The sequence below is a fragment of the Apium graveolens genome, chromosome 8, assembly GCF_009905375.1.
Source record: "Apium graveolens cultivar Ventura chromosome 8, ASM990537v1, whole genome shotgun sequence".
NCBI classification, from domain to species: domain Eukaryota; kingdom Viridiplantae; phylum Streptophyta; class Magnoliopsida; order Apiales; family Apiaceae; genus Apium; species Apium graveolens.
The window spans coordinates 165,357,350-165,429,438 of record NC_133654.1 but is presented as its reverse complement, the minus strand read 5'-3'; the positions used below and the strand labels follow the sequence as shown (position 1 = coordinate 165,429,438).

The window sequence follows — 72,089 nt, the reverse complement described above, 5'->3', positions numbered from 1 at the left end:
GAAGAAGATTGAGAAAGAATTGAAGGCTTAAACTCATAAGATAGCCATAACTATGCATAAGGATGACTAGGGAATTATCTTACCAATTTAGGAAGCCTTGATCTTGAGTTTTGAAATTCCTTTCTCTTGAAAATGGCAAAAGCCGAGAGCAAGCCTTGGTGATGAAGAATAAAATTTTGTTTTGATGAGAAATGATTTGTTTGGCTTGGTTGATTGAATTAGATTTGTTTTATTTTAGGTTAATTACCAATTTAACCTTGGTTTTGTGTGGTTAACAATCCACCACATTTCCTTCCTTCTTATGTCATGCTTATGTCATGCTATGATGTCATCTTTCCCTCTTTGTCCTCTTCTCATTGGTTGGGTGACATCATCCTCTCTAATCCCCTTGATTAACTTCCTAATTGTTTGCCTAATGACCGTTGATCTGTTATACGGTTCGCTTAACTTTCGTTTTCGTTTATCGTTTGAGGGATCATACCCGGGATCTTATTACTTAGGTTCCCTTAACCTTTCTCAATATATTATATTCCTTTTATGATCCTCTCTTATAATCCTTTAATTTAAATCCTTTTTATCCTGTTACCTTATACTCAATTCTTTCCGTATCTAGTGGATTTCCGGGAAAAGTCAAAGTGTTCGGAATTGGATTCTGACGATCTTTACATACACTTATATACCATATAGAGTACTAATAAAATCTCAGAATATCCATAACAGAACCCCTACATAGTGTGGCATGAAAAGTTTTCTCATTCAGCTAAAACACTATTCATAAGGGTTACAAAAAGTTGAAAATTTTGGGGGTTATTATAGTTGCATTCTGTGTAAAACAAGTAGTCTGCACAGCTTCAGCGCAAAAGTAGGTTGGTAGCTTTGCTTCATCAAGCATAGTTTGGGCAGCTTCAATGAAAGTCCTGTTCTTTCTTTCTACAATTCCATTTTGCTGTGGAGTTCCCGGTGCAGAAAATTCCTGTTTGATTCCATTCTCTTTGCAGAACTCTTCCATGATTGAATTCTTGAACTCAGTGCCATTATCACTTCTTATAATTTTAACAGAATCTTTGACCAACTTATCCAGCTGTCTGACATGATCAGTTAGAGTAAATGCAGTTTCATTCTTCTTGTGCAAGAAGTACACCCAAGTGTACCTTGTGAACTCATCCACTATAACCAAAAAATATTTCTTCTTTACAATAGGCATGACATTGACTGGACCAAATAGATCAACATGCAGTATGTGATAAGGCTCAAGAATTGATGACTCAGTTTTGCTCTTGAAAGAAGATTTTCTTTGTTTTGCCTTTTGACATGAATCACAAAGGCCATCAGGAGAAAATACTGATTTTGGCAGTCCTCTCACAAGATCTTTCTTTACAAGCTCATTTATATTGTTGAAGTTTAAATGAGAGAGTCTTTTGTGCCAATTCCAGCTTTCTTCAATTGATGCTCTACTCAACAGACAGATTGCAGAACCATCAGAACTTGTTGAAAGTCTGGATTCATAAATGTTACCATATCTATAACCTTTCAGAACCACTTTGCCTGTAGTATTGCTTACAACTTCACAGTGTTCTTCAAAGAAACCCACATGATAACCTCTGTCACAGATTTGACTCACACTCAGCAGATTGTGTTTAAGTCCTGAGACAAGAGCTACTGATTCAATGATGACATTCCCAAGATTAATATTGCCATATCCCAGAGTTTTTCCTATGTCGCCATTTCCATAAGAAACTTCTGGGCCAGCTTTCTCCATAAAGTCTGAGAGCATGGCTTTATTTCCAGTCATATGTCCTGAAGATCCACTATCCAGTACTAGGATGTTTCTCCTGTTGCCCTGCAATCACAAAGACCACTAATGGTTAGTTTTAAGGGCCCAGACTTGCTTGGATCCTTTGGCCTTTTTAAGTTTGTTAGCATTTGCAGCGGATTTAATATCAGAGTTTATGCTAACATGCTGTTTATCAGAATTTATATCAGACTTTGCATCAGACTTTACACTAGAAGGAATTAAAGCAACTTTCTTCAAAGAAGGTTTTATTTGATAATAATTATAGTATAAACTACGATATTCCTTACAAGTATAAATGGAATGCCATAAACTTCCATAATGAAAACAAGGATTTTGTGGCTTAAACCTAACAGACTGACTCTTAACTCCTGACTTAGGAGGTAAAGAGTTTATATTCTTATTCTTCCTGCAAAAAGAAGCAAGATGGTTAGAGTTTCCACAGTTGTAACATTTCTTTCTAGGAGCATTAGGAACAGGCATATAATTATTGCTTTTATTCACACCTTCCTTTCCATTCCTATTTTTCTTAGCTGCCTTAACCTTGTTGACATTCCTTATTTCTTTCAGCTTATGCTTAAGCTGCTTCATTGTCATTAAGCCTATGTTGACTTCAGCTGGTTTATCCTATTCTAATTTGTAAGAAGTTGACTTCTCCTTAACTTCTATCACAGACTCTTTCATCTTTTCAGAATCAGACTTTACAGTTTTAGCTAAAACTTAACAAGATTTACCTTTGGCTTAACAGTTTGTTTAACAACAATAGGCTCAATTTGTTCAGTTCATTTTTCACTCTTATCATCTCCATAACCTAAGCCCTCTTTCCAGTTTCCACTACTTAATAAATTCTGAGTTGTTCTGCCAGAGTTAGTCCAAGTCCTGATAAACTCTTTTTCTTTTTCTAACTCAGTTTTGAGAGATTTATTCAAATTTAGCAATTCATCTCTAACATAAAAAGCATCATCTCTCTCTTTTTGAGTTTGATGGAACATAACTAACTCCTTTTATAAATAATCATTCCTTTTCTTAAAAGCAAGATTTTCAGAAGTTAATCTTTCACATGTTAAAGTTTGATCTCTGTAGCTAATAAACATGGTTTTAATATATAATCTTAACTCAGTAATATCATCAGTATGAAAGGCATAAATTGTTTGAGGTACCTTTAATTCAGCAGTTTCAGGGCTGCCATCAGCATTTGCCATTAAAGCATAGTTCACCTCATCTTCAGAATCTGAAGTGTCTGTCCAGCTTTTCTTCTTTGTGACAAGTGCCTTGCCTTTGTCACTTTTTCCTTTCTTGCAGTCAGGAGATATGTGGCCTCTTTCACCACAGTTGTAGCATTTGATATTTGAGTTATCTCCTCTGTCAGACTTTGCACCTTTGCCTTCAGATTTTCTGAAACCTTTCTTATCAGTACTTCCACCTTTCTTGAAAAACTTCTTTCCCCTTGAAATTTCCTGTAGGCTATCTTTGTGATACCCTTCACCATAAGAGCACACAATTTCATCATCTCTTCATCAACATCTATTTCAGGTAAACTTTCAGTTTTTGAATCATCATCATCAAAACTTGTTGATTCTGAATCAGACTTTGTGATGAGAGCTTTTCCTTTGCCTTTCTTTGAGACAACCACATTGGGGAATTCCTCCTCAGCCTTAAGAGCAACTGTCCTTGACTTTCTCCCATGTCTCTTGCTTCTTAGATCCATCTCAAGTTCATAAGTCTTGAGCATACCATAAATTTCATCAAGAGTAGTTTCATCAAGAGCATAGTTATCTCTTATAATAGTAGCCTTCAAATCCCAACTTTCAGGAAGAGCTAAAAGGAATTTTAGATTTGAATCTTTAAAATCATATTCCTTGTCCACCAGTGACAGATCATTCAAGAGTTTGAAAAACCTGTCATATAAGTCAGTTAATGACTCATCTCTTTTTGAGTCAAAGTGTAATAACCCCAATTTTTCGAAATTTTTGAAACCCTTATGAATAGTGATTTTGCAGATTATGCTGAATGAGAAAACTTTTCATGCCACACTATGTAGGGGTTCTGGTATGGATATTCTGAGATTTTATTAGTACTCTATATGGTATATAAGTGTATGTAAAGATCGTCAGAATCCAATTCCGAACACTTTGATTTTTCCCGGAAATCCACTAGATACGAAAAGAATTGAGTATAAGGTAACAAGATAAGAAGGATTTAAATTAAAGGATTATAAGAGAGGATCATAAAATGAATATAATATATTGAGAAAGGTTAAGGGAACCTAAGTAATAAGATCCCGGGTATGATCCCTCAAACGATAAACGAAAATGAAAGTTAAGCGAACCATATAACAGATCAGCGGTCATTAGGCAAACAAATAGGAAGTTAATCAAAGAGATTAGAGAGGATGATGTCACCCAACCAATGAGAAGAGGACAAGGAGGGAAATATGACATCATAGCATGACATAAACATGACATGGGAAGGAAGGAAATGTGGTGGAATATTAACCACACAAAATCAAGGTTAAATTGGTAATTAACCAAAAACAAATCAAATATTCAACCAACCAAGCCAAACAATTCATTATTCATCAAAACAAGAACACAAGGCATTTTATTTTCTTCATGCACTCAGCTTTTTCATTTTCAAGAAGCTAGAATTTTCAAAACTCAAGATCAAGGCTTCCTAAATTGGTAAGATAATTCCCTAGTCATCCTTATGCATAGTTATGGCTATATTATGAGTTTAAGCCTTCAATTCTTTCTCAATCTTCTTCAAGAAATCAATGAAGAAGACAATGAATAGTGACTTCAAGAATTTTAACTTGATTTTCTTGTTTTTCCTTTAAGATCCAAGCTTTCCTAAGACTCCTCAAGGCTTCCTAAGGCTTCCTAGCTACTCCCACCACTTCAAGGAAGGTATATCATCTCCAAACCCTAGATTCCTTTGTATAATAATATGATTTTGATTGTTATGATGATATAGTAGCTTAATGCTTGTGGTTTAGAGTTTGGGTTAGAGTGGTAGTGAAATGGAATGGTGAATCTTGTTGTTTTGATTAAAAGAACTTAAGTATAGTTTAAATTCAAGTTTTAGGAGTAAGTAAATGGATTATAATGAGTTGGTTTGGGGCTGTTGTAATGTACTTTGGATGGAGGTTTGATTGGGTTGTGAATTGGGGTTGAATTGTGATGGTTTTGGAATGGTTTAAATTTGGGAAATCGCGTAGACATAGCCGTCGTAATGTCCGATTTACTTTAGACTGCTTTTGTTCATAACATTTGGACCCGAGAACTCCCTGCTAGATTATGAACATTGCCATGTTTAGATAGTTCATGTTACGAGCTTCGTTTTGATATGTGGTTCGTTTGATTCCGATGAACGGTTTAGGAGAAACGGTCGTTTTAAGTAACGACGTTTCGTGAACGAACCTTTACCCCTCGCCTTACTTTGAAACATAGGTTAAAGACCTTAAAGGACTAATTGAAGTATGAAACATTTATGTAAGGTGTAATAGGCAGTTGGTAAGACACCCGCGAAGGAATCTCCTTAAAACTCGTAATGGTTAAATTATTAAAAATGGTGGAGCCGAGGGTACTCGAGTGACTTAAGAGAATCAGTAAGCGCAAAGCGAGCGTTAGAGTCTAAGTTGGTTAATGTATAGATTTACAAGTGACTTTGGTTTAATTCCAACTTACTTGTTGTTTATAGGTTACCAGACTCTTCCCGAGCCATTCGTAACCCCCAGTCGCTCAGGCAAGTTTTCTACCCGTTATACTGTTGTTGTGATGTATACACTTGTATATGCATTATCTTGTAATAGATGCATGATGGTTATATTAGAAAATTCTTGCGATATATTGTAGCATGTGATATGGTACATATGCATGCCTGTTTCGTATTCTTGCCATATATATCTGTTGGTTCAATTGATAATACATATGCTAGAGAATAGCGATAATTTGTATATACCCTTAGTATAGGGACCCAAAGGTGAAAACATTTTCTAAAACCGGGAGTCGAGGATCCCGAGTAGATTTTATATATATATATATATATATGGTTATAGTTTTCAAAACTATTAATCGAATAAGGGTTATTCGATAACTTTATATTATTTATTGAATATTATTTCGAATATTCATTCGAGGGCTTATGACTCCTTTTATTTTATTAATTGAATATTATTTGAATATTCATTTGAGGATGTATGACTCCTTTATTTTATTTAATGAATATTATTTATAATATTCATTCGAGGTATTATGACTCCGCTTATTACTGAAATATATTCTTTATTTTATTAATGAATAAGGTGTCAATAATCAAACTTATTTTCGATTATTCAAATAAAGATAGTACTTTCATATAAGTATATCTTTGGTTATTTAATATCCATTTCAAGTATAAGTTTTAAAACTTCTACTTCGATTATTTTTATAAGGATTATCTTTATGAGAATATTATTTAAATAATAATATTCAGATATTTTCTAATATATCGGGACTGATTTATTTTAATAAATCAGCAGTACTCCAAACATTCTTAAAAATGTTTTCGAGTCTTCAAAATGATTTTTAAAGTTAGAGTGGACCCCAAAACTCATTTTTTATATATTTAAGATCTTCCTTTCAAAGGGGATTTAAATACTCGCTCAAAACCTGGGGGATCCAGCTCTGTGGTGCATTTTACATTCGCAACGTGGTTGCTTTTTTGAGAAAACAAATGAATTGATTACTTACCCAACGTTCGGGAAGTAAGCCCATCTAATTGAGTCGGCATAAGCGACAGGCCGGGGTACGGTCTATCAAAGTGTAAGTGGCTGGGTGGCAGTCCATCAACGCGTAAGAGGCTAGGTGGCGGTCCAGCACAAGGTCCTTATGTGGCCAGGGTGATGACCGGTGGGGGATTCATCTATCTACTAGTAGAAAAGGTTACTTAATGGGTATCTTTGCCTGATCAGCAAGATATCAGGTTTATGCCAAAATTCTTTTCTTTCCAAATTCATTGGATATTACAACTCTGTTCATACTTTACATGACAGAGATTTTCAGGAAATGTATGAGATATATATATGTATGGATATATATATCAGGACTTAATGAAGTATCTCGTAACTTCATTATTTATAATGATATTTCAAAGATTGAATCTATTCAAGTCTTATCTTGTAGTCTCATCTGGGTGATGAACTTTGAAACTGATTATAACTTGAACGGTGGTAGTTCAAGTAGTATTTGGATATAAGTATATTGGAGTATCTTGTAACTTCATTTTTTTAAACTTATATCTAGTAAATGATTATCTTATGCATGACAAAGATTTTCAGAAAAACGTTGAGACAAGGTTAGATATATGAGATCACCTTGCAACGGTATTTTTATACAGTTATACACTGGAACTCTGTGTATATTATGCATGGAAGAGGACTTCCAATATTTTGAAAAGTATATATGTATATATATATACTGAATATTTTGCGACTTCATCGCATTAAGATATCAACTTGGTTCATTTCTTTTGACCAAGACTTTCATGAGTACTATGAGAAGGCTCATATATTGTTAATCATTATACATATTATTTTGGTGGGCTTGCTGCTCACCCTTGCTTTCTTCTTTCATCACACAACATCAGATAGATAAGATGAACATGACCAAGCTCCCAATTCGCAAGCGGATAGGAAACGTTCCGCAGCTTTCTGGAAGCGTTGAGGCCGTTGTAGCTGAGGTAGAAATTACCAATAGGCTAAGTTTTCAACTAATGATGTACCAGACTTATGTATATTATGAGTTGTAATAATGGCAGAGAAATGTAAATTTATTCAGAAACCTGTTTAAGGTGTATTGGCATGTAATTGTGGAATAAAACGACTTGTGATTATTTTTGGATGATCATCTCTGAGACTATAACTTGTGGTGTGTGTGTTTATTGTGGGGTCACAGTACAGAGTAGTTGATTAATTATTAAGATTGGGTGTTATTAAGGGAAATGGAACTCGTGACAACCCGGATCCCCGACCCCGGATTTGGGGGTGTTACAGAAGTGGTATCAGAGCTAAGCGTTATAAACCTCAGAGATGATGTGACGTAAAGATAATAAGTTCACTAAGATAATAAGAACTCTTGCCAAGTTCATAGTCGGGCTACCTAACGTAGTACTGACAGTTAAAACCCTTACGGGAACCCTTATAAATATCGTGATAGTAACATAGTTCGTTCTCGTATAGGGTAGCGGGGCACCGAACCCTGAGGTTCAGTAGCATCAGCATGAGGATGTTTTATTATAAGCTGGAGATCAAATTGTGAATCCGATGGAGTACCCTAATGAGGGACCGGATGAGATTCATATTGAGAATGTTGCGGTTGAGGATGTTATTCTGGAAAGGATTGTGGCTGAGGAGGATCTCATGGAGGATCCTGATGAGAATGAAGAGAGGACCGCTGAGGAATTGATGACCGTAGTCAGGGCGACTACCAGAGCAAGAATGGCCGCGAGGGTGGCACTAGAGGATGAAGAGTTACCAAGGGCACAAAGGTTAATGAGGGCAGAAGGAGTGGGGCCTTCCATGACCCCAATTATACCAGTATCAGACCCTCTTCCAGAGGTTCCTGTAGACATCCATGAGGTTCCACCAATTCCTGTTCCCTCCCCTGTACAGAGCCCAGCACCTACTGAGGAAATGCCACCTTTATCTCCTGCACCATTGTCACCTGATACCGTGCTTGGTTATCCGTTTGGATCTCCTGGGTCTGCGCCACCTGCACCCCATGGACTGCTAGATGCTACCACTCAGGCTTCTCTTATCGCCAATTATTACATGACTTTGGGTGGCCTGTCCGAGGCCCGTAATGTTAGGAGTGATCTATTGGATCGACTTACTGCACCAAGGATTGAGGGCGGGGTACTTCTGGCAGGATTAGCTCATAGCATGGAAAGGATTGAGGCTACCACCCGTGTTACAGCTAGAGGCCATCTTGAGGGTCAGATTGATCCAGCTCTACTTGCAACTATCCTAGACCTCATCACCGCCTTAATGGAGCAGGTTAAGGATGTCGTGCGTGCCCGCATTTCTTGATCCATAATAGTATGCAGAGTCTGAACAATCTGACAAGAATTTCATGCAGCACCGCTTTTGGAGGATTAGCCTAAGTTATGGATGATTAGTTTTAATGACTAGATGATTATCTATGGTAGTACTTTTGAGATAGAAGCGATCATATCAAATGATGTAATTCTCTTTAATGTGTTCAGTTGTTGTACCCTCGAACAAATGGTTATGTATATATTCGTTAATTTCAGTTCAGATCAGTTTGTTTGTGATAAGATCACCTTGTTAATTGCTCTATTAACACTTAAGAGAGTGTCATGAAGTTTATCGAACTTGAGAATTCATAATTTGCAATCGTGCAAGGACTGAACGAGGGAAAGACTTGAGCAAAGTAAGTAAGACAAATATCCAGAGATTCTCAAAATTTTTCCAACTAATATGCCCCCACAAGGAATAAGATTAGGGGCAAACCTTGAATGTGATAATCAGGGAGGTTGCAATTAAGATATAAGGAACCCGGAATATACTAAAGTGGAAAATGAGGAGTTTAAATTAAAAGATGACCCCAATTATGGGGAGTAGGAAGAAATATTTAGACTGAGAAAACAGAAGTCGAGCGAGGTCAGGAGACCCGAGACGGTACTCCTATACGGAAATTCATGGACCTGTCTAAACAGAACTTATACTTTATTCCCAACCACCACCTTGAGGGAAACAAGGTAGTGGGAAATTCTTTCAGGACCTCTAAGTCGCTAAGCTCTCAGAGTTCCAAGGAACAAGCTGGCCCAGTCGAGGCAATAGCCTGGCTAAAGGAAATATAGGAATCATTTGAGATTCTAAATGATGGACGAACCACAAAAGACTGTTTTTGTCACTTACCCTCCTAAGAGAGAGACCACCCGCTGGTGAAAGGCCAAGGAAGGCACGGAGCAAGAGATTATAATAAACTGATTTAAGTTCAGTCAATTGTTTTCAGGAAAGTACTTCCCAAGGTTATGGAGATATTGTAAAAGCTTTAGAGCCAGAGCAAAGGCAGACGAGTATGATGAATTATGAATCTAAGTTGTAAAAGTTGTCAAGATTCGTTCTGAGGGCACGAATCCAGAATGACGAGATATTTGAAATCAATGCTTATGTTGTGTTGGTTCATGAAATAATGATAAGAAAAAGGAAAATAAAAAAAAGGAATTGAAGTGGAAAGGAATATAAAGGCAATAGAGTTTGAGGAATGATAAGGGAGTTGGGTATGAGGAAACCCTAAAGACTCGTAGCAATAGAAATAGAGAAGTATGTAATCTTCAGGATGAGGGTGATTCACCATGAGTTAAAAATTGATGGTTGAAGGCATAAGAGATACATATATTTTATTCCCTGTAAGTTGGGAGGATCCGAGGAAACCTTGAGATAGTTCGAAGGATGAATAATAAAATGCGGATAGACTGAGGAGACAAGGAAGTACGAAATTAGGAAAAGTGGATGAAGGAAGTGACCTTCAAGAATGTGAAGTGTAAGACCGGTGGCTTGATACCCAAAAAGGGAGACGCTAGGTATGAAAGATATCCCAGCATTGAGGTGACTGTTGAGATAAACAACAAAAGTAAATAAGGAATTATTAAGAAGAAGTTCACGTTGAACACGACCAATATCTTCCTGAGCATCCTTGTTATCGTTACCAAATTAGGCAAGAAAAGCGGATAACCGTTGTTATCTTTTGGAGGCCATATTGATTGACCTCATTTTGAATACAGATGTTATTGTGAAATTAGGCATATACTATCGAGGTGGAAATGATTGAATAAGACACCCTTATCAGGAATATATGACTTGATTTATCCATGGAAGGATGCATGTACCTTTTTAAAGGTGGAATTAAGGATAGAACATCAGTAACGTAAAATGAATCCTAGGGGAATGCATAAAGGTTGGCATTTCACCCTTAATAGGGATAGTATGAGTTTTGACAGTATGAATTGGAAAGAATTAAGGTAACAACAACCTTTAAAGAATCAGTGGAGAAATTTTTCAAAAGTATATAGACAATGATTCTAGTATTAGTATATGGTATTTTGATATGCCCTATATCTAGGGAATACAGGAGGAACGATTCAAGGATAACCTTAGAGGTTTTACAAGGAGAAAGGTAATATTCAAAATTCTCATGAATAGAAATATTGATAAAGGAAATATGATGTAATTATAATGATGCCAAGTGGGGCACGTGTTAAACCACGAGAAAGTATGGATCGAACCAGTAAAGGTCGAAATTGTTCAGGGCAATTAGGACCTAAGATAAAAGATGTTCTAAGTATGATTGAGAGTCAGTCGTGACAGTGATTAACCTCTAAAGACTGAGGCAATAACTTATGGAAAAATGGTGATATTTTTTTTTTACTCACCAGATTTTAAGGAATACATCTTCACAAAAGCAGTGATTGAAATAAGGTAGAAAATTTATTTGGAGGTGGTTAAAATGACATTGACTGTAAGGAAATTTTACTATCAGGAAAGGCCAAAGAGGTTGCCGACACTTTAAAGGTAAGAGGATAATTATAAGCGCTTGTGCCAGAGGAATACAGTGATAATGGTTGAAGCCGTAAAGGTTGTATTATGGTTTGAAAGATTGTCATTCCTTCTGATGACTGTGCAATACCCAACCGTAATAATAGTTTGGTAAAGGTTCAATGTGTGTAATCGCCATGAGCGGGCTATCTATCTTAGAAGGTACTATCTTGAGAATGAGCCCGGACCATGTTTCAAAAGGACTAAACGAACCTTTGAGTTAAGTCTTCTATCGAAGGCATATGATTAAGAATGGTATTAACCTGCTATCGTTGCTTTGATTGAAACTCTCCTGCAATTTTATCTGCTTCATGTCATGTATGTATGTCAGGATCAGGAGTGTTCTTCATGAATCATGAATGGTGATTGTGTTACCTCCTTAGAAGGATTTGATACGCCATGTATGGACTCTGTATGGTTAGATATTAAGATTTCATGGAACGTGAATGACGACAGTAGGTCAGTAGTGGACCATAGTAATGCAACAATGATTCTGCGAGTAATGAGCTGATTACAACCGTGAGAGTTGTATTGGAATGGATGTTGAGATTGAGTACCACTAATCGGGTCGTGGTAGTGTATAAGTTATCATTTATAGACTAATTAAGTAGAGTATCTACCTATTGAATATTTATTCCCTCTTATGAAGAGAGAGTCGTATTACTATATGAGGAAGGATGCGGTGCAAGCATAGAATTCTAGTAACGATGATGTCTAGAATGAGATCCCAGGTTCGATTTTCGATATCGAGGGAGTTTCAAAGGTGATTGTGTATAAACTCGAGGAAGAGCATGGGTCCATAGAATGATGGACGGAATAGCAAAAATATTAAGCATGTGAAATGCGATGCTATAATACATGATGTTGATATAAATACATATATGTTTTGTTCTCCTATGACAAACCTCTATAGTTCAGAGGTAGATTCCAAGCCAGATATTTTATGGCAATATTTTTTTACATATATACAATTCTCTTCAGTTCGTTCTTTTCTCTTCTTTTCATTTCATGTAAGCTGAGAAGAACAACCCTTCCAGAAGGGGAGGTATTGCCGAATGACTATCTATCTTTGTGATAGAAGCCTAGTAGGATACCACATGTTGTTTAATTGCTTGTCAAGTACTAAAGGCTGGCCATCTTCTGTACTAACTATGCGATATAACAAGTGTTCATGATCATAGTGATCTCTCAACAAATTCCTTTACTTCTATATGATTGATCAAATTTTGGAAAATAGAAACAGCTGAAAAAGGAGTAATAAAGTTGTGGTAGTATTCGGAATGGAAACACATTCATGATACTAAGGTTGACGTGGTTATTAAAAGGTTATAGAACGCTAACGAGCAAAAGTATAACCAGTATAATATTAGGAACGGAAGGTAGTAGCGACTACGAACTGGAAAAAGATGGGTAGTGAGAAGCAAAAGCTATAATGCTAGAAGCTATAATGAGAGTCTGTGCAATAGACTTGAAAGAAATTGGAATGATCACTTAACGCGAATTGAGTTATCTTACGATAATAGATCATATGTCAGGTATCGAGATGTCGTCTTATGAGATTTTTGAGGGAAGACAATGTCGATCCCCCTTATGTTAGGATGAAGTTGTAGAGCGCATGATACTCAGACCAGCAGTGGTTCAAAGGACCAAGGATTTAATAGATTTAATCAGAGGATGGCTGGTAGTAGCCCAAGATGGACATAAGAAGTATGTTGATTTGACACGAAAGGACAAGGAATGGGAAGTAGGGGACCTAGTGTTGTTATAGGTATTCCCTTGGAAGGGGTTAATGAGATTCAGAAAGAAAGGAAAGCTAAGTCCACCAATTGTTGGACCCTTGGATATATTAAGAAGTATTGGGAGGTTAGCATATGAGCTAGCCTTACCCCAGAACATGTAGCAAGTCATAACATGTTTCACGTATCAATGTTAAGGAAGTGTAATTCGGATGCCAGACAAATAGGGGCATATGAGCACATAGACACGCAACCCGACGTAACCTATATGGAGCAACCAGGAAGGGGTATAGAGTGAAAAGGAACAAGTGCTTAGGAGAAGGATTATCAAACTAGGCAGAGTTTGGTGGTGGGACCACAATGTGGGAAAATTTACTCGAGAGTTAGAAAGTGCAATGCTAAGAGAGTATCCCTATTCATTTTCTATCTGATTCCGGGACGGAATCCTTTTAAGGAGGGGAGACTGTAATAACCCCAATTTTTGGAAATTTTTGAAACCCTTATAAATAGTGATTTTGCAGATTATGCTGAATGAGAAAACTTTTCATGCCACACTATGTAGGGGTTCTGGTATGGATATTCTGAGATTTTATTAGTACTCTATATGGTATATAAATGTATGTAAAGATCGTCAGAATCCAATTCCGAACACTTTGATTTTTCCCGGAAATCCACTAGATACGAAAAGAATTGAGTATAAGGTAACAAGATAAGAAGGATTTAAATTAAAGGATTATAAGAGAGGATCATAAAAGGAATATAATATATTGAGAAAGGTTAAGGGAACCTAAGTAATAAGATCCCGGGTATGATCCCTCAAACGATAAACGAAAACGAAAGTTAAGCGAACCGTATAACAGATCAGCGGTCATTAGGCAAACAATTAGGAAGTTAATCAAAGAGATTAGAGAGGATGATGTCACCCAACCAATGAGAAGAGGACAAGGAGGGAAAGATGACATCATAGCATGACATGGGAAGGAAGGAAATGTGGTGGAATATTAACCACACAAAATCAAGGTTAAATTATTAATTAACCAAAAACAAATCAAATATTCAACCAACCAAGCCAAACAATTCATTTTTCATCAAAACAAGAACACAAGGCATTTTATTTTCTTCATGCTCTCGGCTTTTTCATTTTCAAGAAGCTAGAATTTTCAAAACTCAAGATCAAGGATTCCTAAATTGGTAAGATAATTCCCTAGTCATCCTTATGCATAGTTATGGCTATATTATGAGTTTAAGCCTTCAATTCTTTCTCAATCTTCTTCAAGAAATCAATGAAGAAGACAATGAATAGTGACTTCAAGAATTTTAACTTGATTTTCTTGTTTTTCCTTTAAGATCCAAGCTTTCCTAAGACTCCTCAAGGCTTCCTAGCTACTCCCACCACTTCAAGGAAGGTATATCATCTCCAAACCCTAGATTCCTTTGTATAATAAGATGATTTTGATTGTTATGATGATATAGTAGCTTAATGCTTGTGGTTTAGAGTTTGGGTTGGAGTGGTAGTGAAATGGAATGGTGAATCTTGTTGTTTTGATTAAAAGAACTTAAGTATAGTTTAAATTCAAGTTTTAGGAGTAAGTAAATGGATTATAATGAGTTGGTTTGGGGCTGTTGTAATGTATTTTGGATGGAGGTTTGATTGGGTTGTAAATTGGGGTTGAATTGTGATGGTTTTGGAATGGTTTAAATTTGGGAAATCGCGTAGACATAGCCATCGTAATGTCCGATTTACTTTAGACTGCTTTTGTTCATAACATTTGGACCCGAGAACTCCCTGCTAGATTATGAACATTGCCATGTTTAGATAGTTCATGTTACGAGCTTCGTTTTGATATGTGGTTCGTTTGATTCCGCGTTTTAAGTAACGACGTTTCGCGAACGAACCTTTACCCCTCGCCTTACTTTGAAATATAGGTTAAAGACCTTAAAGGACTAATTGAAGTATGAAACATTTATGTAAGGTGTAATAGGCAGTTGGTAAGACACTCGCGAAGGAATCGCCTTAAAACTCGTAATGGTTAAATTATTAAAAATGGTGGAGCCGAGGGTACTCGAGTGACTTAAGAGAATCAGTAAGCGCAAAGCGAGCGTTAGAGTCTAAGTTGGTTAATGTATAGATTTACAAGTGACTTTGGTTTAATTCTAACTTACTTGTTGTTTATAGGTTACCAGACTCGTCCCGAGCCATTCGTAACCCCCAGTCGCTCAGGCAAGTTTTCTACCTGTTATACTGTTGTTGTGATGTATACACTTGTATATGCATTATCTTGTAATAGATGCATGATGGTTATATTAGCAAATTCTTGCGATATATTATAGCATGTGATATGGTACATATGCATGTCTGTTTCGTATTCTTGCCATATATATCTGTTGGTTCAATTGATAATACCTATGCTAGAGAATAGCGGTAATTTGCATATACCCTTAGTATAGGGACCCAAAGGTGAAAACATTTTCTAAAACCGGGAGTCGAGGATCCCGAGTAGATTTTTTATATATATATTTATATGTATATATGGTTATAGTTTTCAAAACTATTAATTGAATAAGGGTTATTCGATAACTTTATATTATTTATTGAATATTATTTCGAATATTCATTCGAGGGCTTATGACTCCTTTTATTTTATTAATTGAATATTATTTGAATATTTATTTGAGGATGTATGACTCCTTTATTTTATTTAATGAATATTATTTATAATATTCATTCGAGGTATTATGACTCCGCTTATTACTGAAATATATTCTTTATTTTATTAAAGAATAAGGTGTCAATAATCAAACTTATTTTCGATTATTCAAATAAAGATAGTACTTTCATATAAGTATATCTTTGGTTATTTAATATCCATTTCAAGTATAAGTTTTAAAACTTCTACTTCGATTATTTTTATAAGGATTATCTTTATGAGAATATTATTTAAATAATAATATTCAGATATTTTCTAATATATCGGGACTGATTTATTTTAATAAATCATCAGTACTCCAAACATTCTTAAAAATGTTTTCGAGTCTTCAAAATGATTTTTAAAGTTAGAGTGGACCCCAAAACTCATTTTTTTTATACTTAAGATCTTCCTTTCAAAGGGGATTTAAATACTCGCTCAAAACCTGGGGGATCCAGCTCTGTGGTGCATTTTACATTCGCAACGTGGTTGCTGTTTTGAGAAAACAAATGAATTAATTACTTACCCAACGTTCGGGAAGTAAGCCCATCTAATTGAGTCGGCATAAGGGACAGGCCGGGGTACGGTCTATCAAAGTGTAAGTGGCTGGGTGGCAGTCCATCAACGCGTAAGAGGCTGGGTGGCGGTCCAGCACAAGGTCCTTATGTGGCCAGGGTGATGACCGGTGGGGGATTCATCCATCTACTAGTAGAAAAGGTTACTTAATGGGTATCTTTGCCTGATCAGCAAGATATCAGGTTTATGCCAAAATTCTTTTCTTTCCAAATTCATTGGATATTACAACTCTGTTCATACTTTACATGACATAGATTTTTAGGAAATGTATGAGATATATATATATATATATATGGATATATATATCAGGACTTAATGAAGTATCTCGTAACTTCATTATTTATAATGATATTTCAAAGATTGAATCTATTCAAGTCTTATCTTGTAGTCTCATCTGGGTGATAAACTTTGAAACTGATTATAACTTGAACGGTGGTAGTTCAAGTAGTATTTGGATATAAGTATATTGGAGTATCTTGTAACTTCATTTTTTTAAACTTATATCTAGTAAATGATTATCTTATGCATGACAAAGATTTTCAGAAAAACGTTGAGACAAGGTTAGATATATGAGATCACCTTGCAACGGTATTTTTATACAGTTATACACTGGAACTCTGTATGTATTATGCATGGAAGAGGACTTCCAATATTTTGAAAAGTATATATGTATATATATATACTGAATATTTTGCGACTTCATCGCATTAAGATATCAACTTGGTTCATTTCTTTTGACCAAGACTTTCATGAGTACTATGAGAAGGCTCATATATTGTTAATCATTATACATATTATTTTGGTGGGCTTGCTGCTCACCCTTGCTTTCTTCTTTCATCACACAACATCAGATAGATAAGATGAACATGACCAAGCTCCCAATTTGCAAGCGGATAGGAAACGTTCCGCAGCTTTCTAGAAGCGTTGAGGCCGTTGTAGCTGAGGTAGAAATTACCAATAGGCTAAGTTTTCAACTAATGATGTACCAGACTTATGTATATTATGAGTTGTAATAATGGCAGAGAAATGTAAATTTATTCAGAAACCTGTTTAAGGTGTATTGGCATGTAATTGTGGAATAAAATGACTTGTGATTATTTTTGGATGATCATCTCTGAGACTATAACTTGTGGTGTGTGTGTTTATTGTGGGGTCACAATACAGAGTAGTTGGTTAATTATTAAGATTGGGTGTTATTAAGGGAAATGGAACTCGTGACAACCCGGATCCCCGACCCCGGATTTGGGGGTGTTACACAAAGTGCTCATACTCTTGAGTGAGTATAGTCCTCCTGTTCTTCTTGATTGCATCAGTTCCTTGACATCTTGTCTCCAAAGCATCCCATATCTCCTTTGCAATCTTGTAATGAATTACCCTGTTTGACATGACATTATCAATGGCACTATGCAGCAAATGCCTTACCTTTGCATCCTTGGAAATGGATGAGATATCTTCAGCTGTATTCTCACTTTTCTCCTTTGGTATGGTCTTTGCTGGATGATCTGCAACTACAACAGAGAGCTTGGTTGGATTATGCGGTCCTTCATTAATTCTGTCAAGGTATTCAGAAGGTCTCAGTATGGGAACCCTAATAGTCTCATATCGACTGTGGATTTGAGTCTTTTGAGTTTCTTCAGTTTTGGCGGGCTTGGTTGGATTTTCTGCTTCTTCAGCCATGATTGTTTTGGATCTTTATTGTATATGTGTTAACAGATAGGCTCTGATACCACTTGTTAGGTCACACAACACTGTAGAAGGGGGTTGAATACAGTGTATAATACAATCAAATCAATTTCGAACTCAAGTAACAGTAAACAAATATATTCGATATAATAAACTCTGTTACAATGGAACTATTCTCTCTCAGTGATGAACAAATATCACGAGAGCTGCTAGGTTACAATGTATGATCTTCTCGATAATGATAACACATATAATGTAAATCTATGTCCGTGTTTATATAGTACACAATTACAAGATAACTTCTAATTGATATGGAATATAATTTTGTCTCCTAAAATATATCAATCAGATATCTTATAGAATTCTTTCAGTCCTCTAAATCTTTGCATGCATATCTTCTTTTTGTATTAGTCTTGATCTTCTTTCCTGTAAATCAGCTTCCTTCCTTAACAGTTAGTCCTCCCATACTTAAGTTCTAATATCCATCTTCTGATATTTAACTTCTGATAATCTAAATCCTGATATCCTTAAGTTCTGACTTTCAGTAAGTACTAATTCCAGTAAGTACTGATATTTCCTGTTTGTTAAGATCTGAAAACTAAAGATGAAACATATTAGACATGACATCTCAAATATATCTAACAAGCTGTCTTCACATATCCATTACGTATCTGATTTGGCTTTGTGATTCCTGTAACAGAATAAGTATAGTTGAATTATAAATGTGAATATCATGCTAAAATTGGACTCCGGTATTTACACAGTACACAAATACATTGTTTAATTAAGAGCATGCTAGTCAGTGATATCCAGTTTCTTTTACTATTGTTGTGGCAGAGATTCGAAATGATTTACAAGTTATTGATTTCATATTGTTTTATAGTTCTGTTCCTAGAACTGTTTACATTGCTGTTTTACTCTGATATTCATATATAGGTACTACTGAGTGATTATATGCTCACCTTGCAACCTGCTATGTATATATTGTAGATGCCTAGAAGGCCTATCAGACCTGGATATAATAGAGTCTCATCCCCTTCCGGTCCCCGCTCCTCTGAGGTAGTTTGTATCAGACCATATGTGGTCTGAAGAGTTGATGAATAAGTTAGTGTGTCAGAGTTTTATAAAGGATGTTGTATTAGTGAGTAGCTTAAATCATACTTAAACCTGGATCAGATCTTGGTTTTGGGGCAGTGTTAATATAATAATAGTAATATTGTAGTTTATATTTATGGTTTGTTATGTTTGGTGACGTCAACCCCTGACCCCGGGGTTGAGGCCGTTACAGTTAGTATCAGAGCTAAAGGTTCAAGTCCCTGATTTAGGTTAGGAGTTGAGTAAAAAAGGTGTAGAAATGTGTCCTTAAGTGTGAGTCAGCAACTCATTTAGAGGAGCAAACCAAAGAGTTAGTCGAGGGTTCCGAAGGCGTTACCCTGGCATCTATTGATGTTTTGATAGAACTGCCTTAACCTTATTGTGTATTTTCTGTATGTTTATATTGTTGGCAGTGACCCATAGTAATATCCAGTTCTCCATCCCGGGAGAACATATCTGATCCAGACAGCTCAGACTCAGAGAGGACACTAGATGTTATAGTTGAGGAGACTCCCTTACCTCCCCCACCTCCCCCACCAGTACCTCCGTTTGTCCCGAGGGATATACCTGGACCTAGTGCCCGTCCTCGTTGGGTGCAGAGGTCAGTGTTAACTAGTTAGAGATTTTCCATCGGGTTGCAGACCCAGCTCTTTTTTCCTTAAACCTCCAGTCCTTCCCTCTACTCCTACAGGTACTTTCTCCCCGATTCCGTATCATGTTCATCAGGCGGTGAACATATCTTTGATCAGAGAGCAGAGCCCAGAGTTGGCTGCACATCTTGACCGAGTACCAGTTGGACCCTTCCAGGGTATTCCTATTCCCTCATCCGACATCCAGTCTAGAGTGAGGACTTTGACTCAGACTGCTGTTGAGCGAGCTAGGTCTATTGACCCTTTTATTAGCTCCGAGTTTAGGGATATCCGCTACCAGGACTTGGTTAACTGGTTGGTGTTCGAGTTGGGTATAATTGGTGGCAGTGGGAGTGGCAGTTGCTAGAGCGGAGTTGCAGCAGTGGTAGACAGAGCTCAGATCTGGTTACTTCAGGAGTTCTGTAGTTTATTTTTATATGTACATTATGTTGTTGTAGCATGTAGTAGATGGAGGCTGTTATATCGGCCAATTTTGTTGTGTATTCAGATGGTTTAGTAGTTGGATATCAGTTGTACTAGTTGGATTTCTGTATGGTTGTTATATAGTAGCTGCTTTATTATGTTGTTCAGTTTTATATACTTGTGCGCTGTTATTACTGTTGTTACTATTATTGTTGCTTATGTTGCTGGTATTTCTAGAGTTTGGACATTCACTCTGTATGGATCCAATTAACTGAGGATGAGGATATTTTCTTCGTGGCAACACTCTCCTGATACATACGTATAAACTCTTTGGAGCATTCCAGTTTTCTTATATATTGCTGCTATTTTCAGGAGAATGCCACCTAAGAAGAATCCTCAACCCAACAATGGATCTTCTAGGATCCCTCCATGAGTGAATTGATCGATCTGTTGCGTCAACAATCTACTCAACTGGCCCAACAGCAACAACAATTCCAGCAGCAGCAACAACAGTTTCAACAACAACAACAACAATAACAACAACAGTAACTCATACAACAACAACAACAACAACTCCAACAGCAGCAGCTGCAGATCTAACAGTAGCATCAGTTGAGGGGGACAACCCAAACTGTTAGTTTTAAATCATTACAGGCTGTAAAACCCCCTGAGTTCAAAGGTGAAGTAGATCCTGTTGCTTCCAGGATCTGGCTGAAGGAAATGGAGAAGGATTTTGCTCTCACCAAGGTGAGTGAGGATTTAAAGACAGACTATGCTAGTTACTTTCTGAAGAATGATTCGAACTATTGGTGGGAGTCGACGCGAGCCTTGGAAGGAGAAGGTCCTATTCCCTGGACCCGATTTACAACACTGTTCTTGGAAAAATATTTCCCGGATTGTCTCCAGAACCAGATGGAAATGAAGTTTCTAGAGTTGAAGTAAGGAGACAGAAGTGTCACGGAGTATGAAGCCAAGTTCACAGAATTGGCTCGTATAGCACCAGAGTATGTAAGTTCGGAAGCTCAGAGAGCGAAGCGGTTTTAACAAGGATTGAAGCCATAGATTATGAGTGGAGTTGTAGCTCTATAACTCAAGACATATACTTCAGTAGTTCAGGCCGCCTTAGTGATATAAAGTGATCAGAGGTTGGTTGCTAAAGAAAGAGGTGAGAAGAAGAGAAAGGTTAAAGGTAGGCCTGCAAAGTCAGAACAAGAAGAAGTAAGTCAGAAGTTTCAATGACGGTTTGGAAGGAATAGAGATAGGAAATTCAGGAGGCAGAATTTCCCACCAACTAGGCCCAGTACTACCTCAGTTAGTTCTACTCCGACGAAGTCCAACAAGCTGGTGATCGATTGTAAGATATGTGGGAAGAAGCACGGTAGTCAGTGTAGAGAAAACGTCAACTATTTCAAGTATGGCCAGAAGGGTCATTATTCCACTGAGTGCAAATCTGAGAACCAAGGAGTGACCTGTTTCAGCTGCGGCAAAGTGGGGCACATTACTAGGAATTACAAATCAGCTACCCAGGGCAGTATAGGAGGAAGTGCATCTCAAGGACCAGCAACAAGTAGAGCCAGAGCTAGAACTTTCAAAATGACTAAAAAATCTACGACTCAGGATTCTGATGTAGTTACAGGTATGCTCTTTTCCGTTCCTGTTAATATTCTATTTGATTCGGGGGCGTGTAAATCTTTTATATCCCTAAACTATGTGAATAAAATGCAATTAATGTTGGAAGACTTAGATAAACCTTTGACCATCGAAGTGGCCAATCAAGATAAGGTACCTGTAAGCCAATTCTGCCCTAAGTGTTCCATAGAGATTTCATGTCATTCTTTTCCCGCTGACCTAATACCTTTTGAGTTAGGAGAATTCGATGTCATTCTAGGCATGGATTGGTTGTCTCTGTATAAGGCAAGTATTGACTGCAAGAAAAAGAGAATTGTCATGTATATAATAGATAATGTAAGGATAAGCTATCAAGGACAGAAGCAGGTCAATAAGTTTATCTCAGTACTGCAGGTAAGGAAATTGTTAAGACAAGGATGCGAAGCGTATTTGGCTCATGTGGTGGATACCAAGAAAGAGACACCTACTCTGGATGAGATTCCAATAGTAAGAGAATATCCCGACGTCTTTCCGGAAGAATTGCCAGGATTACTATAACGACTCGTATATTTTTATTATTTAAATGTGTAATTATTAAATAATTAAATAAATAAAATATGTGTATGGGTTCTGTTAGTTGGATAATATTTTGTTATTAATTAGGCGTGATCGTTGGTGTTCAAGGATTATTTGTATAATTGGTTGTTGAGCTGTATTGTCTCGTTGTTACTTTGTAAAAGTGGTTTTAGGGCATATTTATTTGCATTAAATATTTGGAATGTCTTTAAAGTTGTTTTTATGATTTTATAATTATAATAATTATTTTTGGGATTTTATAAAATTTAGAAATCAATATTTTATCAATTATTTAGCCTTATATGATTTTCTGATTGCATTTATTTGTAAAATCCATATTTAATTCCATAATTCTTCAAAAATTATGAAATTCATATTTATTGAAGTTTGGAATATTACGAGAATTTTAAAATTATTTTGAGAAATTTTCAGATTAATTTCCCCGCGTGATTGTTCGTTAAATCGTAGAAGGCGGGTCTATTGCGCGATTCAGAAATGGTTTAAAAATCTCGAAAATTTTATTTTACTAGTTTCAGAATATTTTGAGAATATTAAGATTATTTTGGAATTTTTTTTTGACCAAGATTTATATGCAATATTGTACTGTTAACGGGTCAAAAACGATACAAAATGAAATTAAGCTATGCAGAGGGGGCCCGTGTCATTTGGCTGTTATTTAGTTGCCATTTGTAAAGCAAAAATAGGAAAAAAAGGGGATAAACTCAATCATTCTTATCTCCTCCCCTTTTCTATCTCTCTGTTCTCCTGACCTCTCCCCTCTGATTTCTTCCCTGGGTTTTTTCTTTTCCTCGCGTTGGTTCTGGTTCGGGTAAGCCCTCGTGGCTTTGTTCTTCGATTAATTGCTGATGTTCTTGTTCTTTTCCGGAGAATGCGCTGTTCCGGCCGCCCTTCCTCGGTTTCCAGCGAGGTAGTGGTGGCGTGGTCCGTGGCTGTAGTCGCGTGTGTATGTTGTATGTATATATTCGTGTGTCTGCTGTTGTGTTGCATTTTTAGTTCTCCGTCGCCGCCATCCCCGTTTTCCGATGGGGGAGGTGGCGCATGTGTTGTCCTTGTTCTGGTCGCTTTGCTCTGTTTTCGCTGTAACTGTGTTATCAGTGGCATTTTTTTTCCGGCGTATATAGATACGCGCGCGTGTGTATGGTTGATTATTGCCGTATTAATGATTAATTCGGAAATTGCTTGGGGAATTTGTTCGAATTAATTTATAAAAAAAGTCGAACAAATTTCCTGTCATTATTTCGGGTTATTTGATTAGTGATTTATTCAGGATTTTTATTATTGTTATCGGTGGAACTTGTGATTGGAAACCCGATTTGGAGTACCTCCGGGTTTTACCGCCTTCAGCGATGAATTTCGATGAGCTGACGGTGGACTGTGATGATTATTTTGAGTCCTAAAATTTTAAAATTATTAATTAATTTCCTTTAAGTAGTATTGTTAATTGAATTGATTGTGATTGATGAGTTGTATCGCTGGATGGGAATGTAAAATTGATTAATTGTTGGGTTGTTGTTGATTTGGCGTCGAATTGGTTCGATGGGTAGTCCGATAAACAAAGGAGACGCTGCCCGATTTCCAGGAAATCGAACTACGGAAATACGGGAGAGTATCCGGTGATTATTGGGACGTCGAGCAACTATATAAATATAAATGTATTTTATACGAAACTTGATTGTATGTTGTGGTGAAGTATTTTGCCAAAACCAGTAACCCTACTTTCATAAAATAACGAGTATATGTATTTACTAGAAACGAACACCGGACCGATTTTTGAGAACGTGAACTCTAATTGTTGCATATGTTATTATAATATATGTAATTACGAGTCGGATTCTGGTATCGTTTGGGGTAGAGTTAATAGCGAGGATATGTCAAGCATACCTAGATGTCTAACATATAATAGTTCGACTCTGTAGGTGCTAGTTGAAGGATTCAAATTGAAGATAGACTAAAGATAACCTAGTGATCAGTCGACGAGCTCAACAAGGTTCCAAGCGAAGGACCTGAGTGTCAAAGTCGGATCCAGAATAGTCTGATAGTAAGGCGATAAAGTCGAACATCCGAATCGAACCAAAATCAGTTCGTGATAGTTATAAGCTCTGCAAGGCAAGTACCTTGACCATTCTTTTATGGTTCAGTATATGTGAGTAGCTAATGTTTTATTCTTGCAATGGAACATAAATGTTTTAAGTTACGTATCCCCTGTAGTTATAAATTGTTTTAAATCTGTTTTGGGGAAAAGTAACTTCGAAAGGTACCTATCTCGAATGAAATGATTTGCGAACTAGATTTTCTATGTGTGCTATTAAAATGAATTATTTTGAAATGAGATAGGTACACAAGTGTTTTGAAAACTAGATAAAACAATCAGATATGGGATACATATGGGCTAGAGTAGGCCTATTGAGGTGGCGTAAGAGGCTAATTTGGTTGCGCGCAAATTTATAACCGATTAGTCCAGCAAGTCAGAGACCTAGCTAGTCTTTGAGTTCTGGAACAGGTGTATGGGATGGCAGTGGGAGCCGTCTGGTGTTGATAGCCTGATCAACTATCTTCACATATCCACTACGTATCTGATTTGGCTTTGTGGTTCCCGTAACGGAACAAGTGATTTATACATTAGATTTGGAAATGAAGATAGCATGCTAAAATTGGACTCTGGTATTTATGTACATCACACAACTGATGTTATTATTTTACTAAGTATGCTAGTTTTGAATATCCAGTTTATATATAATTTACCTGTTTGTAACAAGTTATGAATTCTATTCCTATAACTGTTTCACCATAAATTGTTTTACTTGTTATTCATATAGTGGTACTGCTGAGCAATTGATTGCTCACCATTGCAGAATGTTTTAAATATATATTGCAGATGCCTAGGAGATTCTTCCGTGGTGATCAGGGCAGAGTTCCAGTTCTTTCGATGCCAGGATCCTCTGAGATAGTTGTGTAAGACCAAAAATGGTCTGTCGAGTTGTTGTATTAAGATAGTACTGTCAGGATTGTTTGTAGTAAGTTGGTTTTATGTTGATTGTAACCTAAGTCATACCTAAACCTGGAAAAGATCTTAGTAAAAAGGGGTCATATTTATATTGTAACATGGAATTGATTTTATTATATTTGTTATTGTGGTTGTTGATGACGTCAACTCCTGACCCCGGGGTTGAGGCCATCACAATTACCACCTGATCGATAAATAGAGTTCTCCATTGATTTAAGACCCGGAGCAGAACCAGTTTCCAAAACTTCATACCGAATGGCTCTAGTAAAAATGAAAGAATTGGACAAGCAACTTCAAGAACTGTTGGATAAAGGAGTCATCCGACCAAGTGTTTCCCCGTGGGGTGCTCCAGTGTTATTTGTGAAGAAAAAGGACAGGTGAGGCTATGCATTAACTATAGGGAGCTGAACAAGTTGACAATTAAGAACAAGTATCCCTTGCCAAGAATTGAAGATTTATTTGACCAGCTCAAAGGAGCATGTTATTTTTCAAAGATCGACCTAAGATCTGGCTACCACCAACTGAAGATCAAGCCTGAAGATATACCCAAAACTGCATTCAGAATAAGGTACGGCCATTATAAATTCTTAGTGATGTCGTTCGTATTGACCAATGCACCAGCAACTTTTATGGATTTAATGAACCGGGTGTATAAGGAGTACTTGGATAAGTTTGTTATAGTATTTATTGATGACATACTCATCTATTCAAAGACTCAAGAAGATCACGCAACACACCTAAGGATTACCCTCCAAAGGTTAAGAGAAAAACAACTGTACACGAAGTTTTCGAAGTGTGAGTTTTGGTTAACAGAGGTACAGTTTCTTGGACATGTGGTAAGCAACGAAGGTATCAAGGTAGACCCTATAAAGATTGAAGCCTTATCCAAATGGGAACAACCAAAGACTCTGACATAAGTGAGAAGTTTTCTTGTGCTAGTCTGATATTATTGAAGGTTTGTAAAAGATTTTTCTAAGATCGCAGCTCCATTAACCAAGCTAACCAGGAAGAACGAGAAATATATTTGTACGGAGAAATATGAAGAAAGCTTCCAAGAACTGAAGAAGAGGTTAGTAACGGCTCCAGTATTAGCATTGCCAGATGAGATGAGAAACTTTGTGATATATAGCGACACTTCTTTAAAGGATTTAGGTTGTGTACTAATACAGCACGAGAAAGTCATCGCCTATGCCTCTAGACAATTGAAACCTCATGAGCAGAAGTGTCCAGTCCATGATCTCGAGTTGGCAGCTATAGTCTTTGCATTGAAATTGTGGAGACATTATCTATATGGAGAAAAGTGTGATATTTACACGGATCATAAGAGCTTGAAGTATATATTCACTCAGAAGGAGTTGAACATGAGACAAAGAAGATGGTTGGAGTTAATCAAAGACTACAACTGTTCCATTAGCTATCACCCAGGTAAGGCCAATGTGGTGGCAGATGTCTTGAGCAGAAAAGAGAGGCTGTATATGGTTTAGATTGCAGAAGAATTAGCACGAGACTTGGAAAGAATGGAAATTGAAGTTCGAGCACCAAGAAAAGGTAAGGGGAAATTGTATGAGATTACGTTTCAACCAGCACTGATGGATAAGATAAAAAGGTGTCAAGAAGTAGTTATGGAGCAAGAATTGGATAATCTGACATGAGAAGAACTGTGTACCCAAAAGGATAGCCAATACATGTTTAGATTTTCTTCCGGAATCCGGATTCCCAATGTGACGGAACTGAGGAATGAAATTTTATGCGAAGCGCATAACTCTCGGTTTTCTATCCATCCTGGGAGCACTAAAATGTACCAAGATTTAAAGAAGAATTTCTGGTGGCCAGGAATGAAGAAGGAAATTGCAAATTGGGTTAGCAAGTGTCACGTGTGCCAGATTATAAAAGCAGAACACCAAAGGCCAAGCGGATTGTTACAACCCCTAGAGATTCCCCAATGGAAATGAGAATAGATTGCAATGGATTTCGTAGTAGGATTGTAAAGGACGAGAGCCAATCATGATGCTATTTGGATAATTGTCGACAGATTGACAAAGTCAGCACATTTCCTCCCGATCAACGAAAAATATTCTCTGGAAAAGTTAGTTAAGTTGTATTTAGATGAAATAATAACCAAGCATGAAGTTCATGTGTCCATTGTATTAGATCGAGACCCGAGATTTAATTTAAGGTTTTGGACTAAGTTTCAAGAATGTCTTGGAACCAAGCTGAATATGAGTACCGTCTATCATCCTCAGATGGACGGTCAAAGTGAGAGAACAATCCAGACCATAGAAGATATGTTAAGATTTTGTGCTTTAGATTTTAAGAGAAATTGAGATGAACACTTACCTTTAATTGAATTCTGATACAACAACAATTATCATGCCAGCATTGGAATGCCATCTTATGAAGCTTTGTATGGACGCAAATGTAGATCACCATTGTATTGGGATGTAATAGGAGAAAAAGAAAGTGTTAGGTCCTGAGCTAGTTCAACAGACCAAAGATGCAGTGGCCTTAATTCGAAAAAGGTTAGAAGCAGCTAGGGATAGACAGAGAAATAATGCGAATTTACATTGAAAATATATGAATTTCAATGTGGGATCATTGGTATTATTGAAAGTGTCACTTAGGAAAGGATTAGTTTGATTTGGTCAGAAAGGTAAGCTCATCCCAAGCTACATAGGGCCATTTGAAGTTTTGAAGAAAATAGGAAAGGTCGCTTGTGAGATAGCATTGCCACCGCAGTTGCAGCATATTCATAATGTGTTCCATGTATCCATATTGAAGCCATATATTCCTCATTCGAATCAAGTTATAGAGTACGAACCGATCGAGCTTCAACCAGATTTAACCTATGCGGAACAGCCAATCCAGATTTTAGATCGTAAAGAGCTATTCCTTAGAAATAAGTCTATCCCCATTGTGAAAGTGCTTTGGAGAAATACTCGAGTAGAAGAGTCTACTTGGGAGTTAGAGTCAGACATACTTGATAAATATCCTCATTTGTTTAGTTAAGCCAAATTCTGTTTTTAAGGGAGGAAGAATATAACAACTCGTATATTTTTGTATTATTAAATGTGTAATTGTGGAATAATTAAATAAATAAAATATGTGTATTAGTTTGTCAGCTGTGTGTTGTTTTGTTATCAATTATATGTTATTGTTGGTTTATGAGGATTATTCGTATAATTAAATATTGAGCTATATTATTTTTGTTTCACTTTTAAAATTGGTTTTATTTCAGATTTTTTTTTCATAAATATTTGTATTGTATCTAAAATTATTTTTATGATTTTATAATCTCAATAATTATTTTTGGGATTTTATAAAATTTAGAAATCAATATTTCATTGATTATTTATCCCTAAATGATTTTCTGATTACCTTTATTTATAAATTTAGTATTTAATTCCATAATATTTCAAAAATTACGAAACTCATATTTTATGAAGTTTATAATATTTTGAGAATTTTAAAATTATTTCAGAAATTTTTCTAATTAAATTCACCCGCACGTTTGTTCGTTAAATCATTAATTGCGGGTATGTTGCGCAATTCAGAAATATTTCAAAAATTATGAAGTTTACGTTTTATTAGTTTTGGAATATTTATGAAATTTTAAGATTATTTTTGTATTATTTTGATGAACATTTATTCGCAGTTGTACCCCCTAAAATAGATTAAATCGGTTCGTGTCGGTTTGAAGTCAGTCAGAAAACGACATGTATCCATTAAAATGGGACACGTTCCGTGTGTTTGATTAACATCAGTGTGATTCATTTTTTTATTTCCTTCGGATAAACATTAATTCCTCTCGTCTCTCGATCTCTCCCACTTTCCTCTCTCTTACTCTCTTTCTTTCTTCCCTCTCTCCCTCCTCTTCGTTTTCTTCTCCCTGTTTCTTCTCGGTTCGCCGCCGCCGCCGTGTTTTCCGATGAGTTGTCCGTCTGATTCTCTGGTGGTGTTGTGGTTTGTGCTGCTGTGTATATATATTCGCGTGTATATATATGTGCTCTGTGTGTGTGTTTAAGTGTGTGATATGTGTGTGCACAGTGGTGTGTGTGTTGGATGGTGTTTTTGGCCGCCGTTGTTTCCCTGTTTCCAGTTATTGTTGGCTACCCTGTTCCTTTCTCCGTTTTGCGGTGTAGCGCATGGCTGTTGGTTCGTTTCTGATATTATTTATCTGATTTTCTGTAGGAACTCTATTTGATTTATTTTGTGAAATAAAAATATTTCATGCGGGAAATTAATTTCACAATCGGTGGAATTTATGTTGGAAACCCGAAATTAATCGGATACCCGTAAATTTTACCGCCGTTGACGATGAACTACGGTGAGTCGACGGTGGGCGGTGATGATTCTAATCTGAGCCCTAAATTTATAAAACAAATAAGTTAGTTTTCGAATGTAAATATTTATTGTAAAGTCGTATTTAATCGTGGATTGTGAAATTATGAATTTTGAGATTTGACGTCGATTATGTTTCGATGGGTAGGCTTATAAATAGAGGAATCGCTGTCCAAATTTTTGGAAAATTATTTTAAATACGAAAAATGTACTATATGATATAAAACATTTTACCCCTATCGTGAATATTAATTACATGATTTTTTTGTATATACATTATACGAATCGGGTTATCGGATTAGATTATTTTGGTTCGAGGACATCAAGTATGTCGGTATAACTAATTAGGTTATTCTGATACTGTAGATCCCAGTCAAAGTTCGCGAGGACCAAAGTCAGTCAACCGCAACTACCCTGGAAATCCTGAAAAATAGTCGCAAGGCAAGTACCCTGACCATTCTTTTATGGTTGAGCATATATAAATAAACTATTATTATATTCTCGTACAAGAACAAAAATGTTTTAAGTTACGTATCCCCTGTAGTTACAACTAACTGTTTAAAATCTATTTTGGGGAAAAGTAACTTCGAAAAGATACCTATCTCGAATGAAAGTGATTGTGAACCAGTTTTATGTGTGATGTTAAATAAAACCATTTTTAAAATGATATAGGTACAAGTGATTTAAAAACTGGATAAAATGATCAGATATTGGATACATAGGGGCCAGAGTGGCCTATTGAGGTGGCATAAGAGGCTAATTCGGTTACGCGCACTACATAACCGATTAGTCCAGCAGGTCAGAGACCTAGCTAGTCTCTGAGTTTCGGAACAGGTTTATGAGATGGCAGTTGGAGCCGTCTGGTGTTGATAGCCTGATCAACTGTCTTCACATATCCATTACGTATCTGATTTGGCTTTGTAATTCCTGTAACGGAATAAGTGATTTATTAAGTTGAATTATAAATGTGAATAACACGCTAAAACTGGACTCTGGTATTTACACAGTGTTAAGTGGCATTTATATCCACTTACAATGTTTCATAAAGGCTCGAATTGGTGTTTTGTACTCAAGTTGTTTGTGCGTTTTGATGTGTTTTTGTAGTGTTTTAAATTTCAGGGCATATTCGAAAGAAGGAATAAATATTGCAAATTTTATGCTTAGAAGAGTGGTAGGATGGAGCCTCGGTTGATCGCACGAAAGAAACCAGTAAGTGAAGTCAAGAAACAGAAAAAAACTAGTTTTTCCAGAAGCTCAGGGCGGCTGCACTACACTTGGGAGCAGCCGCGCCATACTCAGAGCGGCTGTGCTGTACTTGGGGGCGGTCGCGCTAGGTCGATTTTCCAGAATCCTGTCTCTAATAGAAGATTGATCTGCTGAACTTCTGGTCGCTTTGGGCTGGTATATAAAGACTTTTAAGATGACATTTTTCATAACAGTGAGCAAGGAGAACGCAACAAAAAGACCTAATAGCACAAATTCAACGAAGGAGAAGAATAACTTATTTTTACTTGTGATTCTTTGCTTAAGTTATAATCTTGGATGCTTGTTTTCTTTGTTGTTTAAACCTAATACTCCTGTTAACGTACTTTGCTATTATTTATTCAGTTATTTCAGACCTAGTTTATCTTAGTTTATTTACCATGCTTTCATTGGAACCCATGGTGACGATGAGTTCGGTTATGAACTAATCGTTATTGTGGGGTTCTAACGGATTTACTTATGGATTTCTATAGTGAATTGTTTCGATACCTAAGTGTGTGGTGAATGTATAATATCCTAGTATTGGTTGTGCTTATTCTTCTTATGTGCGTCATGGACATATAAGATAGCGTGTTAATCTCTATAGAAGTGACAGTGAATATAGAGATTTAGAACTTGCCATGCTAACATAGGTTCATGTATTTGTTATGCATGATTCATAGGTAATTTTGACCATCTTACTTGCCCTATGTAATCACGATAGGTAACTTATGCATTAAACCTTTATGTTGTCAAATTCTATAGACATATAGGGTCTCAACATAATTGGTGTCTATTCAGCTTCTATCTCTTTTGTGGATGTCTGGTAGTAGGGTATTCGTACAACGAAAGTTGGCATTTACTAGTTTTGTGTTGTCTGATTAGTTGTCATCACCATTGTATCTAAGGTTAAGAACAATGACTTTTGAATAAAGTAGTAATGAAGTTAGAATCCCATATTTATCTCATATAAGTAATTCAACCTCAATTCTCTTAGTTAATGCTATTTAGTATAATCTCTTAGTTTAATCAAAACCTAAATGGTTATTTTTCTTAGCATTGAGCGATAACCCTACATTGTTGCATAAGTGCATAAATTGAACTTAACCTAAACCAGTCTCTGTGGGAATGAATCTGATTTAAATCTTATACTACTTGCGAATGCGTATACTTGCGTGTAATTTTAGCGCGTGTTTTTGTCCTAACAAGTTTTTGGTACCGCTGCCAGGGACTCGTTGTTAATTTTTACTTTATGTGCTTGACATCAGTGGTCGTTATAGTTCACTGAATCAGATATTTTATTTACTTGTTTGCTTATTTGTGTTTCAGGTACTCTAGAGAGCGTTTATGCTAACGCGTTCTCGATCTCGCAAGAGAACACTTGATAAAGCGGAGGAAGAAGTCGAAGTAGTTGAAGAGGTTTTTAAAGAAGTTGAGAAAGTTGAAGAAGAAGCTATTATTACAATGGGAGAACTAGTAGTGAATCCGAAAGCTTTGATGGATTATTCTCAGCCGAAGATCAATGATATTTATTCTAGAATTATCAGACCAACCATCGCGGCTAATACTTTTGAAATTAATTCTAGCACGATTCAGATGGTGCATAACTCAGTCTGGTTTGGGGGTTCTCCAATGGAAGATCCCAACATGCACATCATAGATTTCATTGAGATCTACGACACTTTCAAATTCAACAATATTTCTGAAGATGCTATAAAGGGCAATGCGTTCAAAGATGGCTGATATTTGGAAACCTACAATGGGTATAAACATTAAGGAATTAGAGACAGGTATCTACTTGTTTCAATTTTATCATAAGGAGGACAAAACATGGGTAATGAATGGCGGTCCATGGAGTTTTGATAACGCTATGTTACTCCTTGAAAACCTCCCGTTAGGTGAAGAACCATTGAAGGTTCCCCTTTGGTGGCAGAACATCTGGATCCAGATTCATGATCTGCCTAGTAGTTTTATGTCTGAAGCGGTTGGTCAACAGCTCGGGAATTTCTTTGGTGATTTCATTCAGTATGATGTGAAGAACAATAGCAGTATCTGGAGAGAAATCATGAGAATAAAGATACGTCTAGATGTGCGAAAACCGTTGAAGCGGAAGAAAAAAATCAAAAGAAAGAATGGGACAAAATTCGTGGTAAATTGTAAGTATGAGCGCCTTGGGGATTTCTATTTTGCATGTGGTCTTGTTACACATACTAAAAGATTTTGTAGAAGATCCATTGATAATCGAGCTGAGGGGGGTATAAAAGAGTGGGGGACATGGCTGCGTGCTCCGGTTCGTAGAGGTGCAGGTCAAGGTGGCAGCACATGGCTGAGGGAGGAGAACGATGCGGATTGGACTGCGAGAATTGGGCGTGAAAATAACTCACCGATATTCTCAGGCATGAATTCAGGGATTGGTGATATGGTTGTTGCGGAAAGGAGAGATAATTGTAAGTCTGGGGGGGAAAATTCAAATAAAGAGATAAGGTTTAATCAAGGCGGGGAGTCTAGTGGGCTTGGGTCTACTTACTTAAAACAAATAGTTATTGGGCTCGATATAGAGGATGACTAAGGTTTGGATTTAGAAGAGAGAAAACATAAATGTCTGGGCCCAGATACAAAAATAACAATGGACACAGATGATTATATGCCAGGAGAGAATAATATTCTACAGGGAAGCACCCATAGAGATGCTGTAATTTCTGAAGCGGATTTTGCAGTTTCTGATAACACTGTTTTGGCTACGCCTGCTAGGCAGGCTAGCCGGCCATTATGAATCTTTTAAGCTGGAACTGCAGAGGGATGGGGAGCCTTCGTGTAATTCGTATATTGGGAGATTTAATTAAGTCTCAAAACCCTGATTTTATTTTTTTAACTGAAACGTTATTGGAGGAGTGAGGTGTTAAAGATTTAGTGATGAAATTTGGCTTTGCAGATTATTTTTCGGTGGATAGAGTAGGTCGAGGTGGTGGGCTGGCAGTGATGTGGAAGTGTAATATGGTCTGTCAGGTGGTAGGATCATCAAGTAATCATATTGATGTTCACATTAAGGAAGGTTCGACTGTTGCTTGGAGGTTAACATGTTTTTATGGCTACCCGGAAAGAACACGGAGGCAAGAATCCTGGAACTTTCTTAGAACTCTTGCCAGGAATGATAGTATTCCCTGGTGCGTTTTTGGAGATTTTAACGACATGTTTTTTGCTGCTGACAAAATGGGTCCTCATTCACATCCTCAATTGCTTCTTGATGGCTTTAGATCGGCTATTGAAGATTGTGGGTTAACTGAGTTAGAGCTGATGGGAGGAGAATTTACATGGGAGAAGAGTAAAGGTTCAGAAAACTGGGTTCGGGAATGTTTGGACAGAGCATTTGCAGACGTGTTATGGTGGAGAAAATTTCCCTTATGTAAGTTGTCTATTTCTCATGTTATAAAATTTGATCATGATCCCATATTACTGGAACCTGTTAGTGTTAATGTGTCAAGGAAAGAATTCCATTTTCGGTTTGAAAACACATGGCTAAATGAACCTAGTTTGAAAGAGGAGGTTTGCAAGCATTGGGTTAATATCCCAAAGATGCACTTAGTCCCTAAGTTGTTATCTGTATCCTCATACATGGCAAAGTGGGGAAGAAATTTTTTCCATAAGTTCAGAGACAAAGTTAAGAAACAGAAGGAAATAGTTAATGTTTTAGCGCAAAGATCTGATGGGGAGAGTATTCAAAAATATTTTGCAAAAGCAAGGAAGCTAGATGAGTTATTAGTGCATGAAGAGTTATATTGGAGGCAAAGAGCCAAATCTTTTTGGCTGACTGAGGGTGATACTAATTCCAAGTATTTTCATGTGACATCATCAAAAAGGAAAAAGGCAAATCATATACCTCACCTAGTCTCAGATGAAGGAGAAGTAACTAGTAACCATGATACTATGTGCCAGATGGTTGTTGATTATTTTAAAGGAGTTTTTGTGGAAGGGGATCGTGTAATGAATGTGCAAGGAGAGGTTACCGGGAAACAAGTCATTACGGAAGCTCAGAATGATAAGCTTGTTGCTGATTTAAGTTTTGAAGAATTCTCAACCGCAGTAAAGCAGATGCATCCGGATAAAATTGCTGGCCTGGATGGGTTTATCCCAGCATTTTTTCAGCATTTCTGGGGGCTGATTGGTCAGGAAATTTTTGAGTATTGTCGTTCCTGGTTATCGGAATTTGCTCTTCCTACTACTCTGAATGAAACGACTCTCGTACTCCTTCCTAAAAGAGAGAATGCAGAACGTATGACAGATCTTCGCCCAATAGCACTGTGCAATGTGCTATATAAGATCCTAGCCAAGGTCTTAGCCAACAGGTTAAAAAAAATTCTCCCGGATGTGATTTCAGAAAACCAGTCAGCATTTGTCCCGGGTAGGAATGCATCTTATAATATTCTGGTGGCTTTTGAGATGTTGCACTATATGAAAAAGAATAATAAAGGTCAAGTGGGTGAGGTTGCAGTGAAGCTGGATATATCTAAAGCTTATGACCGAGTTGATTGGCGATATCTGAAGGGACGAATGAAGTCTATGGAATTTTTTGATAAATGGATTAGCTGGGTGATGATGTGTGTCTCAACAGTGAACTACATGGTATCTTTCAATGGGAGTTTGGTTGGACCTGTTAAACTTAGACGTGGGCTGAGGCAAGGAGACCCCTTGTCTCCTTACCTTTTTCTTTTCTATGTTGAAGGTCTCTCATATGCACTCAATAGCGCATCAGCGGAAGGTAATATTACTGGTTGTCAGCTAGTTGAAAATGCCCCATCTATTACTCATTTACTTTTTGCCGATGATAGCTTTCTTTTCTTTAAAGCTACCATGGCAGAGGCTAGCTTTGTAAAATTATTGCTGAATAAATATGGGGAAGAATCGGGACAGGTTATCAGCTATTAGAAATCTGGAATTTTCTTTAGTGCAAACGTTCGACGGGATAAACATCAAATTATCAAAGACATTCTGGAGGTTAATAATGCTATTGGAGATAGTAAATATCTGGGAGTTCCATCTCTAATTGGAAGGTCTAGAAAATCAGTTTATAACTACATCAAGGAGAGGGTGTGGAGGAAAGTGCAGGACTGGAATTCTAAGTTACTTTCAAAGGCAGGTAAAACTGTTTTGATAAAAAATGTGGCTCAGTCGATTCCAAGTTATACTATCTCATGTTTCCTTTTACTGAGGTAGAAAGATTGATAAATGGGTACTGGTGGAGCTCGGGAGGAAATAATAATAGGGGAATCAGATGGCTTGCTTGGGATAAGTTGGCTTAGCCTAAATGTACAGGGGGCTTAGGATTTCGCAATCTGCATGGGTTCAACATATCTCTTTTGGGAAAGCATGTGTGGAATTTCTGTCATAATCCTTCCTCGCTTGTTGCTCGTGTATTCAAAGCAAGGTATTTTCCTGGTGATCATATTTTGCAAGAAAAAAAAGGATGTGATCCAAGTTTTATTTGGACGGGAATATGGGAGGCTAAAGAGAAGTTACGTAAAGGTTTTAGATGGGTTTTGGGAAATGGTGAAGAGATCAGAGTCTTCAAAGACCCTTGGCTGCGTGATAAAGCGGATTTCTGTGTGGAAGATAATCATGTAACAAATCTAAGTGATGAGAGAGTATGTTAATACTTCCGTCCTAATAGTAAATACTGGGACGTGCATAAGGTTCAGCATACTTTTCATGGCGATGATGTTCAACTTATCTTACAAACAAAGATTCCTCAAATAGATATGAAGGATAAGGTCGTATGGTCAATTTTTAGCAAAGGTGATTATTCAATGAAAACGGGTTATCAATTCTGGAACTCTCATTACAGCTCTCATGGAGACGTACCTACTGCAAAAGGTTGGAGTAAGATTTGGAAGATTCAATTACCTCATAAAGTCAGAACGTTTATTTGGAGGTTCCGCACAAATAACATACCAGTCAAAAATTTGCTTCGAGGTAAAGGGGTGGATACTTCAATTATATGTCCAATGTGTAATATGGAGATTGAACATATGCGACACCTCTTCTATGAGTGTTTATATGCTAAAGATGTTTGGCAGCAGTCGGGTCTTCTAATTGATTTGCAAGAAGTTGAAATAGCCCCGTCTTGGTTATTGGATTTCATCAGCAGGAACAATGTGGAGCTAGTAGAAAAGGTTAGTATAGTTCTTTGGTGTATTTGGTTCGCTAGAAATAAGAAAGTTTGGGATGGAAAAAATCTTTCTGCAGAAATTGCTTGGAGTATATGCTCTAAAATGATGATAGAATGGCAGGAAGTGAATAAGAAAAAACTGTTAGAAAATAGTGTGCAGAACCAATTGGTGGAGGATGAGCAACCCAGGTGGTTACCTCCAGCACCAGCGATGTATAAACTTAATATTGATGCTTCGGTTACAAATGGAGACATATCTTTTGCTCTGGGAATGGTAGTGAGAGATGACACAGGTCGGTTTGTGGCTGGTAAAAACATGAGGATCAGAGGCAAGGTCTCCGTATTGGAAGCGGAAGCAAGAGGCGTTCTGGAAGCTCTCAAATGGATGGAATTTCAAGGATATTAGGATGTTATTTTTGAGTGTGATTCTGAGTTAGTGGTTCATGCTTTGCAGGGAAAAAGCTCAATACTTATCTGAGGTGGGGCATATATTTGAGGACTGCAAGGAGAAGCTTAGGCAAAGAGCTAATTTTTCAATTTGTCATGTTAAAAAGCAAGCAAACAGGGCTGCCCATTTGATGGCTAAAGTCCCATGTTTGTTAGATAGCTTTAATTGTTTTCTGTCTCCTCCAAATTTGTTGTTGGAGATGTTACCTTCTGAATTTTTGAATTAATGAATTTCTCATTTTTAAAAAAAAAACATGCTAGAATTGGACTATGGTATTTACACAGTGTTAAGTGGCATTTATATCCACTTACAATGTTTCATAAAGGCTCGAATTGGTGTTTTATACTCAAGTTGTTTGTGTGTTTTGATGTGTTTTTGTAGTGTTTTAAATTTCAGGGCATATTCGAAAGAAGGAATAAATATTGCAGATTTTATGCTTAGAAGAGTGTTAGGATGGAGCCTCGGTTGATCGCACGAAAGAAACCGGTAAGTGAAGTCAAGAAACAGAAAAAAACTAGTTTTTCCAGAAGCTCAGGGCGGCTGCACTACACTTGGGAGCAGCCGCGCCATACTCAGAGCGGCTGCGCTGTACTTGGGGGCGGTCGCGCTAGGTCGATTTTCCAGAATCCTGTTTCTAATAGAAGATTGATCTGCTGAACTTCTGGTCGCTTTGGGATGGTATATAAAGAGTTTTAAGATGTCATTTTTTCATAACAGTGAGCAAGAAGAACGCAACAAAAAGACCTAATAGCACAAATTCAACGAAGGAGAAGAATAACTTGTTTTTACTTGTGATTCTTTGCTTAAGTTGTAATCTTTGATGCTTGTTTTCTTTGTTGTTTAAACCTAATACTCTTGTTAACGTACTTTGCTATTATTTATTCAGTTATTTCAGACCTAGTTTATCTTAGTTTATTTACCATGCTTTCATTGGAACCCATGGTGACGATGAGTTCGGTTATGAACTAATCGTTATTGTGGGGTTCTAACGGATTTACTTATGGATTTCTATAGTGAATTGTTTCGATACCTAAGTGTGTGGTGAATGTATGATATCCTAGTATTGGTTGTGCTTATTCTTCTTATGTGCGTCATGAACATATAAGATAACGTGTTAATCTCTATAGAAGCGATAGTGAATATAGAGATTTAGAACTTGCCATGCTAGCATAGGTTCATGTATTTGTTATGCATGATTCATAGGTAATTTTGACCATCTTACTTGCCCTATGTAATCACGATAGGTAACTTATGCATTAAACCTTTATGTTGTCAAATTCTATAGACATATAGGGTCTCAACATAATTGGTGTCTATTCAGCTTCTATCTCTTTTGTAGATGTCTGGTAGTAGGGTATTCGTACAACGAAAGTTGGCATTTACTAGTTTTGTGTTGTCTGATTAGTTGTCATCACCATTGCATCTAAGGTTAAGAACAATGACTTTTGAATGAAGTAGTAATGAAGTTAGAATCCCATATTTGTCTCATATAAGTAATTCAACCTCAATTCTCTTAGTTAATGCTATTTAGTATAATCTCTTAGTTTAATCAAAACCCAATTGGTTTTTTTTCTTAGCATTGAGCGATAACCCTACATTGTTGCATAAGTGCATAAATTGAACTTAACCTAAACCAGTCTCTGTGGGAAAGAATCTGATTTAAATCTTATACTACTTGCGAATGCGTATACTTGCGTGTAATTTTAGCGCGTGTTTTCATCCTAACAAGTTTTTGGTACCGCTGCCAGGGACTCGTTGTTAATTTTTAGTTTATGTGCTTGACATCAGTGGTCGTTATAGTTCACTGACTCAGATATTTTACTTACTTGTTTGCTTATTTGTGTTTCAGGTACTCTAGAGAGTGTTTATGCTAACGCGTTCTCGATCTCGCAAGAGAACACTTGATAAAGCGGAGGAAGAAGTCGAAGTAGTTGAAGAGGTTTTTGAAGAAGTTGAGAAAGTTGAAGAAGAAGCTATTATTGCAATGGGAGAACTAGTAGTGAATCCGAAAGCTTTGATGGATTATTCTCAGCCGAAGATCAATGATATTTATTCTAGAATTATCAGACCAAACATCGCGGCTAATACTTTTAAAATTAATTCTAGCACTATTCAGATGGTGCATAACTGAGTCTGGTTTGGGGGTTCTCCAATGGAAGATCCCAACATGCACATCATATATTTCATTGAGATCTACGACACTTTCAAATTCAACAATGTTTCTGAAGATGCTATAAAGCTAAGGCTTTTCCCATTCTCTTTGAGGGATAAAGTTAAGTGTTGGTTGCATTCTCTACCACCAGGCTCTATTACTACTTGGGAAGATCTTGCTCAGAAGTTTCTTACTAAGTTCTTCCCTATGGCAAATACAACTGCAATCAGGAATGCTCTTACTCAATTTGTGCAGCAATCAGGAGAATCTTTGTGTGAAGCTTGGGAGCGCTATAAGGAGATGCTTAGGAAGTGTCCTCATCATGGGATGCCTGACTGGATGATTATCAACTGCTTTATAATGGTTTGGGAGCACAGTCTAGGCCCATGCTTGATGCAGCATCAGGTGGAGCCTTATGGGCTAAGAGCTACGATGAAGCTTATGAGTTGATTGAACTGATGGCTGCTAATGAATACCAGAACCCAACTCAGAGACTACCTCAAGGCAAGGTAGCAGGAATTCTGGAGGTGGATACAACTACTGCTATAGCTGCTCAGCTTAAGGCTTTAACTATGAAGGTGGATTCTTTTGCTAATTATGGAAATAATCAGATCACAAGTGTCTGTGAGCTTTGTGCTGGTGCGCATGAGACGTAGCAGTGTGCTATATCTAGTGAATCAGCTCAGTTCGTGAGCAACTTTCAGAGGTCGTAGCAAGCAGTTCCAGCCACTTATCATCCTAACAACCGCAATCATCCTAACTTCAGCTGGAGCAATAATCAAAATGCGGTACAACAGCCTTATCAACAGTATGTAGTAAAGCAATATAACCCTCCTGGTTTTCAATAAACGCAATATGCACCAAGATAAAAACTCCATCTTCAGCAACTTGCATATGGAAGTACAAGTCAATCTAATGAAAAATCTGAATTGGAGGAGTTGCGGCTCATGTCTAAGAGCCAAGCGGTTTTTATTAAGACTCTGGAGAATCAAATTGCACAGATTGCTAATGCCTTGCTAAATCGACAACCTGTTACACTCCCTAGTGACACAAAAGTGCCAGGCAAGAGGGAAGCTAAGGAGCAGGTTAAGGTAATTACATTGAGGCCTGTGAAGGTTGCAAGCCCCGAAAAATCTCAAGTTTCAGAAGTTAAAGTTGTGGCTAAAGAAGATGTGCAGAAGGAAGCATAAGTGGAACCAAGTAAAAAAACTATGGAACACACTCCTCTTGAGGGTAATACAGGGGAGAAACATGTCTATCCTTCACCTCCTTTTCCTAAGAGGCTGCAGAAGCAAAAGTTGGATAAGCAATTTGCTAAGTTTCTGGAGGTGTTCAAGAAACTTCATATCAACAAACCTTTCACTGAAGCTCTTGAACAGATGCCTAGATATGCAAAGTTTATGAAAGATATTCTATCTAGGAAAGTGAAGATTGATGACTTAGAGACCGTTGCTCTTACGGAGGAATGCAGTGCTGTGCTGCAACAGAAGTTGCCTCTGAAGTTTAAAGATCCTGAAAGCTTCACTATTCCCTGCACCATCAGAAACTTGTCATTCGACAAGTGTTTATGTGATTTGGGAGCTAGCATCAATATGATGCCTTTGTCTATCTTCAAGAAGTTGGATTTACTTGATCCAAAGCCTACATATATGTCCTTGCAGTTGGCCGATCGTTCTATGACATATCCACGAGGCCTTTTGGAGGATGTCTTGGTCAAGGTGGACAAACTCATCTTTCCTGCTGACTTTGTAATTCTTGATTTTGAGGAGGATAAAAAGATCCCCATAATCTTGGGAAGACCATTCTTGGCTACTGGTCAAACCTTGATTGATGTGCAGAAGGGTGAGCTCACTATACGAGTACTATATCAGGATGTGACCTGTAACACCCCCAAATCTGGGGTCAGGGATCCGGGTTGTCACGAGTTCCATTTCCCTTAACAACACCCAATCTTAATAAATAATCAACTACTCTGTACTGTGACCCCACAATAAACACACACACCACAAGTTATAGTCTCAGAGATGAATATCCAAAAATAATCACAAGTCGTTTTATTCCACAATTATATGCCAATACACCTTAAACAGGTTTCTGAATAAATTTACATTTCTTTGCCATTATTACAATTCATAAATATACATAATCTGATACATCAAAAGTTGAAAGCCTAGTCTATTGGTAGTTCCTACCTCAGCTATGGCGGCATCAGTGCTTCTAGAAAACTGCGGAACGTCTCCTAACCTCTTGCGAATCGGGAGCTTGGTCCGGTTCATCTTGTCTATCTGATGTTGTGTGATGAAAGAAGAAAGCAAGGGTGAGCAGCAAGCCCACCAAAATAATATGTATAATGATTAACAATATATGAGCCTTCTCATAGTACTCATGAAAGTCTTGGTCAAAAGAAATGAACCAAGTTGATATCTTAATGCGATGAAGTCGCAAAATATTCAGTATATATATATATACATATATACTTTTCAAAATATTGGAAGTCCTCTTCCATGCACAATATACACAAAGTCCCAGTGTATAACTGTATAAAAAAAATATCGTTGCAAGGTGATCTCATATATCTAACCTTGTCTCAACGTTTTTCTGAAAATCTTTGTCATTCATAAGACAATTATTAATTAGATATAAGTTTAAAAGATGAAGTTACAAGATACCCCAATATACTTATATCTTTCCCAAATACTACTTGAACTACCACCGTTCAAGTTATAATTAGCTTCAAAAGTTCATCACATAGATGAGACTATAAGGCAAGATTTGAATAGATTAAATCTTTAAAATATTATCAAAATAAAATGAAGTTACGAGATACTTCATTTGATGTAAACATCATTTTGAAAACTTGACCCTGCCAACACTCAACAATCGCCTAACCGTAGCCTTTCTATCAAAGTGCTCTGGGTAGTGTTGCAGAAATTATCCAATTGGATGATGAACTCATTACGGGAGTTTGCCGCGCCAGGAAGACCACTTACGATGATCAGTCGTAGTAGTACAACCCCACCATTTTCTACATGTAGAGGAGAACCTGTCGGATTTACTTGTCAACCGAACACTGAACTCCTAAGGAATGGACCGCCTTAGCGGAACTTCCAGGCCATTTGGGCCAATATAATAAGGCTGGGCCGGCGCTACTCGGCCACTTACGCCACTCCTAGTTCAGATGAAATCCATGACTCTGAAACGTAAAGCTTATCCCCACTTTCCCCAAGTAGAAACTTGTTGATACGGCTCCACCAAGAAGTTGTATCTATTTGGAAAGGAGAACTCACCGATATTTCCCAGGCGATGCCTGTTAATGGATTAACTTGTTCCAAGAATTTTACTTCCCGAGTGTTGGGTAAGTAATCAATTCATTTATCAAAACAGCAACCTTGTTGCGAATATAAAACACACCACAGAGCCGGATCCCTCAGGTTTTGAGCGAGTATTTAAATCCCCTTCGAAAGGAGGATCTTAAAAAAAAATGAGTTTTGGGATCCGCTCTAACTTTTAAAAAAAATCATTTTGAAGACTCGCAAAACATTTTTAAGAATGTTTGGAGTGAAGCTGATTTTATGAAGTAAATCAGTCCCCAGAATATTTAGAAAATGTCTGAATATTATTATTTAAATAATATTCCCATAAAGAATAATCTTTATAAAATAATTGAAGTAGAAGTATTAAAACTTATACTTGAAATGAATAGAAAATAATCAAAGATATACTTATACGAAAGTAATATCTTTATTTGAATAATCAAAAGTAAGTTTGATTATCGACACCTTATTCTTTAATACAATAAAGAATATTATTAAGTAATAAGCGGAGTCATAATACCTCGAATGAATACTATAAATAATATTCATAAAATAAAGGAGTCATACATCCTCAAATGAATATCCAAGTAATATTCAATAATAATATAAACTGAGTCATAAGCCCTCGAATGAATATTCAAATAATATTCAAATAATAAAATAAACTGAGTCATAAGCCCTCGAATGAATACTCAAATTAATATTCAATTAAGTAAAATAAAGGTATCGAATAAACCTTATTCGATCCATAGTTTTAAAAACTATATCCATATATATAAATATATATATATATATATATATAATATACTCGGGAACATCGACTCCCGGTTTAGAAATATGTTCACCTTTTATCCCCTATACTAAGGGTATACGCAACTACTTGCTTATTTCTAGCATAGGTATTATGCAACTATAAGCATTGAAATCAACAGATAGATAACCAGATTACGAAACAGACATGCATATATACCATATCAGCATACTCCAATATATCGCAAAATTTGCTAATAACAATCATGCACTATCACAAGATAATGCATATACATATATTTACATCACAACAACAGTATATCGGGTAGAAAACTTGCCTGAGCGACTGGGGGTTACGAATGGCTCGGGACGAGTCTGGTAACCTATAAACAACAAGTAAGTTGGAATTAAACCAAAGTCACTTGTAAATCTATACTCTAACCAACTCAGACTCTAACGCTCGTTTTGCGCTTACTGATTCTCTTAAGTCACTCGAGTACCCTCGGCTCCACCATTTTTTAATAATTTAACCATTACGAGTTTTAAGGCGATTCCTTCGCGAGTGTCTTACCAACTGCCTATTACACCTTAAATAAATGTTTTATACTTAAATTAGTCATTTAAGATCTTTAACCTATGTTTCAAAGTAAGGCGAGGGGTAAGGGTTCGTTCGCGAAACGTCGTTATTTAAAACAGCCGTTTCTCCTAAACCGTTCATCGGAATCAAACGAACCACATATCAAAACGAAGCTCATAACATGAACTATCTAAACATGGCAATGGTAAAAACCTAGCAGGGAGTTCTCGGGTCCTAATGTTATGAACAAAAGCAGTCTAAAGTAAATCGGACATTACGACAGCTATGTTTACGCGATTTCCCAAATTTTTACCATTCCAAATCATATCAATCCAACTACCAATCAACAACAACTCAAGATACACATCAATGCTACTGATTTTAGTCATAATAAGCTCAAGGATCTCAATCCAATAATATATTATAACATCTCCAACTTTAACTAAACTACTTAACAATTAAGCTCGAATCATGCTTATCATTCAAATTACTACTCATCCATCAAAACCATCTCCAAACTTCAACATTCAAACTTATTACTAAAGGGTGTGAAGATTTATACCTTCCTTGGGAGGTGTTAAGTTGCTAGGAAGCCTTAGGGAGCCTCCTACAAGCTTGATCTTTCCAAAGAAATCAAGAACACAAAGTTAGGCTTTGAAGTTTCTAAAAGTCCGATTTAAATAACTATAAAAATGAGGGTCTTACCATGCTTATTTGGAAGAGACTTGTGAACAATAGTTGTAGGATATCTCAATACCTTTCCAACGAGCTATAGAACACAACATTTGAGTGAGTATTGAAGGAGATATGGCAGTTTGAAGTTGCTGGGTTTGTTTTAGCCGAGAGCTTTCTTCTTGAAATGGGAAAGTCAACTTCTAATTTTTGTGTTTTATGATATTTGCTTGGTTGCTTCTCCTTTTTGGCCTTGGATAATGTTTTAGCTTTTTACCATGGTAAATTTTACATGGCCCAAAATCAACCAACAAAACAAAACCCCTTGTCATGCTTATGTCATCTTGCACATGTCATAATGCTTCCACTTGTCCACACCTTGTTGGTTTGATGACATCATCATCCCTAACCTCCTTGATTAACTCCTAATTGCTTGCCTAATGACCGCTGATCTGTTATACGGTTCACTTAACTTTCGTTTTCATTTATCGTTTGAGGGATCATACCCGGGATCTTATTACTTAGGTTTCTTTAACCTTTCTCAATACATTATATTCCTTTCATGATCCTCTCTTATAATCCTTGAATTTAAATCCTTTTTATTCTGTTACCTTATTCTCAATTCTTTCTGTATCTGGTAGATTTTCGGGAAAAATCAAAGTGTTCGGAATTGGATTCTGACGATCTTTACATACACTTATATACCATATAGAGTACTAATAAAATCTCAGAATATCCATAACAGAACCCCTACATAGTGTGGCATGAAAAGTTTTCTCATTCAACAAAAACACTATCCATAAGGGTTTCAAAAATTTCCAAAAATTGGGGTTATTACAGTCTCCCCTCCTTAAAAGGATTCCGTCCCGGAATCAAATAGAAAATAAATAGGGATACTCTCTTAGCATTGCACTTTCTAACTCTCGAGTAAAATTTCCCATATTGTGGTTCTACCATCAAACTCTGACTAGTTTGATAACCCTTTTCCTAAGTAATTGTTCTTTTTTTCAATCTATAACCCTTCCTGGTTGCTCCATATAGGTTACATCGGGTTGCATGTCTATGCGCTCATATGCCCTTATTTATCTGGCATCCGAATTACATTTTCTTAACATTGATACGTGGAACACGTTATGACTTGCTACATGTTCTGGGGTAAGGCTAGCTCATATGCTAACTTCCCAATACTTCTTAATATATCCAAGGGTCCGACAAATTGTGGACTTAGCTTTCCTTTCTTTCCAAATCTCATCAATCCTTTCCAATGGTTTCCAAGGGGATACCTTTAGCAACACTAGGTCCCCTACTTCCTATTCTTTGTCCTTTCGTATCAAATCAACATACTTCTTATGTCCATCTTGGGCTACTACCAGCCGTCCTCTGATTAAATCTATTAAATCCTTGGTCCTTTGGACCACTGCTGGTCCGAGCATCTTGCGCTCTACAACTTCATCCTAACATAAGGGAGATCGACGTTGTCTTCCCTCAAGGATCTCATAAGACGACATCTCGATACCTGACATACGATCTATTGTCGTAAGAAAACTCAATCCGTGTTAAGTGATCATTCCAATTTCTTTCAAGTCTATTGCACAAACTCTCATTATAGCTTTTAGCATTAGAGCTTTTGCTTCTCAATACCCATTCTTTTCCAGTTCGTAATCGCTACTACCTTCCGTTCCTAATATTATACTGGTTATACCTTTGCTCGTTAGCGTTCTATAACCTTTTAGTAACCACGTCAACCTTAGTATCACGAATGTGTTTCCATTCCGAATACCACCATATCTTTACTACTCATTTTTCAGCTGTTTCTATTTTTGAAAGCTTGATCATATAGAAGTAAAAGAATTCATTGAGAGATCACTATGATCATGAACACTTGTTACATTGCATAGTTAGTACAGAAGGTGGCCAGCCTTTAGTACTTGACAAACAATTAAACAATAGTTGGTATCCTACTCGGCTTCTATCACACAGATAGATAGTCATTCGGCAATACCTCCCCTTCTAGAAGGGTTATTCTTCTCAGTTTATATGAAATGAAAAGAAGAGAAAAGAACGAATTGAAGAGAATTGTAAATATATATAAAAATATACTGCCACAAAATATCTGGCTTGGAATCTACCCCTGAACTATAGAGGTTTGTCATAGGAGAATAAAACATATATGTATTTATATCAACATCAAGTATTATAGCATCGTATTTCACATTCCTAAATATTTTCGCTATCCCGTCCATCATTCTATGGACCCATGCTCTTCCTCGAGCTTATACACAATCACCTTTGAAACTCCCTCGACATCGAAAATCGAATCTGGGATCTCATTCTATATATCACTGTTACTAGGATTCTATGCTCGCACCGCAACCTTCCTCCTATAGTAATACGACTCTCTATTGATAAGAGGGAATAAATATTCAATAGGTAGATACTCTACTTAATTAGTCTATCAATGATAACTTATACACTACCACGACCCGATTAGTGGTACTCAATCTCAACATCCATTCTAATACAACTCTCACGGTTGTAATCAGCTCATTACTCGCAGAATCATTGCTGCATTACTATGGTCCACCACTGACCTACTATAGTCATTCATTTTCCATGAAGTCTTAATAGCTAACCATACGGAGTCCATATATCTCGTATCTAATTCTTCTAAGGAGGTAACATGATCACCGTTCATGATTCATGAAGAACACTCCTGAACTTGACGTACTTTCATGACATGAAGTAGATAAAATTGCAGAAGAGTTTCAGTCAAAGCAACGATAGCAGGTTAATACCATTCTTACTCGTATGCCTTAAATAGAAGACTTAACTCAATGGTTCGTCTAGTCCTTTTTGAAACATGGTACTGGCTTATCTCAAGATAGTATCTCCTGAGATAGATAGCCCGCTCATGGCGATTACACGAATTAAACCTTTACCAACTACTATTACGGTTGGGTATTGCACAGTCATCAGAAGGAATGTCAATCTTCCAAACCATAATACAACCTTCATAGCTTTAACCATCATCACTGTATTCCTTTGGCACAAGCGCCTATAATTATCCTCTTACCTTTAAAGTGTCGGCCACCTCTTTGGCCTTTCCTGATAGTAAAATTTCCTTACAGTCAATGTCATTTTAACCACCTCCAAATAAATTTTCTACCTCATTTCAATCACAGCTTATGTGAAGATGTTTTCCTTAAAATATGATGAGTAAAAAAAAATATCACCATTTTTCCATAAGTTATTGCCTCAGTCTTTAGAGGTTAATCACTATCACGACTGACTCTCAATCATAATTAGAACATCTTTTTATCTCAAGTCCTAATTGCCCTGAACAACTTCGACCATTACTGGTTCGATCCATACCTTCTCGTGGTTTAACACGTGCCCCACTTGGCATCATTATAATTACGTCATATTTCCTTTATCAACATTTCTATTCTTGAGAATTTTGAATATTACCTTTCTCCTTGTAAAACCTCTAAGGTTATCCTTGAATCATTCCTCCTGTATTCCCTAGATACAGGGCATATCAAAATACCATATACTAATACTAGAATCATTGTCTATATACTTTTGAAAAAATTTCTCCACTGATTCTTTAAAGGTTGTTGTTACCTTAATCCTTTCCAACTCATACTGTCAAAACTCATACTATCCCTATTAAGGGTGAAATGCCAACCTTTATGCATTCCCCTAGGATTCATTTTAAGTTACCGATGTTCTATCCTTAATTCCACCTTTAAAAGGTACATGCATCTTTCCATGGATAAATCAAGTCATATATCCCTGATAAGGGTGTCTTATTCAATCATTCCCACCTCGATAGTATATGCCGAATTTCACAATAACATCCTTATTCAAATTGAGGTCAATCCATATGGCCTCCAAAAGATAACAATGGTCATCCACTTTTCTTTCTTGATTTGGTAATGATAACATGGATGTTCTGGAAGATATTGGTCATGTTCAACGTGAACTTCTTCTTAATAATTCCTTATTTACTTTTGTTGTTTATCTCAACAGTCATCTCAATGTTGGGATATCTTTCATATCTGGCGTCTCCCTTTCTGGGTATCATGCCACCGGTCTTACACTTTACCTTCTTGAAGGTCACTTCCTTCACCCAATTTTCTTAATTTCTTACTTTCATGTCTCCTCAGTCTATCCGCGTCTCATTATTTATCCTTCTAATTATCTCAAGGTTTCCTCGAATCTTCCCAACTTACAGGGGATAAAATATATGTATCTCTTATACCTTCAACCATCAATTTAACTCATGGTGAATCACTCTCATCCGGACGATTACCTACTTTTCTATTTCTATTTCTACGAGTCTTTAGGGTTTCCTCATACCCAACTCCCTTATCATTCCTCAAACTCTACTGCCCTTATATTCCTTTCCACTTCAGTTTCTTTTATTTTCCTTTCTCTTATCATTATTTCATGAACTAGCACAACATAAGTATTGATTTCAAACATCCCGTCATTCTGGATTCGTGTCCGCAGAACGAATCTTGACAACTTTTACAACTTAGATTCATGATTCATCATACTCGTCTGCCTTTGTTCTGGCTCTAAAGCTTTTACACTATCTCCATAACCTTGGGAAGTACTTTCCTGAAAACAATTGACTGAACTTAAATCAGTTTATTATAATCTCTTGCTCCGTGCCTTCCTTGGCCTTTCACCAGCGGGTGGTCTCTCTCTTAGGAGGGTAAGTGACAAAACAGTCTTTTGTGGTTCGTCAATCATTTAGAATCTCAAATGATTCATCTATTTCCTTTAGCCAGGCTCTTGCCTCGACTGGGTCAGCTTGTTCCTTGGAACTCTGAGAGCTTAGCGACTTAAAGGTCATGAAAGAATTTCCCACCGCACTGTCTCCTCAGGGTGGTGGTTGGGGATAATAGTCTAAGTTCTCTTTAGACAGGTCCATGAATTGCCGTATAGGGGTACCATCTCGGGTCTCCTGTCCTTACTCGACTTTTGTTTCCTCAGTCTAAATATTTCTTCCTACTCCCCATAATTGGGGTCATCTTACATAATTTAAATCCTCATTTTCCACTTCATCATGTTATGGGTTCCTTTTTTCTTGGTGGCAACCTCTCTGACTATCACGTTCAGGGTTTGCTCTAACTCTTATTCCTCAAACTAGCTTTCATCTAAGATTTCATCTTTAAGCTCTTAAACCTTTGGAACCCAAATTCTATAGGAATACCTCATTATTCCCTTATCATCACTCTCGATATTAATCTCATACCTATTTGTTGGCTCTCTGCCTTCATTCATCACTTTTACTGGCACAATATGTTCTTTTCCAATACTTCAGGCTATATTGCTATCTCAAACAACTTTTCGGTACCGGCTCCGGTTACCTTCACTACTATTTCCATTTTCTCAAAATCTCTTATAAACTCTCCAAAAGACATTATCATCTTGAGTCTCTCCTTTTTACTAAGGGCATCAGCCACCATATTGGCTTTCCCCGAATGATAAAGAATCTCCCAATCATAATTCTTGATTAGCTCTAACCGCCTCCTCTGGCGTATGTTGAGCTCTTTCTACGTAAGAATGTACTAGAGCTCCTATGGTTTGTGAATCTCACACTTCTCTCCATACAAGTAGTGCCTCAAATCTTTAGGGCAAAACTATTGCCACGAGCCCAAGCTCATGGGTGGGGATATCGAATTTTAAATTCCCTTAATTGTCTTGACGCAGACGCGATTATCTTGCTGTGCTATATAAGAAGCACCCTAATTCCTTATGCGAAGCGTCACTTACAAATCACAAAATCTCATTTTCCATCCGGCAACGCCAACATAGGGAACGTCACCAACCTTTGCTTCGGTTCTTAAAAGTTGTTCTCGTATTTTTCTGTCCATTCGAACTTCTCAGTCTTACGAGTAAGCCGCATTAAAGGGGCTACTATCTTTACAAACTTGAACGAACCTCTGGTAGTGACCGGCCAATCCTACCTCTGGTAGTCGACCCAACCAGGGTCATCAATTCATCAGTGGTCCTTTATCCAATCTCGTCAGGATCCTCCATGGGATCCTCCTCAGCAACTATCCCTTCTAGGACAACATCCTCAACCGCTACATCCTCAATATCAACATCATCCGGTCCTGCGTTAGGACGCTCTATTGGATCCACAATCTGATCTCCAATTAGTAATAAAACATCATTGCGTTGATGTTCCTCAACTTCAGGGTTCGGAGTCCCGCTACCATATACGATAACGAACTACGCTTCTATCGCTACATTTATAAGGGTTCCCATAAGGGTTTTAACTGTCAGTACTACGTTAGGTAGTCCGACTATGAACTTGGCAAGAGTTCTTATTATCTTAGTGAACTTATTATCTTAACGTCCCATCATCTCTGAGGTTTATAACGCTTGGCTCTGATACCATTTCTGTAACACCCCCAAATCTGGGGTCGGGGATCCGGGTTGTCACGAGTTCCATTTCCCTTAACAACACCCAATCTTAATAAATAATCAACTACTCTGTACTGTGACCCCACAATAAACACACACACCACAAGTTATAGTCTCAGAGATGAATATCCAAAAATAATCACAAGTCGTTTTATTCCACAATTATATGCCAATACACCTTAAACAGGTTTCTGAATAAATTTACATTTCTTTGCCATTATTACAATTCATAAATATACATAATCTGATACATCAAAAGTTGAAAGCCTAGCCTATTGGTAGTTCCTACCTCAGCTATGGCGGCATCAGTGCTTCTAGAAAACTGCGGAACGTCTCCTAACCTCTTGCGAATCGGGAGCTTGGTCCGGTTCATCTTGTCTATCTGATGTTGTGTGATGAAAGAAGAAAACAAGGGTGAGCAGCAAGCCCACCAAAATAATATGTATAATGATTAACAATATATGAGCCTTCTCATAGTACTCATGAAAGTCTTGGTCAAAAGAAATGAACCAAGTTGATATCTTAATGCGATGAAGTCGCAAAATATTCAGTATATATATATATATACATATATACTTTTCAAAATATTGGAAGTCCTCTTCCATGCACAATATACACAAAGTCCCAGTGTATAACTGTATAAAAAAAATATCATTGCAAGGTGATCTCATATATCTAACCTTGTCTCAACGTTTTTCTGAAAATCTTTGTCATTCATAAGACAATTATTAATTAGATATAAGTTTAAAAGATGAAGTTACAAGATACCCCAATATACTTATATCTTTCCCAAATACTACTTGAACTACCACCGTTCAAGTTATAATTAGCTTCAAAAGTTCATCACATAGATGAGACTATAAGGCAAGATTTGAATAGATTAAATCTTTAAAATATTATCAAAATAAAATGAAGTTACGAGATACTTCATTTGATGTAAACATCATTTTGAAAACTTGACCCTGCCAACACTCAACAATCGCCCAACCGTAGCCTTTCTATCGAAGTGCTCTGGGTAGTGTTGCAGAAATTATCCAATTGGATGATGAACTCATTACGGGAGTTTTCCGCGCCAGGAAGACCACTTACGATGATCAGTCGTAGTAGTACAACCCCACCATTTTCTACATGTAGAGGAGAACCTGTCGGATTTACTTGTCAACCGAACACTGAACTCCTAAGGAATGGACCGCCTTAGCGGAACTTCCAGGCCATTTGGGCCAATATAATAAGGCTGGGCCGGCGCTACTCGGCCACTTACGCCACTCCTAGTTCAGATGAAATCCATGACTCTGAAACGTAAAGCTTGTCCCCACTTTCCCCAAGTAGAAACTTGTTGATACGGCTCCACCAAGAAGTTGTATCTATTTGGAAAGGAGAACTCACCGATATTTCCCAGGCGATGCCTGTTAATGGATTAACTTGTTCCAAGAATTTTACTTCCCGAGTGTTGGGTAAGTAATCAATTCATTTATCAAAACAGCAACCTTGTTGCGAATATAAAACACACCACAGAGCCGGATCCCTCAGGTTTTGAGCGAGTATTTAAATCCCCTTCGAAAGGAGGATCTTAAAAAAAATGAGTTTTGGGATCCGCTCTAACTTTTAAAAAAAATCATTTTGAAGACTCGCAAAACATTTTTAAGAATGTTTGGAGTGAAGCTGATTTTATGAAGTAAATCAGTCCCCAGAATATTTAGAAAATGTCTGAATATTATTATTTAAATAATATTCCCATAAAGAATAATCTTTATAAAATAATTGAAGTAGAAGTATTAAAACTTATACTTGAAATGAATAGCAAATAATCAAAGATATACTTATACGAAAGTAATATCTTTATTTGAATAATCAAAAGTAAGTTTGATTATCGACACCTTATTCTTTAATACAATAAAGAATATTATTAAGTAATAAGCGGAGTCATAATACCTCGAATGAATACTATAAATAATATTCATAAAATAAAGGAGTCATACATCCTCAAATGAATATCCAAGTAATATTCAATAATAATATAAACTGAGTCATAAGCCCTCGAATGAATATTCAAATAATATTCAAATAATAAAATAAACTGAGTCATAAGCCCTCGAATGAATACTCAAATTAATATTCAATTAAGTAAAATAAAGGTATCGAATAAACCTTATTCGATCCATAGTTTTAAAAACTATATCCATATATATAAATATATATATATATATATAATATACTCGGGAACATCGACTCCCGGTTTAGAAATATGTTCACCTTTTATCCCCTATACTAAGGGTATACGCAACTACTTGCTTATTTCTAGCATAGGTATTATGCAACTATAAGCATTGAAATCAACAGATAGATAACCAGATTACGAAACAGACATGCATATATACCATATCAGCATACTCCAATATATCGCAAAATTTGCTAATAACAATCATGCACTATCACAAGATAATGCATATACATATATTTACATCACAACAACAGTATATCGGGTAGAAAACTTGCCTGAGCGACTGGGGGTTACGAATGGCTCGGGACGAGTCTGGTAACCTATAAACAACAAGTAAGTTGGAATTAAACCAAAGTCACTTGTAAATCTATACTCTAACCAACTCAGACTCTAACGCTCGTTTTGCGCTTACTGATTCTCTTAAGTCACTCGAGTACCCTCGGCTCCACCATTTTTTAATAATTTAACCATTACGAGTTTTAAGGCGATTCCTTCGCGAGTGTCTTACCAACTGCCTATTACACCTTAAATAAATGTTTTATACTTAAATTAGTCATTTAAGATCTTTAACCTATGTTTCAAAGTAAGGCGAGGGGTAAGGGTTCGTTCGCGAAACGTCGTTATTTAAAACGGCCGTTTCTCCTAAACCGTTCATCGGAATCAAACGAACCACATATCAAAACGAAGCTCATAACATGAACTATCTAAACATGGCAATGGTAAAAACCTAGCAGGGAGTTCTCGGGTCCTAATGTTATGAACAAAAGCAGTCTAAAGTAAATCGGACATTACGACAGCTATGTTTACGCGATTTCCCAAATTTTTACCATTCCAAATCATATCAATCCAACTACCAATCAACAACAACTCAAGATACACATCAATGCTACTGATTTTAGTCATAATAAGCTCAAGGATCTCAATCCAATCATATATTATAACATCTCCAACTTTAACTAAACTACTTAACAATTAAGCTCGAATCATGCTTATCATTCAAATTACTACTCATCCATCCAAACCATCTCCAAACTTCAACATTCAAACTTATTACTAAAGGGTGTGAAGATTTATACCTTCCTTGGGAGGTGTTAAGTTGCTAGGAAGCCTTAGGGAGCCTCCTACAAGCTTGATCTTTCCAAAGAAATCAAGAACACAAAGTTAGGCTTTGAAGTTTCTAAAAGTCCGATTTAAATAACTATAAAAATGAGGGTCTTACCATGCTTATTTGGAAGAGACTTGTGAACAAGAGTTGTAGGATATCTCAATACCTTTCCAACGAGCTATAGAACACAACATTTGAGTGAGTATTGAAGGAGATATGGCAGTTTGAAGTTGCTGGGTTTGTTTTAGCCGAGAGCTTTCTTCTTGAAATGGGAAAGTCAACTTCTAATTTTTGTGTATTATGATATTTGCTTGGTTGCTTCTCCTTTTTGGCCTTGGATAATGTTTTAGCTTTTTACCATGGCAAATTTTACATGGCCCAAAATCAACCAACAAAACAAAACCCCTTGTCATGCTTATGTCATCTTGCACATGTCATAATGCTTCCACTTGTCCACACCTTGTTGGTTTGATGACATCATCATCCCTAACCTCCTTGATTAACTCCTAATTGCTTGCCTAATGACCGCTGATCTGTTATACGGTTCACTTAACTTTCGTTTTCATTTATCGTTTGAGGGATCATACCCGGGATCTTATTACTTAGGTTTCTTTAACCTTTCTCAATACATTATATTCCTTTCATGATCCTCTCTTATAATCCTTGAATTTAAATCCTTTTTATTCTGTTACCTTATACTCAATTCTTTCTGTATCTGGTAGATTTTCGGGAAAAATCAAAGTGTTCGGAATTGGATTCTGACGATCTTTACATACACTTATATACCATATAGAGTACTAATAAAATCTCAGAATATCCATAACAGAACCCCTACATAGTGTGGCATGAAAAGTTTTCTCATTCAACAAAAACACTATTCATAAGGGTTTCAAAAATTTCCAAAAATTGGGGTTATTACATGACCTTTAATATATTCAATGCCATAAAATTCCCTACCGATAAAGAGGAGTGCTTAAAAGTGGAATTGATCGATTCTGTGGTTACTTCAGAACTTGATCAAATGCTAAGGTCTGATGCCTTAGAGAAAGCCTTGATTGGGAATTCACATAGTAAAAATGATGAAGGTGATGAGCAGTTGCAGTATTCGTACGCTTCTCCTTGGAAGCGAAGGATGGATATGCCTTTTGAAACTCTTGGATTGGAAGAGCTGCAAAATTCTCCAAAGTGTCTCAAGCCATCTATTGAGGAAGCTCCTACACTCGAGCTTAAACCTTTTCCTGAACACTTGAGGTATGCGTTTTTAAGTGATGCGTAACACCCCCAGATCCGGGGTCGGGGATCCGGGTCATCATGGTCTTTCTTTACATAAATATCACTTAACTTAATTAAAAATAAATAACCTCATGCTGTGACCCCACAATAACACACATGACAACACGTTATAGTCTCATAGATGAAATTAAAAATAAGTACAAGTCCTTGAATCCATAAATTTAAAGTTATTACAACCCAAAATAATTACTTATAGTTTACAGTTAGTTGCCATTATCCAACACAAGTTATAATTATACATAATTGATTCCCAAAAGTAGAATGTCTGGCCTACAGATAGATCTACCTCTGCAGCTATGGCAACTATGATATTAACGGGAAGAGGCGGGACGCTTCCTACGCTCTTGCACTGGGTCTTCTTGAGTCTGGCCATCCTTCCTAACTGTGTTGTGTGATGAAGAAATGAAGCAAGAGTGAGCATTATAGCTCGCAAGATTATATATATTTTAATCAATAATGCAAGTATCTAAATAGATAACTTATTGAAAATCTTATCAAGTGTAAGATAGTTACTTACTGGATATAAGCTTAAAGGAAGATGAAGTTACAAAATACTTCAATATACTTATATCATTTTAGAAAACTACTTGAACTACCACTGTTCAAAGTATGATAAGTTTTCAAAGGTTCATCACATAGATGAGACTACAACATAAGACTTGAATAGATTCAATCTTTGAAATATTCTTTAAAAGAAATGAAGTTACGAGATACTTCATTCAATGGAAACATCATTATAACCATTTGACCCTGACAACACTTCAACAATCACCCATCCGTAGTCTTTCTATCAAAATGCTCTGGGTAGTGTCGCAGAAATATCCAAACTGGATGATGAACTCATTAAGAGAGTTTACCATGCCAGGAAGACCACTCACGATGATCAGTCGCAGTAGTTCAACCCCACAATTTTCTACATGTAGAGGAGAATAGTCGGATTTACTTGTCGACCGAACGCTGGACTCCTAGGGAATGGACCGTCTTAGCAGAACTTCCGGGCCATTTGGCCAAGATAATAAGGCTGGGCCGGCGCCACTCGACCACTTACGCCACTCCTAGTTCAGATGAAATCCATGACTCTGAAACGTAAAGCTCGTTCCCCCTTTCCCCAAGTAGAAACTTGTTGATACGGCTTCACCAAGAAGTCGTATCTAGTTGGAAAGGAAAACTCACCGATATTTCCCAGGCGATGCCAGTTAATGGATTAAACTCATTCCAAGAATTTTACTTCCTGAGTGTTGGGTAAGTAATCAAAAACTCTTTTATCAATTAGCAACCTCGTTGCGAATATAAAAATACATCAGGGAGCCGGATCCCTCTGATTTTTTAGCGAGTATTTAAATCCTCTTCGAAATGAAGATCTTAAATTTGAAAACGAGTTTTGGGATCCGCTCTAACTTTTAAAAATAGTTTTGATACCTTTTGAAAATAATCTCTGGAAATATTTAAAGTAAGAATGATTTGATAGTATCAATCATTTTCCGAATACTTGGCGAATATTGAAACATTATTCTTTAAGAAAATAAAGAATATTATTTAGTAAAATAAGCGGAGTCATAAGTCCTCGAATGAATATTTAAAATAATATTCATTAAATAAAATAAGCAGAGTTATAAGTCCTCGAATGAATATTTAAAATAATATTCATTAAATAAAATAAGCGGAGTCGTAAGTCCTCGAATGAATATTCAGGCTAATATTTATTTATAATATAAAACTATCGAATAAACCTTATTCAATTAATAGTTTTGAAAACTATTATATATACATAATATACTCGGGAACATCGCCTCCCGGATTAGAAAAATGTTCAACTCTGGGTCCCCTATACTAAGGGTATACGCAAGTACTGCTTATCTTTAACATAGGTATTATGCAGTTTATAATCAATTGAATCAACAATGAGATATCAAGATTACGAAATAGGCATGCATATATATATATATATCATACAACATGCTCCAATATATTGCAAGACTTGCTAATAAAAACCATGCACTTATCACAAGATAATGCACAAACAAATATATACATCACAACAACAGTATAACGGGTAGAACACTTGTCTGAGCGACTGGGGGTGGTAAAAGTCCTGGGGCGAGTCTGGTAACCTATAAACAACATATAAGTTGGAATTAAACCACAGTCGCTTAAGAAACTAGAATTTAACCAATTGGACCCTAACGTTCGCTTTTGCACTTAACGATTTACATAAGTCGCTCGAGTACCCTCGGCTCCACAATTTTTATAAAATTAACTATTTAACTTTTTAAGACGACTCTTTCGCGAATACTCTACCAACTGACCAATTAATCTTAAATAATTGTTTCGTACTCCAATTAGTCATTTAAGGACCTCAATCAAGGTTTCAAAGTAAGGCGAGGGGTAATGGTTCGCTCGCGAAACGCCGTTACTTAAAACGGTCGTTTCTCCTAAACTGTACATCGGATCCAAGCGAACCACATATTAAAACGAAGATTACGACACTATCTATCTAAATATGGTAAATTTAAAGATTGGTCAGTGAGATTTCTGTCCTGAACACTAAGAACAAGCAGTTGAATGAAAACGGGCATTACGACGACTATGTTTATGCGATTACCAATGTTTATACTACTCCAATTAACCCCAAACCAACTCATAACCATCAATACAACCAAACTTCATCTAAACCTTATCACATCAGTCCATAACCTCAAGGTTTTCCAACTCATTCATTCAAAAACATGAGCTACTAACTATACTTAAGATTCATTAACCAATAACCAAGATTCATAACCCAAAATCACTACAAATCCAACCAAACTTTAAACAAACAAGGATCATGCTTCTCATATACTATATCAATCATAAAAACTCCTAAATACTCAAAAGTAAAGCCAGGGTATGAGGTTTTACCTTCCTTGGTGAGTGATAAGTAGCTAGGAAGCCTTAAGGAGCCTTGATCTAACCTCCTACAAGCTTGATATTTTCAAAGAAATCAAGAACATAAAATTAATTTCAAGAAATTACTATTAACCATCTCCTTACTTGATTTATTGGAAGAGATTTAAAAGAAATTAGAAGCTTAAACTCCTAGGATATACTTATCTAATCATAGGGAAGCTTACATAATTACCTTGGATTTGATTATGGAGTGAAGCTTGGAGTTGCAAAATCTTTCTTCCTTGAATAGTAAAGAGGCCGAGAGCTTTGTTCTTGGAAAGCAAAGTCAACTTCTATTTTTGGTGTTATGATTTTTGTTGGTTTCTTTTCCCTTTTTGCTTGGCTACTTTTTAGAATTTACCATGGTAAATTTTACTTGGCTAATAATCAACCAACAAAACATATCTACTTGTCATGCTTATGTCATCATGATTGTGTCATCTTTTAACACATGTCTTCTCCTTATGGTGTGACGACATTATCATCCACTAACCTCTTTGATTAAACCTTAATTACTTGGCTAATGACCGCTTATCTGTTATACGGTTCACTTAACTTTTGTTCTTATTCGTCGTTTGAGGGATCATATCCAAGATCTTATTACTTGGGTTCCCCTAAACCTTTCTTAATATTTTATATTCCTTTTATGATCCTCTCTTATAATCCTTGAATTTAAATCCTTTTAATCATGTTACCTTATACTCAATTCTTTCGGTATCTGGTGGATTTTCGGGAAAAAATCAAAGTGTTCGAATTTGGATTCTGACGATCTTTACATACACTCATATACTTTATGGAGTACTAAGAAGACCTCAGAATATCAATAAAAGAACTCCTACATAGTGTGGCATGAAAAATTTCCTTAATCAGCATAATCAGCAAAATCACTATTTATAAGGATTACAAAAAGTCCAAATTTTTTGGGGTTATTACAGTCTCCCCTCCATAAAAGGATTCCGTCCCGGAATCAGATTGAAAACAAATGAGGGTACTTTTCTAGCATTGCGCTCTCTAGTTCCCAAGTTGACTCCTCCACATTATGATTCTGTCATAGCACTCTGACTAGCTTGATCACTTTGTTCCGAAGCACTTGCTCCTTTTTATCCATGATCTTCACTGGTTGCTCCACGTAAGTCAGGTCTGGTTGCATGTCCATATGCTCATATTCCACTATGTGCCAGGCTTCCCGATGATAATTCCTTAGAATTGACACATGGAACACATTATGAACTTGTTGTAGGTTCGGGGGTAGGGCTAGCTCGTAAGCTAACTTCCCAATCCGTCTTAGTATCTCAAAAGGTCTAATGTATCTTGGGCTTAGTTTCCCTTTCTTTCCGAACCTCATCAATCCTTTCCAAGGGGATACCTTTAGTAGTAGTAAGTCCCCTGCTTCATACTCCTTGTCCTTTCGGGCTAAGTCTGCAAACCTCTTCTGTCGGTCTTGGGTTGCTACAAGCCTTCCTCTGATTAGGTCCACTATGTCTTTGGTCCTTTGGACCACTTCGGGTCCGAGCATCTTGCGCTCTCCCACTTCATCCCAGTATAAGTGAGATTGACACCTTCTTCCGTACAGGGCCTCGTAAGGCGGCATTCCGATGCCGGCATAAAAGCTATTGTTATAAGAAAACTCGATCAACGACAAGTGATCATCCCAACTTTCCTTATAGTCTATGGCACAGATTCTCAACATATCCTCTAATGTCTGAATGGTCCTTTCACTTTACCCGTCCGTTTGGGGATGGTAAGTGGTACTCATGTTTAATTTGGTTTCGCATATTCTTGAAAGCTCCTCCAAAATCTGGAGTTGAATCGGGGGTCTCGGTCTGAGACAATGGACGCTAGGACTCCATGTCGCGTCACTATTTCCTTAAGGTAAATCTCCACCAGTCTGTCGACTGTGTATCTCTCATTGATTGGAATAAAGTGAGCTGACTTTGTCAGTCGGTCTATAATTACCCATATGGCATCATGATTGGCTTTCGTCCTTGGTAATCCTACAACAAAATCTATGGTTATCTGTTCCCATTTCCATTCGGGAATCTCCAGGGGTCGTAAAAGTCTACTGGGTCTCTGGTGCTCCGCTTTTACTCTTTGGAAAGTCAAACATTTGCTTACCCATTCTGCTACATCCCTCTTCATGTTGGGCCAACAGTAATATTCCTTTAAATCCCTATACATCTTGGTGCTCCCTGGGTGAATGGAATACCTTGAACTATGTCTTTCATCCAAAATCTCGTCTTTAAGCTCTTGAACATTCGGAACCCAAATCCTGTAGGAATACCTCATTATCCCCTTATCATCTCTCTCGGTATGGATCTCTTCTCCAGCAATTGACTCTCTGCCTGCATTCATCACTTTTTCTTGGCACAATCTGATCTTTTCCAATAACTCTGGCTGCATCACGATCTCAAACAGCTTTTCGGTTCCGGCTCCGGTTACCTTTACTTCTATTTCCATTTTCTCAAAATCCCTTATCAATTCCTCCGAAGACATTATCATTTTGAGTCTTTCCTTCCTACTAAGGGCGTCAGCTACCACATTAGCTTTCCCTGGATGATAGAGAATCTCACAATCATAGTCCTTGATTAGCTCTAACCATCTTCTCTGGCGCATGTTGAGCTCTTTCTGCGTGAATATATACTTGAGGCTCTTATGGTCTATGAAAATCTCGCGCTTCTCTCCATACAAGTAGTGCCTCCAAATTTTTAAGGAAAAAACTATTTGTAACATCCTCCAGCCCGGGGTATAAGCCTAGGGGTTACTAGCTAAACACCAAACCTGTATAATATGATTAACAAATAATAAAGAAATAAATCTAAACCCCTTTAACACTAACCAGGATCTTTTTAGGTTGAAGTGTGAAAACAAGAACCACTAACTACTTTATTACAAACCAAATTTAAATTCTTACCAACTTTCTTCATTACAAACCATTGTCTAACCAGTTTTAAACTAAGTTCATCTTTCATTTAAACACACACTATAACTATCTACACTCCACCTGTTCGAGCAACTCAAAGCTTTCTTCCTGAATTGGGATCAACACCTTGGGTATGAGAGGATCCCGAGGCTTGACCTGCTTCTTTACCACTCGAGTCCTGATGGGTTTTATATTCATTTTTAACTGAAAATAATAAGGTGAATAACAACAAAAAGGGTGAGCCAAAAAATTGCTCAACAAGTCCGCAAAATATAAACAGTCTTTAAGAAATTAAAGTGAAACGGTAACCTGGGTATATCCCCAAAGATATAACCCCGCGAGAATAGAAAGAAGGCCATTACTGGAGAGTACAAACGAACTAAACTGGACACAAGTTCGCATCTATACCCTGCTGATCAACCAGGATACAGTATAGATCTATATCCCACTATATAGATCCCGTTGGGCACCCAGGCACTACAGCCCATCTCAAGGATCCGGTTATATCCCGGTCCTTAGGATTAAGTAAACTTAATCCCCAAAAGTATCATTATCCAGTCCATGGAATAGCAACTGGAACAATCAGTATGCTTTGATATATTCTAATCACCAGAATACATCAATATTTGTGAGTAACAATAGGAATATGAACAATGAATTCAAATGAAAAGGAGAAATCAAGAATCAAAATGAAATATGAACAAGATAATCAAAAGAGTGCAAGTGTGATAAGAATATGAAGAAATATCACTATTCTAAAATTAGAATAGGGGAAAAACTTGCCTTCCGCGTGACTCACTGTAAATATGTCACCATCGTCTATCACTGACTCAACCTGCCTTGCTGGCTTAGCTTCTGTTAGAGAAATAGACTGGTTTAGTCATTTCGTACTTCAATTGCGTCTTGAACCGACTTCACATCGTTCTTATTGTCTACCCATGCGCTTATGACTGACTCGTATATTACATATTAGAAAGTAAGACTTGAATAACCACATAGTACACATAAGCACATAATCATTTTTATAGTTAAAATAATTTTTAGAATCAAAATCGACTCGCTGATCGCTCAACTAATCATTATCTGACTCGTTTCCTATTTTTCGGACTCGTCTCGGCACGCGATTTGACTGATAATCAAATAAATAACAAAGTCAACTAATTTCTAGAAGAAATTAGGTTTTAATATTATTTTTAATGAAAAGAATTCATTTTTCTGAGTCAAAGGGCTTTCGTTTCGCTCGAATCGGACTAACGGTCTAACTAATATCAATTAAATACGGATAATTCAATTTAATATTCAACTTAAATAATTATTACTAATTTTTAAACCCTAAAATAATTTTTAAATCATTATTTAAGAAAAATCAGAATTAAAAATGATTTTTCTATAATTTTTGGAATTAAAATGAATTTATTATTATTTATTGAAAATTATTTGATTAATTATCAAAATAATTAATCATTTTTAAATAAATAATAAATAATAAATAAATAATTAATAATTAATAAATAATTGAGAAAATAATTAAATCTGATTTTTAGAAAATATTTCAGAATTATTAATAATATAAATCAATTAATTAAAAAATTTATTAACTAATTTATAAAATAGATAAAACTAATTTTTATAATTAATAAAAATAAAAATAAAAATTAAATTTAGAAACACTTGTCAGAAAATGAATTCTGACAATACGGATCAAAGGCGGGTTGAATTTGGGTCAGAAACCGGGTTGCCAAGAACAATCCGGGTCGGGATGAACACACCGGAAAATTCCCAGATTCCGGTGGGTTCCCCGGACTCTGGCAACCTCGATTCAGGCCAAATCAATACCGTTTGTATTGATTTTTACAGGGTTTCAACTCAAAACAACCTCCCCAATCTGATTCAGGCCAAAACAAACCACAAACATCACAGAATCACCATCTCCGGCCACAATCGTCATGAACTCCGGCCAAAATACAAAATCACAGAATCGTACATAAAATCAAACATTTTATAGTGCAAACTGAAGCCAAGAACACATACAATCGAAGCCCTAACATCTTAATAACCAAATATTCACAGAATTTACAAAGTTGTGATTTGAAAATCGAACATAAACCCTAATAATCGTGAATCACTATCCAGACATCGTTCATTCAATTAAATACCATGAATCGACTGTATATCATCTAACAAAGCTATATCAATCATTAAAACATCATAATAACCCTGAATCAAAAAGTCCTAATTCGAGTATAAACCCTAGAAATCGAAAATAAAAAACTACGAATCAAAACATGAATTTGATACTAGAAATGGAAAGAATAGATCAAGACCTTCAATTTCGGTACTTGAATCACACGATTTGATGAAGAAATCAGCTGTAAATCCTTGATTGATTCTTCGACCCGACTTGGTTCTACCCGACCCGGTTTGCAGAGAATTTTAATTAATTCTGATTTTTAATGATTAATTATAATTAATTAAAAAAAATTAGGCTATTTATAGTAGTAAAATTAATACTCCTAAATAAAATTTAGGCCATAATTCTACACTTTTTAAAATTAATAAGCCCCTAATTTTATAATTTTTGTGTATTAAAATTTAATTTATAAATATTATATATATGCTATATATATGCCAAAATTTCCCAAAAATTGTGAATAATGCAAAAATACAAAGAAATGGTATAAATAAAAGTCCTATAATTTTATAAAAATAAAAATGTGATTTTTGTGGGGTTTTTAACACCCAATGGAGCCCGGAAAATTCATTTTTCGCAAAACGAGAAAATTTATAAAATACCTAGATGTTCAGAATAATGCGATGGTAAGAGCCGTTTGATGAAAAATAAGGCCTATTGTTTTATTTGAAATACCTGCTCTAAAATCATGATTCGGGTCGTAAAACGTTTGAAATGAAAGCTATAAATGAAAAATAAAATACCTGAAAATATCTTAAAAGTACCGAGACGACACAGAATGCACGTAACACATAGCAATTAGGGTTTGACAGATAATTTCACATAAATAACACATTAACACACATAATTTATTATAAATAAGGTATAATACAAACGTAAATTTCCCAGACGTTACACTATTGCCGCGAGCTCAAGGTCATGAGTAGGATATCTAATCTCGTATTCCTTCAGTTGTCTCAACGCATACGAGATCCTATGAAACTCCTTACCTCTGTGGGTGTGGTTGGCCTTTTCCAATTTGAGACCGCCTCTAACTTGGAGGGGTCGACCAATACTCCTTCCTTATTGATCACATGTCCTAAAAACTGTACTTCATTCCACCAGAATTCACACTTCGAGAATTTGGCATACAACTGTTCTTCTCTGAGTATTCCTAGAGCTATCCTCAAATGCTCTGCATGTTCTGCCTCGGTCCTTGAGTAGATTAAAATATCATCAATAAAAACTATCACGCACTTGTCCAAATACTTCTTGAATACTCTATTCATTAAATCCATGAAAGCCGCTGGGGCATTGGTGAATCCAAAGGACATTACCAAGAACTCATAGTGCCCATACCTGGTACGGAACGCAGTCTTTGGAATGTCTTCAGGTTTAATCTTTAGTTGGTGATATCCAGTTCTCAGGTCAATCTTGGAATGTCTTCGATGGGTTCTTTTACTTCAGGAGTTTGAGTTGGAGATCAAGGATAGGAAAGGTATTGAGAATCAAGTTACAGATCATCTCTCTCGGCTAGAAGATCCAAATACAGTTTTAAAGGACACAACATTGATAAATGAGTCTTTTCCAGATAAGCAGTTGTTTGGGGTGCAAGAAGAAGAACCGTGGTTCGCAGACATTATGAACTATCTTATGCTCAAATGAACAAGTTTCTTTATAAGGTGAAGTTGTACATGTGGGATGAGCCCTTTTTATTTTGGCAAGGAGCTGACCAAATTATCAGGAGATGTATTTCGTACAGCGAGATGGAGGGTATCTTAAGATACTGCCATTCAACTATTTATGGAGGCCACTATGGTGGAGAAAAGACATCAGCTCGTATCCTTCAAGCAGGATTCTTCGGGCCTACATTGTTTAAGGATGCATATCAGTTCGTTTTGAAGTGTGATCGCAAAACAAGAAAAGTCATTTTTCGCAAAACGAGAAAATTTATAAAATACCTAGATGTTCAGAATAATGCGATGGTAAGAGCCGTTTGATGAAAAATAAGGCCCATTGTTTTATTTGAAATACATGCTTTAAAATTATGATTTGGGTCGTAAAATGTTTGAAATGAAAGCTATAAATGAAAAATAAAATACCTGAAAAATATCTTAAAAATACCGGGACGACACAGAATGCACATAACACATAGCAATTAGGGTTTGATAGATAATTTCACATAAATGACACATTAACACAAATAATTTATTATAAATATGGTATAGTACAAACGTAAATTTCCCAGACGTTACATCCTTTCCCCCTTAATAGGATTCTGTTCTTAGAATCTTGCTATGAAAACAAATGAGGATATTTCTCTAACATTTTACTTTCAAGTTCACAGGTTGATTCTTCAACCATAGGGTTTTTCCACAATACTCGCATTAAAGACACGGACTTATTTCTCAACACTTTCTCTTGCCGATCTAAAATTCTTATCGGCTGTTCTACAAAAGACAAATCAGGTTGGATATCTATCGATTCATACTCTATTACATGCCTAGAATCAGGATTATATTGCTTAAGCATCGACACGTGAGACACATTGTGAATATGTTACATATGAGGCAGTAAAGCTAATTCGTATGCAACTTTTCCCACTTTCTTCAAAATTTCAAATGGTCCGACGTATCGTGGCTTCAATTTACCCTTGTTACCAAATCTGGTCAATTCTTTCCATGGCGATATTTTGAGTAACACGTGCTCTCCTTCCTGGTAGTCCATATCCTTCCTTGCTTGATCTACATATTTGCGTTGCCTGTTTTGTGCTGCATCCAATCGTTTTCGAATAAGTTCTATCTTTTCTTAGTCTGTTGGATTAATTTTGGACCCAAAACCTTGCGTTCTCCAACTTCATCCCAATATACTGGTGATCTGTATTTTCTTCCGTATAACGCTTCGTACGGTGGCATTCCAATGCTTGCATGATAGCTGTTGTTGTAAGAAAATTCAACCAAAGGTAAATGCTCATCCCAAATGCCTTCTAAATCAATGGCACAAACTCGTAGCATATCTTCAATTGTTTGGATAGTTCTTTCACTTTGCCCATCGGTTTGCGGATGATAAGCGGTACTCATGTTTAATTTAGTTCCAAGGAATTCTTGAAATTGTCTCCAAAATCTTGAATTGAAACGGGGATCTCGATCAGACACGATAGATATTGGAACTCCATGTCGCATAATAATTTCCTTGAGATACAAGTGCACTAGCTTGTCGAGTGAAAATCTTTTGTTAATCGGTAGAAAATATGCCGACTTTGTTAGTCTGTCAATGATTACCCATATCGCATCATGATTGGCTTTAGTTCTTGGTAGTCCTACCACAAAATCCATTTCTAGATGTTCCCATTTCCATTCTGGAATATCTAATGATTGCAGTAATCCACTCGGTCGTTGATGTTCTACTTTAACTCGCTGGCATGTATAGCATTTATTTACCCATTCGGCTATCTCCTTCTTCATATTTGGCCACCAAAAGTTTTCCTTCAGATCATGATACATTTTTGTACTTCCTGGATGAATGGAATATTTTGAACTGTGCGCATCTCGCAATATTTCTTCTTTCAGTTCTGCCACGTTAGGGATCCAGATTCTTGATGCAAAGCGTAGGATTCCTTCATTATCCTTCTGAGTTGTGATTTCTTCTCCAGTTAAGTCGTCATCTTGACTCATCACTTCTTCTTGACAGTGGCGAATCTTCTCTAATAACTCCGGTTGAAAAATCATAGCGTAGATAGCTTATGTAGATTCATTGGGAACACGAATTTCGATTTCCAACTTGTCAAATTCCTTGGCTAATTCTTCGCATGAAGTTAACAAATTCAATCTTTCTTTCCGGCTTAGCGCATCTGCCACAACATTTACTTTCCCTGAATAATAACTGATCGTAACATCGTAATCTTTAATTAATTCCAGCCATTGGGGTTGTCTCATGTACAATTCCTTCTGCGTAAAGATATACTTCAGACTTTTATGATCCGTGTAGATTTTGCATTTTTCACCGTAGAGATAGTGTCTCCAAAGTTTCAATGTAAATACGATCGCTGCTAATTCCAGGTCATGCGTAGGATATTTCTGTTCATGAGGTTTTAGCTGTCTCGAAGCATATGCAATGACATTACCATGTTGCATCAGTACACATCCTAATCCGCGGTATGAAGCATCACTGTAAATGACAAAATTCCCATGCTCTTCTGGCAATACGAGTACCGGTGTGGTTACTAACCGATTCTTCAGCTCTTGGAAACTTTCTTCACATTTGTCATTCCATACGAACTTTTCACTTTTTCGAGTTAACTTGGTCAACGGCGTTGCTATTTTCGCAAAATCTTTAACAAATCTCCTATAATATCCTGCCAATCCCAAGAAACTTCGAACATCTGTTGGTGTCTTTGGCCTTTCCCAACTCAACACAACTTCAATCTTCGCGTGATCGACTTGAATGCCTTCTCTATTGATGATGTACCCTAGAAATTGTACTTCCTTCAACCAGAATTCACATTTCGAGAATTTCGCGTACAGTTGCTCTTTCCTCAGAATTTCCAAAATAATCCTCAAGTGCTCAGCATGCTCTTCTTCTGTCCTTGAATAAATTAAGATGTCATCAATGAATACAATCACGAATTTATCCAGATACCTTTTGAATACCCTTTTCATCAGATCCATGAATGTTGCTGACGCGTTGGTCAAACCGAATGCCATTACAAGAAACTCGTAATGTCCATATCTGGTATGAAATGCAGTCTTGGGAATATCTTCAGCTTTAGTTTTCAATTGATGATAGCCCGATCACAAATCTATTTTCGAAAACCATGCGGCTCCTTTTAGCTGATCGAATAAATCATCGATTCTTGGTAGATGATACTTATTCATGATAGTGAACTTATTCAATTCCCGATAGTCAATGTATAGTCGCATGCTGCCATCTTTCTTTTTTTACGAAAAATACCGGTGCACCCCACAGAGATACACTGGGTCTTATGATGCCTCGGTCTAGAAGATCTTGTAGTTGCGTTGACAATTCCTTCATCTCGACTGGAGCCATTCAATATGGAGTTTTCGAAACTGGTTCTGTACCTGGAACTACATCAATCGTAAATTCAATTTCTCGATCTGGTGGTAACTCTGGAAGCTCGTCTGGAAAGACGTCTGGAAATTCACATACAACTGGAATATCTTCTATTTTGGGACTTCCTTTCTCAGTATCTAACACGTAAGCTATGTACATCTCACATCCCTGTCGAAGCAATCATTTGGTCTGCATCGCAGTCAGAAATTTCTTTTGCTGTTTTTCCCCTTGAACATTACCGTTGCATTTTCCGTAGTTCGCAATTTGACTTTCTTGTTTGCGCAATCGATCTGAGCATTATGGCAAGCTAACCAATCCATTCCCTAAATGACGTCAAACTCCCTTAACTTAAAAGGAATCAAGTCTATAGAGAAATGATGTCTGGCTATTTCTATATCGCGCGCAGGACATACTCGATCTATTGGAACTTGGTCGTCATTCGCTAATTTTATAATTAACGTCTCGCCCAACCATTCGATTTCGCAATTTAACTTATCAAGAAATTCTTCAGAAATAAATGAACGGGTAGCTCCAGAATCAATTAATACTTTAGAATTTACAGAATTCACCAAAAGCGTACCTGCAATTACACTAGGATTCTGCACTACTTCTTTCATTGTCATGTTAAAAGTTCTTGCTTTGGGTTGATTAGGCGGAGATGGAGGAGGTAATGCCAACACTTTCGGAATACTAGCTGCCATTGGTGGTCCTTTATAATTCCTAGCGATATGCCCTTTCTTTCCACACTGAAAGCAAGCAATTTCTGTTGTTTTTCCTGTTGGACATTCGTTAGAATAGTGCCCTTTTTGCTTGCATTTGAAATATGTCACATCCGCTTTGATACATACACCGGTGTGTTTTCGTCCACAAGTTTTACAGTACAGCACTGAGACTCTGACAATTCCCTGCTGACCGGGGGCTTGGAAACGATTACCTGTTTTCTGGATACCTTGTCCTATCCTTTTGAAATTCAAATTTGTCCGGGCTTGAAATCCCGGCTTCCTGCTAGATCGGTCTTGGAAACTTCCCTGTCCTCTATCCTTTTGAGATCTTTCACTTTCCCCTTCAATAATCAAGGCTTTCTAGACCACGGCGGTATACGTCAACTGCAACTTGTCCACGGATCCACGGTTGTAACCCTTCTTGAAACCTTTGGACTCATTTTTCTTCACTATCAACTTGTTCTGGAACGAACCTAGACAATTCAGTAAATTTGGCTTCATACTCTGTCACAAATATACTTCCCTGCTTCAGTTCCAAAAACTTAATCTGCATTTGATTTCTCACATAGCGAGGAAAATGTTTCTCTAAGAACAGCTCTTTAAACCTATCCCATGCAATAACATCTTCACCCTCTAAAGCCTTTTTAGATTCCCACCAATAATTTGCTTCTCCTTTCAACAAATAACTAGCAAAGCTAGTCTTCTTGTCTTCACCTACTTTCACTAGCGCAAATGCTTTCTCTACTTCTTTCAACCAAGTGGTAGCCTTAATAGGATCAGTGGATCCCTCAAATTCTGGAGGTTTATCCGACTGAAACTGTTTGAAAGTAACCATAGGTATAGCTGGTGGTATCTAGGGCTCAGGACGAGGTGGCTGTTGTAGCATTTGCTGTTGAATCTCCTGCTGCTGTTGCTGCATCTGTTGTTGCATCATTACCATCTGTTGTTGCATCAGATGGAACATTTGGTTCATGGTATCATTGGTCTGTTCTTCAAAATTGCTGTTGGAAATATCAGTCCTAGTCTTTCTCTTTGGTGCCATCTTCTGATAATTAAACAAGTGATGTTTCTTCGACAGTTTATTAAATAATTGACAGTAGGTAAGAAAATAATTTATACTATATTAACAAAATTTAGATAATAGTTTAAAGAAAGAAAACAGTTTGCTTAATATAAAAATAGAAAATGTAAACAGTTAAATGAAATGTTTGTCTTCTTTTTCTTTTTTTTTTCTTTTTTTTTGACATAATTTAAAGTATGAAAAGCTGTAAACAATAAAGTAAAAGTAAATGCTGTAAAACTGTAAAGACTGAAATTTAAGTAAAATTTTTTTGAAAAAGTTCATTTTATATATGACACCAGCCTCAGGTGTAAGTGCTTGGTACAAAAAATCTCGCTGTGCTGGTCATCACTGCGGCTACAAGTCAAACTAACTACTACCAGTCAAACTGCTACTACAAGTCAAGCTACTACTACACACATACACACTACTCACTATGTCATACTAGGCTGCATCTATATACATCTGTCCTCTGAAGTCAATATCTCAGAACCCTGGCGGAATACGCCTCAGCTCATCCCTAAGTATCTGAACCAAAGTTTGCGCCAAACGAAATATCCTGTAGAACTCCGTAGAAGAAGGCGGTCCCTCACGGGTCAAATCATCCAGCTCCCATGTAACACTCATCAAAACAGACTGTAATCTCTGCCTCATCATGTGATCTGGCTGTAAGGCGGCTAACGGTCCTCGATCTCTCTGATCAAATAAATGCATAATCTCCCTGCACTGAGCTCTCCAATACTCCACATCATCTCTCATAACCCTGTACTCATGGTATGGTACCATATATGGTGGTGCAACCTGACCCACTGACTCCTGTGACGGAACCCTCGGTATCCCTGCACCCTGCTGTAGTAACACCAACTGTAAATCCACATCATGCTCGCCCATCCCCTCAACTGGGATCATTTGGAATATGTCGGGCTCTGTGGCATGTACAGGTATAGGAGGTAACACTGGTGGTGGTGGAAGCTCTGGCTCAATCCCCGGTATAAACTGATGCTCTATCGGAAGTGGAATCATCGGCTCAAAGAACTCCAATGGGTCAAACATCTCTATAGGGTCATGGACTATC

The 72,089-nt window shown here is 36.8% G+C and overlaps 1 long non-coding RNA gene and 1 other non-coding gene across 3 annotated transcripts; both read right to left on the bottom strand.

Moving 5' to 3' along the window:
* Positions 1-39,993: 39,993 nt before the first annotated feature.
* Positions 39,994-40,100, bottom strand: LOC141682143 (small nucleolar RNA R71). Its single transcript, XR_012559545.1, has one exon. It is a non-coding gene; the product is annotated as a small nucleolar RNA R71 (small nucleolar RNA).
* An 11,574-nt stretch (positions 40,101-51,674) lies between these two features.
* On the bottom strand, positions 51,675-55,142 carry LOC141678825 (uncharacterized). 2 transcript variants are annotated; one of them, XR_012557920.1, is made up of 3 exons: positions 54,969-55,142; positions 54,826-54,883; positions 51,675-51,910 (listed from the first exon to the last, which is right to left on the bottom strand). It is a non-coding gene; the product is annotated as an uncharacterized LOC141678825 (long non-coding RNA). The 2 variants fall into 2 exon arrangements; XR_012557921.1 differs by lacking the exon at positions 51,675-51,910 and adding an exon at positions 53,752-54,069.
* Between the last annotated feature and the right edge of the window lie 16,947 nt (positions 55,143-72,089).